We start from the raw sequence: 71,621 nt of genomic DNA, 5'->3' as shown, positions 1-71,621 counted from the left end.
GCTGCCGCAGACACTATCGAACGAAAGTCAATGTTTCGCAGGATGGTCCTTCGTAGATTTTTTGCCAGCCCATGTAATTACAGAGTAAGTGAATATTTGTTTATTTGAGGTTTTATTTATATACAATACTTTTAGCCTTTTCAGGCTGTTAGAGGGTGGGTAAAACAAAATAAAGTTGTCCAAACAGCATTTTCAGTCTTTCTAAGAATGTGTCAACATAATTACAGTTAACAAACACACGAGAATCAATGCTGTTCTAGTCAACTATAGTTCGCGGCAAATATGCGTATTTAAATACATGAACTCTGGGTGAACAGGACAAAACAACGTTCACACGGTTGGTTATTGCTGAAGCTCGATCAGGGGATTGCAAATACTGTCCGCTATCGAAATTAAGTTTTCCGTTGTAAAGGAAATAAAAATACTTCAAGCGCGCCATCGTTCTTTGGGTAACCAACCCTATGAATCACTATCGTTACCGATCGCTTCTTGCCATAACATGAAAAAAATAAGCCTGGCGGTCAATGTTTGAATTCGTTCAAGTGTCTTAATGCTTTTTTGGCCATGTGGGTCTCAGACTAAGCCAGCATACTCCAAAGTCGTTCCAACAATTATCTTATACCTCATTATATATCGACATCAGGTGTGGCATACTTCAATTTGCATTTTAACAGATAAAGTTTCTCCCGAGTATATCCAGTAATGTTCTCCATCTACTTAGTCGGCTTTAGGCTCTTAGTAATTGCTACATTGAGGTATTTTCATTGAACAGTAGGTTTAATTCAGATATCTCTTAGTGCGTATAGTATATAACTTCAACGCGTTTTTTTTTGTGATGTACACCGTTTTATTTATAATAATTTTCGTGTCATATTCATCACACCTCTTTTCAAGAGTTATCAGTGATTCGTTCAGTAAGACTTGGTCTCGGAGACTTTTGACACTGCAAAAAAGAAGGCAATCATCGGCAAACAGCCTGCCTTCAATTGGAAGGGGGACATTGAATGGCATACCGATTCCTGCACAACTCCAGAAGGAGCACGTGAAGTAAGAGAACACTCCTCTGATATTTCGACGAACTGTTGCCTATCGCGCAAATAAACTTCAACCCATCTAATAATTTATAGTCAAACCCGAGGGCATGAATCCTATGCAAAAGCTTCTTGCGGGTTACCCTGTCAAATGTTTTCGTTAGATTTATTGATACAATATCTATTTATCCTTCCGAGTTGATTTCTGAAGCATAGTAAGGCAACGTTTCAAACCATTGTGTTAGCGTCGAAACACCCTTTCTGAGCTTGTGCTGCTTAGAATGAAAAAAAAGTATTGCTTTTCATTTGTTTGGCTAATTGCTTGCACATAATGTGTTCCAAGATTTTACAGGCTATGCAGATGATTGAAATTCGATGATGGTTTCCTGCATCTAGTTTATCTGCAGCTTTAAATATCGGTACGACTCTGGCCGCAAGCCAGTCGTCTGGCACAGTGCCCTCATCCAAAGACACGGCGAAGAGTGTAGTCAGTCATGTCCAATATTTTAATACCAAAAACAGTTGAGTCATTTTCTCAAACACTTTGCGCAAGTTAATTATGCGCTGTAGGCGTTACGAGAAAGGAAAAAAAAAGAAACCTTATACAGCCACCTCGCGACACGCGACCGTTAATACGTCATTTCGTGGTAGTGCCTCCGGCAAAGTGGTCGTGCGTAGCAAAACTCAACGCATTGGAGTGAAACGGACTCGCTTTGGTTAGGCAGGACATTCACTTCAACCGTAGATCAGTATTAGCGTATTTATTACTGTTATTTTTTTACACTTCTGGACCGAAGCGAGGGAAACCAAATCACGTGCCCAAATGCGTACGTCGTGACCGAAGGAGATGCAGGGAACAGGGGGCCGAGTTGACAAAACTTTCCGTTAGTAAGTGCTATTTGCCATTAGGTGGCCGCCTTCACTAATAATATGTCCAGCATCTGGATTGGCCAGGACCCCATGGCCAGGATTTATACTAACAATTCCAACAGAAGATAATTTTTGTCAATGAGGGCACACGTGGCTCTCGACGCCTACTCGTACGGTAGTGATGGTGCACTTCTCAAGAAACTTCTCCTCGTATAATAATTACCGAGCAGTTTATTTTTTTGTTGTTGAAGAACGGCATTTTCTTCACACCGATCCACGTTGGTAGCTTAGTGGCTAAGGCCTCGCGCTGCAGAGCTCGAGGTCATGGATTCGATCCCAACCCCGGCAGCCAAATTTCAATTTGAGCAAAATGCAAATGCAAAAAAATGAAAAAGCAACAACTTGTGCAGTTAGATTTAGATGAATGTTAAAGAAACGCAGGGGGCTCACAATTAATCTGCGGGGCCCACTACGGCGCGCCGCGTAATCGGATCGTGGTTTTGCAACGTAAGAGCTCCAGAATTTAAACAGTTATTCACCCCGGAGAGCGGCACGCTACCCGACTCGGTGAAGTCGAAGGTTAGCTTAGAGTCGAGCGAAGAGTGCGTCTGTGAATGCGGCAGTTAGGTTCAAGCGCTGCGGCAATCCCTTTTTTCTCAGAACCCTCGCGCTGACGACGCCAGCGAGCTACCGCAGAAGCAGCACGGTAAAGCCGGCCAGGAATAACTCGCACGCTCCTGCTAGGTTTCCGCACTGCTAACGCGAGCGCGCGGGCCTGAGCCAACGAGGACGAGCACAACGGTTTGCTCTGACGACGTAATGAGTCGTGCTTTACCTGCTGGAAAGCTTCGGTATGCTTGTAGTTAGCGCGTTGACCTGGAAACGAGGATTTTCTTCGAAAACGTGCAACAAATTTAAGCACGCTCGACAGCACGTAACCCGTGTGCAATCTTCTTCTTGTTTATAAATAGACCTCCCACTAACTAGTTCGAAAGGCTAACTTTAGAGAAATGAAACAGATTATCATCCTAAGGCAAACGTGAGCGAGCGTGTCGACGATAAATTAGACTGCAGTGGTTGACGACATTGTGTATGTGTGTGAGTAAAACTCAACAATGTACGCAGTGTTGTACAACGTGGCATGTGCAAAGATGTTTCGCCGGCTTCGTGACGCCGTGGGCGTAGTTGCGTTGGCCATCGTCCCCGAGTGAAACAAACGCCATTTGCCTCCGGTGCCTTCACAAACGAGCGACACTATTTCATGCATCTCTCGGGCCACCCAGTGTTACGACGCGGAACCGCAAGGACCCGAAAGGGCGAAAAGGCGATTAACCATTGCTAACGGTAGCCTTATGGGATTTTGTCTTGACGCTAAAGATAAAAGGCGAAGGCAGTTGGCCTCAGCACAAAGAAAGAAGCAAACGTCAAAAAAATTTATTAAAGTGTTTCGTGTCCCCGTGTATAGGCGTGCATTGCGCACACTTGGTACAATCCGATGATGTTATTAACAATTATGTAGAGTTTACTGCGTTGCTAAGGCCGTGACATTCCTTCCTGTTGAGCAACGTGGCCGCCGGGAGCACGTATACCTGCGACGTATTTTCGACGCGGGATCGTTTCCTAACGAGCGTGCAATTCGTGCTGGGCAATATCTGTGCTGTCGTGGTCTACTGAACGCTTGCCGTGGGAGCGTGCCCTTAATAGGCGAGGTGATATCTTCAAAGAACAAGAAATTGGGCTAGTTGGTTTGCACTAAGCCGGGTATAAAGTAGCACTAACCTCACGAAACACAAGAACGAAGAAAGGAGATACACACACCGACGGCCATACACGTGGCGCTCTGTGTGCATCTCCCTTTCTTCGTTCATGTGTTTCGTGAGGTCAGCGCTACTTAAGACAACGCTTGAGATGACGCCGTAATACATGCTTAGGTTTGAATCACATAGCGATGCCGTAACCGACTCTTGTACAGCAGCAGAGTGGAATCACCTTCCCGCACTGACAGCCACGATCAAAGATTACCAGCTTTTCAAGAACGCCTTAGCTAACATTGTATGAGTAGACATACTTGTTAACTTTTATTGCAATACTCCTCTTCCTTGTATCACATTTCCTATTTTTTCTTGTTTTGTATGCCTGTAACCACTCCCCTCTCCAATGCCAATGGCCCTGAGGGTACACGAAATAAATAAATAAATAAATAAATAAATAAATAAATAAATAAATAAATAAATAAATAAATAAAGTGATGACGCTGGACGATGAAAAGACGGAAAATACAGTGAAAGCTCGTTAATTCGAACTTCAATAATTCGAATTTTTGGATAATTCGAACTGTACGATTTGGTCCGGCCAAGCTCCACAGAAGTCTATGTATAAGAAAGTCCGTTAATTCGAACGCGAGAAGGTGCCCTCACGGATAATTCGAACTACGCTCGCCTGGCACACGACCAGAGAAACGCGCCTACTGCCTACACACAAGGCTGTATTGCCTCCGAAACGGAGAGAACGGCGAGAGAAGGCAAAATCGGAAAAAAATCTAACCGACGCGGGGTCAGCCAGAAGGCAGCGGTGGCTGCCGCCTCTCCGTTCTACGTAACCTCCGCGACTTCTTGCCCGTTGCGAATCTCGGAGGCTTTGCAAGTCTTTTACAGCTGCTAATTTTGTGCGGAGATGGCATGGCAAGCTCCGAAACACAGCGAATCAAGTACGTCGCAGCTGCGCTTGCAATCAAGAACCAACGAATCAGGGCCTAGGCCACCTTCACATGTTCAGCGTCTTTGTCTCGGCAGTCTTCATCGGTTGTGCACCTCTGTTTTCAGCTTAGGAGGTATCGGCCGTCGCGATTCATTGTGATGGTGTTAAGCCTCGGCTCACGTTCGTTTCGATGGACATCGGTGTTGTGGCACAGTCGGCCCCAGAGCTTCGACTGGAAGATGGCGTGTGCCCACGGCACACGCCATCACTTTCTGACACGCCAAATTTCTGACATGCCCTCCTGCTTCCAAACGCAGTGTACTGTTGCCCTCCTTCACATTCGTTAGTTCGAACTTTCGTTAATTCGAACTGAAGAGGCTTCCCCTTGCGGTTCGAATTAACGAGCTTTTGCTGTACCTTGAAAGATGTGCTCAATGTAGATTGCGGCTTTAGCAATTGCATACGGACTTGCTGCCTCACCAAACGTGTCTGATCGGGCCTCAAAGAGAAGCGGCAGAACGAAGAATGTTTCGTAAACCGTTATTACTTTATTTTTTATACGTCGAAGTCAAAAGAGGAACTACAGGGGATATATCCAGGCTCAGCGCTCGCGACGGGCTGCTTATAGTCCCAAGAGGGGCGGGAAGCTGCTAGGGAGGTTGGCGCTCAACCTCAATCGCAGAATCGTAGGCGCAGGAAGAACGCGATACCGGGGCAAAGCTCTTGCAGGAGTTGCAGGCAAGTGTGGCGCGCCATCGTGCAAACGCGTACGCTGAACAAAATGCACAGTTTGAGAAAGCGATCACTCCAATCAATCACCGCTGGAACGAGCGTTATAATGTCGTAGTCACGGCACCAAAACTCGTTATCAGACACATGGTTGAGACAGTTGTTCGCTTCAGAAAGTGAGTACCTAGTTAGCAAAGCCCGCATAAAACGAAATTAGAGCAATGTGTGCCCCCAGGTTTCGTTTAACGCTTCAAGTAGTCCTTAACTCCTTGATGAGATGTTCGGATCCACGTTAGTTTGTTATGCACCAGTAAATCACTGCATCGAAGTACCCATCCGTGTCGTTTAAGCACAAGTTTTTTTAAATGCTAATGCTTGATTGCTGCTGCGTGTAGGCAGTATTGCAAGGTGCGCCTTTAGTATTGCAAGATGCATCACTTGAGATATAAATATCGCGAGGCGCGTACGAAACGTTTCCCACAGCGTATGGAGGCTCGTTACACTATCGAATCCGCTCCATCGTGGCCGTGCAATCTGGCTCCACATGTCTCCATTGGATACCAATGACTCGTAATTGATTAAACTTAGCTATACTCAAGGCATACAGTAAAGCGAACGATAATAATATCCCCCCCCCAAAAAAAAAAAAAACAATGATCGGATGTATCCCGTTCTGCTCGAAGCCTCGTGCCGTGCACTGAAAGCGCTCAGGGATTCTCCAGCACGGCGTATGCAGCAAGCATAGGAGCAGTCGGCTGCGGGACGCACCGAGCAAATATAGCGCTCTAAATGTGGTACCGCAACCAAAAGGAGGAACCAACTCGCATTCCCAGCTCAGCGGTCCCTATTCTGCACTGCCGTAACGTATTCGCACGAGGTATCCGATGGCACAGGACAAGCTGCTGGAATGCGGCGCTTGCAAGACTACCGCACACTGCTGCAACACAAAGGGTCTCGTAAACCGGTCTCACCTCAAGGCCGCGGCAATTCTCGTACCGTCGCCGTGACCTCTTCCGGGAGAGATGGACGCGTCGGGAACCGAGCGGCACGGGTTAAAAAAAAGAAGAAGAAAAAGAAGGGACAAGGTCCCGGTCGGTCGACCACGGTCTTGCAGCCCAGAAGCACCACCCGAGTGAGGATCCGAAAGGGTTTCTTCAGTCGCCAAGCACACAGCCAAGACAGAGACTGAGCCAAGCTAGGACTAAAAACGACGCTTCGTGAGAGGGGCTACCGCCGGTGGCCTGGCGGTGGCGGTGGGTCTTCTACCCTCTCCCACCTCACTGTCTCTCTTGCGAGCTCCCCGTGCCTACTCGCCCTCTCCGTCCCTCGTCGCCCTGAGAGCTACCCACCTCCCCCTTTTTCTGTGGCAGTGTTCTTGCTTTTGTCTTTGGCTCGAGTGCCTTCTTACTATTTCCACATTCAACCTCTCTGGCACTTCACCGTTGTGGGGTCTTCGGGTCTCACAGGAGTACCGACCACCGCGGGTTCGAGCTTAGCGAGCCACAGGGCCGCGTCAGCCGTCAGCCTCTAGCGCCGCTGCGCGCGAGCTCAGGCCACGAGGGGCTACCGAGCGACGCACGCAAAAACACAGTATTGCCCTAAAATGAAGGAAACCGTTTATTGTTTCCAACGGCACCCAACACTGCACAAACGCCCGGTCCCGGGACGGCGGGGAACCAAAGGGGTCCCGCACCAAGGGCGAAATATACAGCTAGGGGCGCCTGTAGCACGTCGCTGCGAGAGCACAGGCTCAAGCTGGGACGCGCCGCTAGGAAAAGTCCCGGCGGCTATGCTACTTGCTCTGGCGATAACCAATGGGCCAACTCGCGAGAGCTCGGGCAATCTCCTTCGGCTTGGGCCTTCGATGAGTGCGGCTCGGCGTGGTACGACCTCGCGCGAGCACTAGGCACCCGTTCTTAGGCTTAGCGTCGGGATAGGAAACAACACGAGGTACGCGCTCCCCGCACGGGCACAGGCGCCGTGCGTGAGCTCAATCCTAGTCACAAAGGTGTCGGCGGACGAGAGGAAGCATCGTACGTACCGGGTGCTGTCCCAAAGGAGAAGAAGAGCCCGTACCGTCACGGCAGTAGCCACCAGGGACCACTCCCGTGACGTCACTAGCTCCGCCCTCACCCACGAACCACGGCGAGTGGAGCGCCACCGCTAAAACTGGTTCGGAGCAAGAACGGCATGGCTTAGGATTGCAGACATGGGTGAAATGCGCCTGCGCCATGGCGCGTCGAATTCCCCAAATCCCCACATCCTCCTCTCCTTAATTGCCCCCCTACCAGTCTGGCGAAGAAGCTGGTAGGGGCTAATGCACCAAAGACAACTGAGCCTTTCATGCACTAGCTAATTGCTACCTCAGCCCAGCAAGCACTATGCGTACAAGAAAACATACATACAATGATAATGGAAAAATAATCAAAAAATACACTCTAAAATACAAGAAAATGACGCCGCAAAGGGGGAAAGAAATATTAACAAAAGAGTCTGCTGCTAGCGCGGGACAATGTCCGGGGGTGCGAAGAGAACGCGGCGCGTAAAGTTCTGTGGCTAGGGCGGTGGCCGAAGTCGCGGGAGTTGCGATCGTGGGCTTGATAGCAGGCCAGTTAACGCAGGAACGGGCTCACCGTTGTTCTATCGGAGTTGCCGGCGAAACCGAGGAGTGTCGCTTTCGTGGTGGTGGTGGTCCCGAACTCCAGGTGGACGGGGCAGGACACTGCCAGGTCAGCTGGCCACGCCGCCGTATGCAGGATGGATGGGCAGCCACAGTGGCGGCTGCAGTGCGTTCGCACGGCGTCGGCGACTGCAGAGTCGAGCTCCTGGCGTGATGTCATAGGGTCCCGTCCACCAACGGTATCCGCGGCGATCCGATGGAGTTGGCGCGGCTGCTTCAGCTTGCTTCAACGAGCAACAGCCCCCACGCACGCACGCACACACACACGCGCACACTCCTCGTGGCACCGCGCTCCTCGCCGTCCGCCATGCCGCCCGTTGGCCACAACGCGCCGCGCCGATCCAGGCGCGAAGCGTCCCTCTCTCCCGCACCAACCAGTCAAGGGGACCACTGTCACCCCCCGCGCTGCACGACACGCCAGTCACCGACCCCCCTCTTGGCAAAAAAAGCAAGGAAAAAAAACGAAAACGAGAAGAAAAAAAACACACACAGAAGAAAACAAGAACGGTCAAAATCTATGTACAAGTAACAAAAATGAACTATACAACTGTACACTTAAGACATTAAAACAATAATTACACTCAGCATGCGTACCCAAAAATAAAAAAAAATGCACACTGCACAACACACTGTCAACAAGGCTAGAGCTGGGCTGGGGCCAGCTTCTTTTCGTGCACTGGCCGCAAAGAAGCTAACCCACTGAGGCTAAGCAATGTTACTGAGGGCCTTCGGTGGCGGAAAAAGTCCGCCGTCAGGCGCGATATCACACAGGTGACCGTCTCCTCAGGTTGTACCGGTGCGTGGTCCGAATGCGGTCCTTCGCCCCGGGTGTGCCCTGTTGCTTGCGGGTGGTGCCACTGGGCACCGGCGCGAGCTCGTCGGACCGCGACGCAAAGGCTTTCAGGTCGGCGATATGGGCACGGCTGAGTTTTCCCGAAGGGGAATCCTTCAGCAAGTACGCGAGCGGAGACCAAACTTTCTCTACTCGGTACGGACCAAGCCACTTAGGAGCGAGCGAGGCTGAGAACCCCTTGCTCGCGTCGCTAAGAGCGTGGTTGCGCTTCAGGACTAAATCACCTACCTTAAATGAAAGATAGCGATGTTTCCGGTCGTATTGAGCCTTCTGCTGGGCCCTGGCCGAAGTCAAACTCTGCCTTGCTCTACAGAGAGCTCGACAAAGTCTGTCCCGAAGTGCTGAGGCGTACGCAGAACAGTCTGCCGGCGCCTCCTCATCCCCGAGCTGACATTGAATGACACTGGTCACCGGATTTGCCAGCTCCCTTCCAAAATTGAGGAAAGCGGGAGAGAAACCAGTCGAGCGATTCTCGGCGGTTCGGATTGCGAACGCGAGCTCACTCAAGTGGTCTGCCCAATCCTTTTGACTCACGGCAAAGGCCGCCAACATTGGTTTGAGGGTTCTATTGACCCTCTCTGTCAAATTGGACTGGGGATGGTAGGGCGACGTGGTGCAGTGATCAATTCCCAGGGAACGGCACGTAGCACCAAACACCCGAGCGGTGAAATACGACGCGTTGTCCGTAATTAGTCTTTTCGGAAAGCCGAACCGACAAAAAACTTCCTGTAGCCTCTCCAGCACCGCTCGCGCGGTCACTTTTCGAAGCGGAAACAACTCCACCCACTTCGAAAAATGATCGACAACTACCATCAGGTGTGTGAACCCCTGCTTACTCCTGGGGAAAGGCCCCATAAGATCGCAGGTGGCCACTTGCCACGGACGCTCACTGTCAATTGGTTTCATCAATCCGGGCGGCTTGCCACCCCTTGATTTCACCGTTTGACAGACATGGCAGGAACGGCAATAGCGAAAAATGTCACGCTTTATGCCAGGCCAGGTCACAGTTTGGCTTAGTTTCGCAAAAACTTTGGAGCCACTCAAATGACCGGCCAAGGGTTCGTCATGAGATGATCGCAACAGTGCGCTTCTCAGACTCTTGGGGATAACCACCTTAAACGGGTCCACAGCCTCGTCATCGGTGGCTATGTATTTCAGCAGGAGCCCATCGTGATCTAGCAAATATGAATCCGCGGGGGACCCAGCGACACACGCTGGTTCCGGCCCCCCTGCGCCCGCCGCACTACCAGCAGCGTCTCGGCGCTCCGTCTCCCTGAGACCGTCGCTCACTCCGCGACAAAACGAATCAATTTGCTGGGCCTTCAGTAACTCTTGCCTGCTGAATGCGATTCCAATTCTCCCAAAGGGGAGTCTGGTCTCGTCCCCACTCAGGACAGCAGCCAACGGCGTTGTAGGTTCGCTTTCGAGAAGCTCCCCCGCTCGCTCGTTTTGCGGCGCGCTGCTTGCCTGGAGAGCGGAATGACAGGTTTGCCCGCTTGCGGACTCGCCTCTCTCTGCGCTCGTTTCGCCCCCGACGCTTGCTGGCGCAAAGGCACCGGCAGTGGCTGTAACACCTGGAGGAATGCTCTTGGTGCACAATGGGGCACGGGATAGCGCGTCAGCTACCACGTTAGTGCTCCCCTTTCGATACTGCACTGAAAAGTCATAATGCTGTATCAGGAGAGCCCAGCGCGCCAGCCGGCCCGCAGGCTCACGGAGCCGCATCAGCCAACTGAGCGCACTGTGGTCTGTCTGCACTACGAATTTCGTCCCATCAAGGTACACATCGAACTTACGTAGTGCAAACACGATAGCGAGGCACTCCTTCTCGGTCACGGAATAATTCCTCTCTGCCGGAATCAAGGAGCGGCTGGCAAAGGCCAACGGCTGCAACACACCATCGTATTCCTGTAGGAGGACTGCTCCTAAACCCAGATCGCTCGCGTCGGTCTGGACAACGAACGGTCTGGTCAGGTCGGGGAGTCTGAGCTGCGCTGTCTCCGCAATGGCGCTAGACAGTTGGCGAAAGGCCTGCTGCTGCTCAGGTCCCCACTGCCACTCGGCCGACTTACCCAAGAGCTTGCTCAAGGGTGCCTGCACTCGGGCACAGGACGGAATGAATGACCGGTAAAAGTTGGTCATTCCCAAAAAGCGGCGAAGGCCACGTACGTCCTTGGGCGCGGGGAAATCGAGGATTGCCCGAAGTTTCTCCCGGTCCGGCTCAATGGAGCCTCCGCCCAGCGTAAACCCCAGTAACTGAACTCGGGTTTGCGCTAGTTGGGCTTTCGCAGGATTCAAAGTCATCCCGGCGGCCCTCACCCTCTCGAGCACATCGGCAACATGGGCCAAGTGTTCATCGAAGGTTCGTGAATAAATCACGATGTCGTCGAGGTAGCACATGCAGTATGACCACTTTGCTTCCCCGAGGACGCGGTCCATGAGTCTCTGAAAGGTCGCAGGACCGTTGCATAGACCAAAGGGCATACGAGTAAACTCAAATAACCCTCTGTGGGACGTGAACGCGGTCTTGCACCGGTCACGTTGATCCATCCGGACCTGTAGGTAACCTTTAGAGGCATCCAGCGTAGTAAAGTACCTCGCACTGCCCAGGGTTCCTACGATGGAGTTAATCGTGGGGAGCGGATAGGCATCCTTACGAGTCACTCCGTTCAGACGGCGGTAGTCTACGCACAGGCGATGACTGCCATCTTTCTTAGGCACCAACACAATTGGAGACGCCCAGGCGCTGTACGAGCGGCGGATAATGTCGGCCGATAGCATCTCGTCCAGCAAGCCATCGATCACCTGCCTCTTGGCTAGGCTGACGGGCCGGGGGTTACACTTCAAAGGAAGCGCGTCTCCAGTTTCGATCGTGTGGCTCGCCAAATCGGTACAGCCAGGTTGATCGGTGAAGAGCTCTTCGTGCTGGCATAACAGTGCCGACAAGCGAGCCTTCTGTGTATCATCCAAATGAACCGCACAGGCGGCCAGAGGATGTGGTGCCCCTTCGTGCCGTGTCGCTCGATCCCAATGGGGACTTTGAGTCGACAAGCGCATAGCGCAGGGGCCTGCCCCCGAATTCTGCGCGCGACGCGGTTCGTGCCGTGCCTCTCGTTCCCAAAGGGGAGTCGCAGCAGGCGAGCGCACAGCTCGAGGGCTTGCCCCCGAACTTGGCGCGCGGCACGTTTCCGACGCCCCATCTGCACAGGCAAGATCGGACGCCGGCGGGCTGATGAACGGCTTTAGCAACGTGAACGGTCCGTCGCGATAGCCGCCATTCGCAATGTCCACAACGATTCCTGTTTTAAGGAGAAAGTCCCTTCCGAGGATCACAGGAACACTGAGCCCGGGGAGATGAACGAAACGCGTGCGTCTCATTCGCTCTCCCCACCTGACTGTCAGCCTTGCGGCGCCCGCCGAATGGGCCACGCCTTTCGCAAGATTGAATGTCGTTCGGCAATCCCGCAAGCGCACTGAGTGCTTCTGCAAGTGGGATAACACCTGTTCGCCGAACAACGAAGCGCTTGCGCCCGTGTCCAGCAGCGCAGGAAATTCGCGGCCGACAATGGTCACCGGAATGAAGGGCGCGTGCGCCCCAGCAACACAACCTGCTCGGTACGCCGAGGGGACAAGCAAGGTTTCGGTCACTCGTGCCTTCACGAGCGACCCGCGCTCCCGTTTCCCGACCTCGCAGGAGGCCTCGGCTCGGTGCAGTCCCTTGCTATGTGCCCTCGTTGTTGGCAGCGAAAACAGCGCACTCCGCCGCGGTACCTTTCCCGAGGCGGAGCGGCCTCAGCTCCCTGCCGGGGTCGACTCGCTGCTTGACCAAAGGGCCTGCTATTACGAGCGTCCACCTCTGCGATGCCTTGGGTCGAAGTGCGTCCCTGCGCATGCATTTCGGGCGGTGGTGCAGCACAGGCTGCCCGCCTCCCGTACGTGTAGGGATCTAGAGCGCGCGCGCTCAGCTCCCAAACACACCCGCTTGTAGCCGCAAAGGCAGCTTGGCCGGGTTGTTGCCGTTGGGGGAGGGGCACAGGCCCTCCCCACGCGCAGCTTGGCTCAAGGGCCTCGCTGGCGGGCGGCGGTGGGCGATAGGCTCGCGCGGCGAGAATGTCGCCTTGAATGCGCTTTGCCTCGGCGGCCAATTCTTCCAGATCTCGGAAGCGGCCGCCGCGCAGGTACGCCGAAAAGGTCGGATGTGCCTGCCTGATCACCCGTTCGACGCGTTCCTCGTTCGAAGCATTGGGCTCGGCGATTAAGAACAGGTCTTGCATCGCGCGTACGTACTCCTGAAGCGACTCGTCAGGAGCTTGTGTACGTAGCTCAAGCTCTCGCCGCATCCTACTCTGGTAGTCAGCGGGTAGGAATTCGCGCAGGAATGCCACGCGGAACTCCTCGAGGGTTGTTGCACGGTATCCGGAAAGCCGGTACCACCTAGCCGCCGTGTCAGTAAGTGCTACGGGAACGACGCGTTCCAGCACCTCCTGATCCTCCAAACGATTTGCCATCTGGTAGCGCACCATTGAGTCACAATAATCCCTGGCACTGAGCAGGTCACCGTATCCGCTGTAAGTCGGGACTGCCAACCGTACAGCGGGGTGCGCGCATTTCGGTACAGCCGAAAGCGTCTTAACTGCCCCCGAGAGTGACTGAATCATTTCAGCGGCGTTTTGCAACAGCGTCTGTGCGCCTGCTCCAAAGGGAACCGTTGGCGCGTTAGCGGCGTCGTCGAGCAAGGGTGAACAGTCCTCCAGCTCGATCAGCGGCGCGGTTTCCACAGGGATACCGGCCGCGGTGCCACCAGCCCCAGAGCAAAACGGGCTCCTAGCGGGGTGCGCCTGCTGTCGTTCACAGCCGCCACTTGAGGCAGCTATACGTGAATTGCTTAGGCCGCTTGCAGCCAGCGTCGACAAAACAGGTGCGCGCTCGAAGGTTGCGCCACTGGGCACAACCGAATGTACTCCAAAGGGAGCCGAATGAGCGAAATTCGTGGCTGCGGCATTGTAATCCCCACAGGGGGCCGTGGCAGACCACTGGTTTTGGCTGCTCATTTGAGTAGCAGCCATCGGGCAAACGTCGGAGAGGGCTAAGGCCCCGTTTCCGTGCCGCGCTCCGTAAACTCCACAGGGAGCCGATCGAGAGCGCTGCGACATCGCACTGCCTTGCATTCCAAAGGGAGCTGTGGCAGACGAATGTGCTGGTGTGCACTGTTCGGGGAGGGCTCTGGCCCCGTTCCCAAACAACGCTACTGCTCCACTGGGAGCTGGTACGTAGCGCCTCGTGTTGTCGTCCCCACAGGGGGCTGCGACAGGTGAGGGTGCATAAGTTCGCTGCTCAAGGGGTGCACTGGCCCCCCCGTTATCGAGCAACGCGGCGTCTGCTCGCGGTAACAAAGGGCAAAAGTCCCCTAACAAATGACAAAGGTCACTCGGCCTAGCAGACATAACGCGGCAAGTATAATATGCAAAGGCGTACTAACTCGGCTAAGCACAGACAAAGGCTTAATGAGCCTTTGAATCCGCGTTGGGCGCCAGTGTGGGGTCTTCGGAGTACCGACCACCGCGGGTTCGAGCTTAGCGAGCCACAGGGCCGCGTCAGCCGTCAGCCTCTAGCGCCGCTGCGCGCGAGCTCAGGCCACGAGGGGCTACCGAGCGACGCACGCAAAAACACAGTATTGCCCTAAAATGAAGGAAACCGTTTATTGTTTCCAACGGCACCCAACACTGCACAAACGCCCGGTCCCGGGACGGCGGGGAACCAAAGGGGTCCCGCACCAAGGGCGAAATATACAGCTAGGGGCGCCTGTAGCACGTCGCTGCGAGAGCACAGGCTCAAGCTGGGACGCGCCGCTAGGAAAAGTCCCGGCGGCTATGCTACTTGCTCTGGCGATAACCAATGGGCCAACTCGCGAGAGCTCGGGCAATCTCCTTCGGCTTGGGCCTTCGATGAGTGCGGCTCGGCGTGGTACGACCTCGCGCGAGCACTAGGCACCCGTTCTTAGGCTTAGCGTCGGGATAGGAAACAACACGAGGTACGCGCTCCCCGCACGGGCACAGGCGCCGTGCGTGAGCTCAATCCTAGTCACAAAGGTGTCGGCGGACGAGAGGAAGCATCGTACGTACCGGGTGCTGTCCCAAAGGAGAAGAAGAGCCCGTACCGTCACGGCAGTAGCCACCAGGGACCACTCCCGTGACGTCACTAGCTCCGCCCTCACCCACGAACCACGGCGAGTGGAGCGCCACCGCTAAAACTGGTTCGGAGCAAGAACGGCATGGCTTAGGATTGCAGACATGGGTGAAATGCGCCTGCGCCATGGCGCGTCGAATTCCCCAAATCCCCACACCGTATAGCGCACCTCTTCTGCTACCCGTGATTCTGGCTAAGCCTTGCCACCCCTTCCGACATCCTCTCCCTACTTGAAGCGTCCTTGTGTTTTCGTTTCAACCCTTCGTGCTCCAGGTTTGCACGCAGCACCTATCCGTGGCATACCGCATCGGAGGAGTAGTGCTTCTTTTTCGTTCCTTATGTTCCTCGCGCAGCCATTTTGACAGTGTATTTATCTTTGATTCGAGCGTCTTCTTCGTCTCTTCGCCCGCTGACTCTCTCTTCTAGGCGCGCTCAGCAGTGAGCACTGCCAACGCGAGGAGGAACGCAGTCGGGAGCGAGGCACACAGAGCCTCACGAGGAGGTTTGAAATGGAGGGGGTCGTTTAAAATAAAAGCTCCTCCGAGAAGGAGGAGACAGCCCGCGACACAAAGAGAGATAAAAAAAAGAAAGGGTCCAGAAAGAGAGAAATAGCTGAAAAGTGCTGTTTGTTATTTATGTGCGCAACTGTCGTCGTCATCCGTTGCTCTTTTGTTTTCTCATGCTAATTTTGTTTACAAGCTTGCCCACTCGTCTCGGGGACTGGGCAAAGCGCCCCTTCCGCTCGGCCAGGGTCCTACATTCTGCTTTGGGGGTTGCAACAGAGAGTGTCTCTCCTTGCCAACGAAGGGTTTCGAGTACGATGGAACCCTCTTTTTGTTGCCCACGAGGCTGCGAAGACAAACAGTAACTAGAAAATATCACCGCCCGCAGTTGCGTTGAAACTGAACCAAGGCTTACGCACAACGATGATGCGGGTAGGCAAAAATATAAAGACCGCTTTGACTTACTATAGCACGTGAGATGAGAGCTCATTAAGAAATCGTCATGATCTTGTTTTGCAAATGCCTAGTAATGGCTGTGGGAGGGAACGCTAGGATTACCATCCATGTACGGCCGTTGGTATGGCCAGGATAACAATTTCGGAGAGTAGTATAACGTCAAGGTGAGGCTTCGTATAACCGCACCCGTTGCCATTTCCGTGCTCCGTTGCCGCACACGGTACCCGAACTTATGTTAAGTCTTGCCCCTCACACTACGTTGTCTAAGTGTGATAAGCGACCATGCTGCACAATAATAGCAATCTCAGTAATAGGATAGGGATAACTTTAATAAAGGGCTGGCAAACGATGGTTTAACGCGTCGTGACGCTGGTCAAGCGTCGACCCGGGGTTATACCCTACTCTGCACTAGCCCAGTTGGGCCCGTTTGTAGTGGGTCATGAGGCTTGTGCTTTTCGAGCGCACCCCGGCCCTGCTGGACGGCCCATAGTTGTGAGTCCTTGTCTGCGCACTGCAGTGCACCTTGAAGTTCGGGCGGGTACGTCCTGGAGGTAGCTGCCGTCGGGAACCTGGCACAATCCCACAATCTCAGTAATGATCGTAAAGTTGGAAGAGGTGTCCATTTCTCATGCGTACCATTTCTTCAAGAAGAAAAAAATAATGGCAGACAGAAACGGCTGAAAACGAAGCTTTAGTAAGCACGTCGATGAAATAATTATTTATAGCGAAGCTGTTAGCCTCCAGCTGGTCGGCATTTTTCGTGTTTTGGTCGGCATTTCTCGTGCATTTTTCATCAGCAATGGCTCACACCCACCTTAAGCAAGCAAAAATGTAATGGCTCATTTCCCTCGTAATGTAGAGTTTAAAAGCGCTCTGCAAAGTGAAGCGAACAGTGCATACATTTATTGGAATCACGTATACAACGTACAGAACAGCGTACGTTTCACTAAAGAACAAGCTCAAAAGAAGCATCTATCATTATCAGAAATGGCTCATACCTCCGTAAACAATGGTTTATACCCCCGCAAGGCAGATGCTACAAGTGCTGATAAGCAAAGTGCAGAGAACAGTGCATACATTCATTGAAATCACCCATACAACACACAGAAGAGCATACGTTTTAATAAGCTCAAAACAAGCATCCGAACCATCAAAAAAGCATTGCATACCATTCTTAGCAGTTGTATAGTGGTAGTTTTGCAACACCTTCAATGGTCACCTACTTTCGCAGGGTCGGGATGGCGAGTCATTTTTGTGTGTTGGAAGTCGATAATGTGGCGGCAGTACTTTCATTCTTTCACTCACTCACTCACTCACTCACTCACTCACTCACTCACTCACTCACTCACTCACTCACTCACTCACTCACTCACTCACTCACTCACTCACTCACTCACTCACTCACTCACTCACTCACTCACTCACTCACTCACTCACTCACTCACTCACTCACTCACTCACTCACTCACTCACTCACTCACTCACTCACTCACTCACTCACTCACTCACTCTGTAGGTTATTCGCCAGCTCAATGACATCGCTCACTCTCATTCGCTCCCTTGTCAGCTGGGTGACTGATGTTACGTCTTAATAGCGCGCCTGAACTAAGGATGAAGGGGGGCCCCCATCCAATGCTACCGAACAACGACTGCGACCTTGGATTCGCAGGTTGCTATCCTGCCACATATTCCATACCATCGGGCTTCGGAAGCGGGGTTACTGCGGAGCGTTGCATGCACGGGCCTGGTATCGCAACGGATTCAACGATTGTAATTTGCTGCTGGACAGTCTTCAGATTCCCTAGTCGACTCACCTAGGGAAGACGACGGTATTAAAAGCGGAGACTTATCGAGCAGTAGGAGAGAGGCTCCTGATGTGAACTCGGACGTTTAACTTCCTCCTGCATGGAGGGGGCTTCCGTAAATGAAGCCGTGTAACTAAGCCAATAAACCCTTTTTCCTTCATCCCTACAACTTGACGTAGCAGTCGATAGGTTTGGTGGATTCCTTGCCCTCCCGCCACCCTAAGTGGCAACAATATCAGACTTGTGCATGTTACAGAAAAACAAAGTAAACGATTACAACTAAAATTGCCTCATTCGAAAACGTAATTGATTGCAGTGACCACGTACTACTTCACGATAGTAACTGAGCAACTACTAAAAAGTAATGGCCTACTTTCATGTCACTTTCCTCCCAACTTTTATTAACATTGCACGGACACACTATAGAGAACGGGTGGTCCTGACTTTTTCTGTGCGTACTCTGCAGACCTTCGTATGCCTATTTTCAACAGCAATTGCTTTTCAAAATTTTCGTGGGTCATCTTCCCTCGTTTTCTTGCGACGACATCAGGCAGCTACACTGAAGATTCGCCCGGCATGCGCGCTGGAAGAAGGGGAGATGCTGTATAATACTTACAACCACCTTGCAATGGACGAGCACCGACCGGAAAATTAGCGATGTTGTAATAGGTACAAAGCGCTTGAATAGACGAGGACGATGAAGGAGGACACAACAGGAACGCAAAATAACCATCGCGTGGTGTTCTCATCCCTTTTCCCCACGTCTTTTCAATTTTTTTGCGGCAGAAAGGATGTTCCACGTCTGCCGCCAAGGTCTGTTAGTGGAGGCGCTGGCTAACACTCCCAGGGTTCTACAAGGAAACATAAATACCCAAGAATGGGGACGGAGAAACGGCGCCGCGGTAGCTCAATTGGTAGAGCATAGCACGCGACATGCGAAGGTTGTGGGATCGTTCCCCACCTGCGGCAAGTTGTTTTTTCATCCACTTTCATTTCCAATAATTTATCGTTTCTTTATTTCATTTGTTAAGCACAAGTGATTTCCCCTATGTTGTCCTTGGTGTCGGTGTTTGTTGGCTTCTTATGATATGACCAATAAAAATCGGGCCCCTCGGTTAACCCCCTTTCTTCTCATTGGGAACTGAGCTAGGAACTTTCACAGAAATACGATACCATCGTAAGATGCAGAATGGGGCGACAATACGGTTCACGCAACCTTGACGAGCAAACAAGTACTGAGCGCCGGGTTCGTTTGAACATCGTTTGAACAACGTTTGAACGGCACGACCGCAGGCGTTCTTCTGGACTTCCCGCCAAATTCAAAAAGCCCAACCTTCTACAGCATGTCTCGCCTGTTAAGTAACCAATTACATGTAATTAGTTACTAAAAAGTAATCTAATTGCACTGATCGTTACCGAGTAAATAAAGCAATCGAACAATTACAATACTGACATAAAAGGTAATCGATTACGAGTAATTATTTGCGTGTCCTTCGTTACGCACGAGACTACTCACGATCAGTCGATCAATCGATCGATAAATCTTTGCTCTTAGAAAGTACATCTCCCAGTTCCCTAATAATTTCCCCACGCTTGCCACGAGGGGCAACTAAGCGCGCCGCCAACAGAGGTGACACACGAAGGGAGGTAAAAGTAAAAAAAAAAAAGGACAAGGAAAAAACAGACAACAAGCTTGCGTGTAACGAGGGGTGTTGCTCCAGGTTATAGCGTATAGCGAGAGCGCGTTCTCTTGCCACAGCTGCCTCCCCGAAAGCGCCAGCGTCGCGGTCCGCAAGAACTCAGGGCCGTCGGTGACACCTAGCGACTGGCATTTTGACGGTGTCGTTGACACCTCGTTCGCCGCCGTAATTCACCTCCGCTTTGACAGCGGGTCGCGGCGGTTGCCGCGCCTTGTGTTCCGGTCGAGTCGTAACACAGCGCTCAGGGGCGTAAACATTTAAGACCCGCTGCGTGGAGCCACCTCGATGGGCGTTCTGCGAGTGCGTGAGCTACAACCCCAGAGTATGTTATTAGGCACTTTAAACCACTTCGTCGTTGTGTGTGACCTAGATAAAGAAACTAATAGGGATTCAGTCATTCCCAAAAGCATCGGGGCGTGTTGAGAGCGCGTGCCAACGGCGCGTTCATCTTGTGATGTGCAAAAGAACGCGCCCGCAGCTGAGGTGAGCTGAGCTATACATGCGCCTAGGTTCTCGTGGGTCAAATGCGCAGAAGCCACTTTTCCTGTGCTTTCTTAAGCGTTTGAGATTAATGCGATAGATAGATAGATAGATAGATAGATAGATAGATAGATAGATAGATAGATAGATAGATAGATAGATAGATAGATAGATAGATAGATAGATAGATAGATGGATAGATAGATAGATAGATAGATAGATAGATAGATAGATAGATAGATAGATAGATAGATAGATAGATAGATAGATAGATAGATAGATAGATAGATAGATAGATAGATAGATAGATAGATAGCAGGAAAGATGTGAAAAGGGAATGGCTCTTGAACAGGAAACTTGTGCAAGAGTTCATATTTTGCAAGAGTCCATATATTGCGAGCAATGCTCCGGGCGTCAAAATCGTCCCCTGACATCACCTGCGCCCTGTGGTTCTTCATCACCCCGAGCGGCCAGCAGACTTGCTTAAATATACTCATGGAATGCGCTACCACTCGTTTTTGAACGTCATGGTGGAGGCAGAGCTTCAAGATAACGTGTAACTAAGTTTTGATGACGAAGACCAAACTATATATACAAAAAAAGAAAAAAAAGAGTGTGTGCTTAACGTGACGTTCTGTGGTTACCATGTAGCTCTCCAGTGTATATTAATCGCGTCATTTATTTACGACGCTCTCTGGCGCCTGGAAAACGAAGTCGTATCATCCCCATTGCATGTTTCATTACGCACTTAGTTGCACAAGTTATCTTTGAAAGGTAATTAAGCAGCGCAAGGTCTCGGGTACACGCTCGATCGTGGGAGCAAGATAAAATGGTGGTGAAGTAAATGGAGGTGGCGGAGGGGGGGGGCGACGATCCGAGTCACGTGGTTTCCCGATTGCCGCCGTTGAGAGTCGCAGAAGGGATGAGCCGCTGCCCGCATCCGCGGCAATGGTCAGACGTCAAGCGGTGCGAGACGCCGAAATAGCCTTGAGCGCCGCACACACTAAATATACACGCCCGAAGCCTCGAATGCACGCAGCGAATGTCGCGAGGACCGTCGCCGCCTGTGGCCCGCTCCGCTCCTGTGGCGCAATCTGCATGCCTGTCTCACGCCGCTACCAGTGCGCCGCGCATCAAATCCAGCGACCGCGAACACCTCCACCGCTATAGCATCGCGCTCTCCATTGTAAAAATAGGCCGCCCCGGTCCGCGATGGGGCGCTCTGGGGCCCGGGGCGTTCGCGCCGATGGTGACAGCCGCGGCCCCATCCCTTAAACGGACGCCGACCCCCGGTCGCTCGGCGGAGGAAGAGATTGGAATGCGCGATGGGAAAATCTCGGGACTTTGCTTTGACAGTGTACGCTGGCTCTGACGTCGTGGCAGAACGTGAGCCAAGTTTGAGACGCTGAGAGTTTACTGTAGGCGAAGCTGTCGTATAGGAGACGGGGCAGTGCAGACAGTCTATACCCAGCACCCAGACAGGTGTCACTTGTGAGGGGGACATCGCACAAAAAAAGTTTACCATTGCACGCGTGAATGCCCAAAACTACTCGCACAATCTTCTCACATACCCAGTGCCTATACCGCTTCCAGTGGGAAGCCGCTCTTCCCAGCAGCACCGTCCTGGTGCAAAAGGGAGCGACGAGGCGGAACGGATTGCAGCGGTAAATAGGACCCTGGAGTAAGGGATCCAGCCTCTGGAAATAACTAAAAAATAAATATAGTTTTTACCATACTATAACTACTACTAGGACAACACTGTAAGCTCTGCGCGGTCTGCATTTTTCGTTCTCCTATTCGCGCGCGTGCTGGTGCGCTTCGAGATCTGTCTATCGTGAACGCCAACCAGACTGACTGTGTCATCTTTGTGGCACTGTTGTTGACCTCTCTGGATAGTCTCGAGGCTACTAGGCACGCTGCTAGGCAAGCACCACAGTAACTTCTGAAAACGCTCCAGAACGTGCTCAAGCCGAACAACCTAAATGAAATTGTGGGCTGGAATGTCACAAAACAGCACAGGGGGCTATATGAGGGCCACCATAGTACATAATAGGGAGCTCGGGAATTTGAGGAGTTGAAGGGCGGTGTGTGTGTAGGGGGGGGGGTGGAGGGAGAGGGGGTTCTTTAATGCGCATCCAAGATTTTTTAGTCACTGTTAGTATACATCGGAGTTATTACATTTCTCACCCACCGAAAGCTGGCCGCCGTGGCTGGGAATCGAACCCGGTACCATGTGTTCCATATGCAGAACGTCATGTAGCCATGGCACCATTGCGGCGGGTACACGTAACAAAATCAGCGTCTCATATTTTGAACTTTTATTCGCTGGCTTTGCCCTATACACATAAGGGGGCTGCGGCGTGAGGAAGAGATGCGACATGAAGGCGATGCAAGTGGAGAATTATTATTGCTCCGCCTTGAAACTGACTGCACTTGCCAGGCTCCCTCAAGATGCAGTATACCTGTGGTGCAAGGCGTCAGCAATGCGGCAGCGACGCAGTATATTTACCGCCTGGCATATCCTTCGCAACTGGCTGGCACTGGCGAGACACCCTTTCTTCCAATTTTATAGCCAAGAACTCTTACCTGCGTACTCCCCACACATTTCCTGGGAACATTTACAAATGTCCTCATGACGTCTTGTAATGACAACATTTCTTGTGTTATTAAAGAAGTCGCCAGAAAAAAAAGACTGTTTGTCTTCACCCACGTTTGCATTCCGGAGGTGCCGTTTTCGGCGCTGCCAAATTCCGCGCCATACTGTATCAAAATAGGTAGTTTGGCGAGTTCGTGCATAGCTTAGCATGTTGTTGGCAGCGCAGTGTTCTCGTACGTTCGCCCAAGAGAGCAATACGCTGCTGTCCCTAAATTCGGCATTGCGATACCCTGTATGAGGAAACCAACGTATTGTGTAGAAATAAAAACAAAATAATTAGGGAACCAATCGAGCCTTATCAAATGTACAAACATTCTACCTCGTGTATTAGCCAAAAGCCAATCGCCTTGCACAAGAAAAAAAGAGTACAATTCATTAGAGTCGTGATTTGCTGAGCCACCTTGCATATCTCAATGTACGAGTACGTACCTACGTATGTATGTATGTATGCATGTATGTATGTATGTATGTATGTATGTATGTATGTATGTATGTATGTATGTATGTATGTATGTATGTATGTATGTATGTATGTATGTATGTATGTATGTATGTATGTATGTATGTATGTATGTATGTATGTATGTATGTATGTATGTATGTATGTATGTATGTATGTATGTATGTGTGTATGTATGTATGTATGTATGTATGTATGTATGTATGTATGTATGTATGTATGTATGTATGTATGTATGTATGTATGTATGTATGTATGTAAATCGTTAGTGTAATGAGGCATTTAGTTTTGTTACACTGAATGGATGGCACCTTTTCCTTTTCAAAATATTTTGTTGTTAGTCAGTACCTGTGTTGCTTGAGCCTGCTGTCCCTTGTTCCTTTCACGCTGTTTAATTTCCAAAGGGACCGCCACATTTCCGGATTCTCCATTTTGGCAATTCTGATGGCCTCGCAAAGCTGCTACAGCATCTCCACTTTGCTCAAGACGCCAACACGATGGTATTCTTCAGTTTCCAGTATAGAATTCTGGGTATGCAACGTATCGCGTAAGCCACCGCACCATTGCCGTTGCCGTGGTCTTTGTAGTTGGACCAGCCATCACTGCGTGGGGGTAGGGCATTAAGTGTTATGTTTTGATTTGTCCCTTTGTATAAGGCTGGGCTGTGGTCAGGGAGCCGAAATTGGTATCTGGGAGTGAATGACCGCATAGCCTCTTGAACATGGACAGGCAAGGACGTCCAAAGACAAAGCTATAGTTGGCTGCGTTCCGTCTGTCTTCTCTACCCATGACGACATGTCATGAGCCGAGTCGGTCGAGACAAAGCATTTGTGCTTTGGAATACCTTAATGGGCAGAAACGCACTGCAAACTTACAAACTTGTCAATAACGAGAAAATTGTTCCGCTTGGTAGCCTATAGTTGAATGTTTGTGGATATAGTTTTGCGTTCAGCTGTACGCCAGTTCGCTGTTTCGATCCGAACAACGGTGTTTTTGGTTTCTGGTCGCGTCTCTCGCTATATTCACCGCCATGTCGAGCAGAGTGACACACCTAACTGCATCATGTCGGAAATTTTGAAGCTTGGTTTTGAAATTTATGTAGACAGTTAGTTAATTAAAACATGTCCCTTCATTTGGAGTTATGACATGCTGCCACCTTGCCGGAAACAAATTTAAAAAAATTATTGCCAGGACAAATCCGTCACCCTTCCCCATCCATAGAGTTTGATACAAAAATCACCAGAGAGAACTCTGGCACTAGTGTCTACAGGCGATGCAACGGAGGCGGCTCAGCCAGCATGGCAGCTATGGGCTAAACTCTTCCTCTTACTTTTTATTTCCTCTTACCCTTCCCCCCTGCATTTGGGGGAAGGGTCAGAGGAAATGAAAGTCGGAAATAATCGCGAAGAGATAAACCAAAGATGAAAAAAAAAATAGAGGAGGTGCGGAACGTCCGTGAGAGCTGTAGTATCTAATAGAGGCCACTCGCTGCAAATACGGCGGCGCGTTATTGCCGTGCTGTGGAAGGGAATTACGGATGTCCGCATTTTTTTACAGGATACAGTTGACAGCTGAGACGCTTCCGGGAAAACTCCTGTAAAAACAAGGAATTATATATATATATATATATATATATATATATATATATATATATATATATATATATATATATATATATATATATATATATATAATACGTGCCTTTGTGGAAAGGCGGCAGGACGCGTAGATGCTCCACCTCCACCTCAATATCCTCGTGACCCTCATGAGTGAGTGAGTGAGTGAGTGAGTGAATAAACTTTATTGTAGGTCCGGCGAGGACGCGAATTCGTCGCGCACCCGGCTAGTCCCACGTCGGGACCGGCAGGTCTAGCCCACCGGCCCGGTCGCGGGCACGCCGGACAGCCAGGATTTGCTTTTCTAGAGCGGGGCTACGCAGAAGCGAGTCCCACTCCTCCTTGATGAACTTGGGGTATGTCGACCCGCACTCCCAGAGCATGTGGGGTAGAGTGGAGGTCTGGCCGCAGGACGGGCAGGCGTCGTCGCGATACACGTCGGGGTAAGCCTCGTGGAGAGCGGACAGACACGGATATGTGCTGGTCTGTAGGAGCCTAAGCGAAACGGCTTGCGCCCTATTCAACTTGGGGTGAGGGGGTGGAAAGACCCTTCTGGACATGTAGAAATATTTAATAATCTCGTTGTGAGTAGCAGGAGCGTCCCTGTGACCGTAGATAGGAGGGGAGTCAGTGCTCCTTATAGAGGAAGCGCGGTCGGTAAAGTCACGCGCAGCCTCGTGGGCAGACTCATTGAGGTTCGGGGGAGCACCCTCGACCGATCCTACGTGTGCGGGAAACCAGTGAATTGAATGGTTTGCGAGAGCGTGTGGACTCGAGCCGCTAAGAAGACGAAGAGCTTCCTTGGCGATGCAGCCCTTTTGAAAAGCCCTAACTGCCGTTTTGGAGTCACTATATATTTCGGACCCACGACCGTCTAGCAGGGCGAGGGCGATGGCGACTTGCTCGGCGACTCCGGGGTCTGAAGTGCGAATCGAGGCGCTATTGGAAATGTTTCCGCTCGAGTCGACCACAACGACGGCAAAGGTCTTCCCGTCACTGTACTCCGCAGCGTCGACGAAGCTTGCGCTAATGTCGTGTCGCTTGATCTGTTTGAGGATGGCGGCTGCTCTGGCCTTGCGTCGGCCCCCGTTGTGGACGGGATGGACGTGTCGGGGCACAGGGGCCACTACGAACTTGTCTCGAATGCACCTAGGGATCGGGGTACTGACCATCGAGAATTCCGCAGGGTGGTAACCCAGCTCTTCGAGGATGCGTTTACCTGCCGCTGTGGTGGCCAGGCGACTGAGTTGCGTGCGTTCTTGGGCTTCGGCAATCTCCTCGGCGGTGTTATGTACCCCCAGCTTCAAGAGATCCTCGGTATGGGTCCTGATGGGTAGCCCGAGAGCCCTCTTGACTATTTTGCGGATAAGAACGTTGAGCTTGTCTCGCTCCGCTCTGAGCCAGTTGTGCATAGAAATCGTGTACGTGAGGTGGCAGAGTACGAAGGCATTGATCAGCCTGAGAAGATTGCTTTCCTTCATGCCTCGATGCCGGTTTGCGATTCTGCGAACTAGGCGGAAAGCGTTGTCCGTCTTTGCGATAATCTTGCGCAGAGCAGTTCCGTTTCCGCCGTTGAATTCGACAAACATGCCCAGGACCCGAATAACGTCGACCCTGGGTATCAACCCCCCCCCCCCCCCCCCGTCACAAGTGCGAAGTCTGATGCTGCTTTCAGAGACTGGTTTCCAATCTTTGGGTCTGCCTCCCTTCTCTTTTCTGTAAAGTAGCAGCTCCGACTTGGCGGGGGAGCATCGAAGTCCGGTGGGGCGGAGATACTCCTCGATCACGTCAATCGCCTCCTGCATGGCTTCTTCGACTCGGCCCTCGCAGCCGCGGGAGCACCATATGGTGATGTCATCGGCGTAAATGGTGTGCTTGACGTCCTCGACGCGCGCCAACCTCTCCGAAAGACCAATCATACAGATGTTAAACAATGTTGGGGAGATGACGGCGCCCTGAGGACTGCCCCGCCCTCCGAGGGGCACATCCTCGGAGCGGAAGTCTCCAATGCGAAGCTTGGCCTTCCTGTCAGTTAGAAAAGAGCTGACGTAGTTGTGGAATCTGGAACCGAGACCCAGGTCTGAAATGGTCTTGACGATGAAGGTGTGGAGCACGTTGTCGAAAGCCTTCTCCAGATCCAGACCGAGCAGAGCCTTGACGTCTCTGGAACGGCCATCCACAATCTGATGCTTGATAAGTTTCATGGCATCCTGCGTTGAGAGTCCGGCACGGAAGCCGATCATGTTGTAAGTGTAAACCTCGTTGTCTTCGAGGTACCCGTTAAGCCTGTTGAGGACGACGCGCTCCATGACGTTACCGACGCAGGAGGTCAGAGAAATCGGCCTCAAGTTCTCGATGTTCGGGGCCTTGCCGGGCTTGGGAATGAGCACCGTGCAGGCCGTCTTCCATTCTGCAGGTACAATGCCGCTCTTCCAGGACTCGTTTATCTTGTCGGTCAGAAAGACAATCGACGTGTCGTCGAGGTTCCTCAACATTCTGTTGGTGACTCCGTCCGGACCCGGCGCAGACTTGCGGTTGCGCGCGAAGATGGCCTGTCTGACCTCGGCAATGGAGAAGTCTTCATCCAGTTCGGGTCGTAGAGGGCCTCGGTAGTCCGGGAGTTTGGTCGACGGATCTCCGTCGCGATGGACAGGCAGGTACTTCTGTAAGAGTTTTGCGACGAGTTCATCGACCGTGTTAGACCTGGTGGCTTCGTGAAGGGCCCGGGCCAAAGTATGCCTTTGATTTGACTTCGAGCCGCTTTCATCGAGAAGGTGCTTCAGCATACCCCAGGATTTGCCGTTGCGCATCTGTCCGTCGATGGATTCGCAGAGCTCGTCCCACTGCTGCTGGCATAGCGCCTTGCAGTGGTCTTCGATGACCTTGTTGAGCTCCGAAATCTTCTTTCGGAGTCTGCGATTGAGCCTTTGACCCTTCCATCGGCGGAGCATGGTGGTTTTGGCCTCGATCAGGTGGGCTAGTCTGCTGTCCATCCGCTCGACGTCTAGATCTGTTTCCACTTTCTTGGTGGCCGCGGAAGCGTCGGTCCGGATGCCTTCACACCATTCTTCGAGAGTGGCAGGTGCCCTGGCTCTTCCGGGTTCATCACGAATCCTGTGAAAATGGTCCCAATCTATGAACGTGAATTCCCTAACCCTACTCCGAGACACCTTGAAGTTGGTCTCGAGAATGTAGTGGTCTCTGCCGAACTCCATGGCGGTGTTCTCCCAACCCACGTCCTCGACGTTCCTCACGAAGGCGAGGTCGGGTGTCGAGTCCCGGGTGATGGAGTTGCCAATGCGCGTAGGAAAATTCTTGTCAGTGACCAGAGTGAGGTCCATCTCGTTTGCGTCTTGCCACAGGTTTCGCCCCTTGGTAGTGTCGTAGATGTAACCCCAGATGCCATATGGTGCGTTGAAGTCGCCGACGACGACGAAGGGTCGAGGGCCGGCCAAGTCGGTCGCCTTCTTGAGAATGGTCTTGAACTGCTGGCGCGAGTCTCTGGGGTTGCTATATACATTGAGGACGAACACGCTGTTTCTGCGCTGATTCCGCTGCGGAACGTCGAGCAGGATCTCAACCATGACATGTTCGATTCTACCACTCGCCAGCTTGAGGTCGTGGGTGATATGAGTTAGCCGTTTATCGATCAAGGTGCAAATCCCTCGCCCCCCGGGCCGGCCCGACACGGCCCTGTATCCCTGGAGCGAGGCCGCGGAGATTAATGTTTCTTGGAGAGCAATGACCTGAGGTTTTGCAGAGAAAGACCTGAAAAACTGCTGCAGAGGGGCTTTTTTGTTAGAATACCCTCTGCAGTTCCATTGCCAAATGCGAAAACTCTCTTTGGATCTATCTATTATGGCTGACCTGACGGACTACCACCTGACGGGGCAGTTAGGCCCCGTCAGGTGACCGCGGATTACGTCAGGTGACCTCATGACCGCGGATTACGCTGTCTCCGAGATCGGCCCAAATTTTCGCTTTAATAGAGGAACCATGCTCTTGAAAGGGTATATGCTTTGCAATGAGTCTGTTTAGGTGACGTTTGTCGTTTCATTTGGGTAATTCCACAGAGAACAGTTCCGGTCACCACCTTAGCCGTTATCGTAATGCGGTGCCTATATAAGCGAGTTCGATATATGCGTATACTCTGTCCTTCGCGTCAACTATTCGGCAAGACTAAGACCAGGACAATAGCAGCCACAGCCACCGCTATTCCTCGATGCGGGGCAGTGAAATATCGCGCACGCACGTGCACGAACACATGCTGTGGCGTTCACCATCCAGACTCCTCACAAATGGTCATATAGACCAGTACAACTCAAGAACGCTTCGGAGGGCAAATAATGCCCGCGTCCGGAACGCGGCAGTGGTGTGTGGCTGCAGATGGTGGACGATGCGTATGCCGCTCCGCGCACTAAGGAAGGCGTTCAGCGCATTCGGGCTCCGACAAGAGCAGTTTTCAGTGGGCAGCTTTGTGCAAATTCTGCGCGCCTTGCATAACTTATCGCCATTCTGAGCGCTTATTGGGAAGACGTCAGATTTACCGGTGCCCTTTCTTACGCTAAATGCGCAGAAACGCGTTGGTGGGAGAAATTGCAACCTAGCTGCTGTCTATAACGTATACAATGACGGGATATAATTACTGCGGCGCTTTCTTTCAGTAAAGCCCCGGACAAACAAAAATTACGAACAATGCAGCGCGTGTTATCTTGCAGACATCTCAGGGGATGGCTGCACGACGGTGTTCCTAAAACGCACGGGAACCCGTTACGGTATAGCTATGACATCGTGCTCCAGAGCTGGATGTCATGGGTACGATTTCGGTCGCGGCGGACGCATTTCGATGGAGGCAAAGAAGAAGAAAAAGAAGAAGAAAGAAAGAAAAAAGAAAGAAGGAAAGAAAGAAGAAGAAGAAGAAGGAGAAGAAACCGCTCGCTTACTTAGATTTACGTGTACGTTAACGAAGCCCGTGAGTGAGCCAAATTAATCCACTGCTGCCCCACTACGACGCGCCTCACAATCAGATCGTGGTTGTGGCCCGTAAAACGGCAGACATTAAAAGCGCCACGCGATCCTGTGTATGCATACTCCTTGTCTAAAATCTGCTCTACTGCTGGTGCCTTAATTCCTCCACCGCTCAGGCTACGATTATATTTCCGCCCCCCCCCCCATCCCCTCGCCCCAAGAGAGTCGGCACAATGCATGTGGTCGCGCTGGGCGAAGTAACCCGCGCATGCAACGGGGCAAAATGCGGTCTCGTTATCTCTCAGTTCGAGGTGGGGTGGTGCGGAGCCGAAGGAAACAGCTCCATTTGTCAAAGCTTATTTTCAGTTCCATTTCGCGCGCTCGCTTCCTCGCGGAGGACGAACGGGAACGCCGCGCTTGCGCAAGGCTCAGACACGAGCCCGCCGCGGTGCTGGAGCCCCAGAGATCCCCGAGGCATTGTCACAGCTTGCACGCGGCCTCCAATTGTTTTTCTCCGGGCACTGGAGCCGAATGACTTGCGTTTAGCCGAAGAGAGAGGGAGAGAGAGAGAAAAGTCATGTTGAGAGAGGAGGTGGCCGAGGAGTCTGAAGAGTGCAGGAAGGGGGAGAGGAAAAGGCAACGCGTTCCGTGCCTTGGCCGGCATTCAAAGCGACCGCTCTCCTCCTTCCCGGTCGCTGCAGCTGTCGCGCGCGACTTCGAAGTGACGCGCTCTTGCGTGCTGCCGCGACCTTCCTCCTCACTCGCCCGCCAACAGTTCCCCCCTTCATCTTGGCACAAACACGGAGTCCTTGAGAAGCGGAGGAGCTGGCCGCGCTATTTCGGCGCATCGAGCAGGTAGCTAAGCCTCTCCCCCTTCCATTTGCCTCTTTGCAATCCAAGGCTTTTCGGGGGGGAACCGGGTAGGCCCCGTTCTTCTGAACCGTTCCGTACGCAGTTCAGTTATGCCGTAGGTTTCCCGTACCTGACTTACGGAAATGACGTGGAAATGTTACAAAATTCTGGTCGGTAGAAGCTGCATGCAAGAAAAAGAAAATGAGTTAGAAAATGTGCTTTTCGACAGAAATTGTCTGCTAAACTGGCGTTCCCGCTGGAAGTTGGAGTAAGAGCGCCAACCCGCGTCCCTCATTTATTCTTTTTAAGTTGCACTCAACTCTTAGTTTCAATAGTGCAATGAACGTGAGGTCCGCCATCTTGTCAAAGACGACAGAAACGTGTAAGAAAGCCTACTTAAGGTACCTGGCATATTCCGTAAGAAATTCCACAGAAAAAGAAAAAAAGAAAAACGTGCAGGAAGCTTTTAGAATTGTTGAAGACTTCATGAAACCATTTCAGCAGCGTGCCTTTCTATGCTTTCCTATAGTTTACCATTTCTCTCATGCATTTCGGAGCGAGTGGGAAAGCATTGCTAAACTACAGGACACCTCGCTCGAGCTTACGGGATAAAGCCCTCTAGAGGCGCTATCGCCGTCTTCTATAACCATATTTAAAAAGTATTCTTACAGTATAACTGCTCGTAATAGCGGGTGCCAACGAATTATGATGCTGGACATAATATTAGAAGAGACAGTCGGCCAATCACAGACGGCGCCTACGAACGAAAAGCTTCGTGAATTTGGCTCCTGCTTTCTTTCTGTCATGCTTCGGTCGTTCGTCCAGGCTCCGCGGGAAGTGAAGCTTTTTTTTTTCTTCAATACCTGAAACGACCGGATTCCTATACTCGGCGTCGCCGCCGGTTGACTTGCCTTTCGGTTTCGTCCATACGACACGCCCCACAGCTATAAGAACATAGTCTTGGTTCTTATCAGTTTCGTAGCCAGTAACGTTGACTGAAATACGGTCTCTCGAATTGAAACAGGAGGTCTAATGAATGACATAGCCTTTACAAAAAAAAAAAAGAAGAGACATGCGGGTTACTTGACGTCTTCACCGTATATGTCGTTCGGTTGTGTGGTGCGCTTTCCAGGGGCACTCATGGCACTTCACACCAATTTATAGGCGAGCAGGGCAGTACTTTTTTGTTTTATTGACATTGGTCTTGATATATTGAGAACACCTTCAAACAGTCGGTAGCCTGCCTGGCATTCGGAGGCAACGTAGCCCGTACACTTTTGAGAAGGAGTGTACATCCCATTCCAGCAGTATCCACATCGCAAAAACTTCGTGCAGAGTTTGTGTACTGACTTACGCAACTTAGTCACAGGAAGTCTACCTTGGTCACGAGTTCCACTAGTGACGCTGGGCTGTGGTGGTGGATGGATGAGATGCTGGACGTGCAAGTCTTACTAGCTCGCGAAATTTGAACGCGGATCTTTATTTCGAGACTGACACTTACGTCATCTGTGTCTTTCTTTGTCTTTTCATTATTGTTTTTAACAGCACGGACGCACATTCTTTACGGCAGGTGCGTGGAGCGCCAACGTTATTTGCCAAGACGCAAAAGAAAAAAAGAAGAAAAGCAAACCGTACAAACCACAGGGACAACGACGATAGCGAGAGAACGAAAGTGAGTGTTAGAAAAAAAAAAAAGCTGTGAGTGAGATCGCAAATGAAAAGATAAGAAAATCGACCGAAGAAAGTGCCTCGCAGGTGCTTCGCTTCTTTTGTTTATTTTCTTCAAATGGTCAAGAAACACGAATCTTCCATTAGCCTGCACACCCCGTCGATGTTCGGGCGTTTTTCACATTTGTCAACCTTTTGGACGCAGTCCAACGTACGGGCGCTTGTAGAACTGGTCCTAATCCGAGCCTTCCCCTGACTGGTAAAGCTCGGCAGACAACGCAGCATCGAATAAGTGAAAGACTGGTAATTAATTTACATGGGTGTACTCGCGATACATTTTGTAGAAGGGCCGCTGGTTTTAGTAGCGCCAGAAAAAATTCATGTTTTGTGAGCATATAAGCTGTAGACATCGATGTACAGATACGCTGGAACCAAGATTACTATCGTCATCGTAACCTGTAATTTTCAGCCGTCGCATTATGCAAGGTATACGACGCCTTGGCTTGAAACAAGTAAGCATGACTTTCTCCGCACTATAGGGGGAAAGAAAGATTTCTGGCAGAACCTGTCTGACGATTGCTGTCGACGTTAATACGATGAGCGTTCAAGGAACGTAGCGACAGCAACATGAAGTGGTCATTCCGAGATTTCCATTACTTCGCCTGACATGCGACGTATGCACAGTATACGTGTCTCGGGGATCGGCGCATACTTTGCTACGAAACTCGCTCACCAGAGTCAGTCATGGCCATGACGGCATCCCGGCGGCTTTATGACGATGACGCAGTGACGACGATAAAATGACGAAGAAGTGACGACGAAGGCGGTGCGATGATGACTGCATAACGACAATGGGATCACGACTCTGAAATGATGACGATGGTATAACGTCAAGAGCATGGCGACGTCGGCATCATGGCAATGGGATGACGAAGAATGTACGACGGCGTGACAGGGATCGTATGACGAGAATCGGATGACGAAGCTGTAATGATGACGATGTTGTGGCGCCGATGGCATTGCGACTTTTGCGTTGCGAAATGTAAATACATGCAAGTACCACATAGGTGGACAGAACCAAGGGCATGCTGTTTGCCGTCTCTTAGGTGAACGTCAGGCTACATTTTGTATTTCCTTTTATTACATAATTAGTTAATATTATTATTTAACTTTTCAAATATTATACCCAGAGCCAAAAGTGTCAGTGAGAAAATCGCAGGCCTTCCTCAAGAATTCCTGATCCAGCTCCCCATTGCTCGACACATGCTACATAGAATTTTTTCAAGACTGAAAATAAGGCCGAGAAATTCTGCACTCAGCAGAAGATCGCAAATCTTTATTTCTTTTTCGCTTGAGCCTTCACAATCACCAGTCAAGCCCCGCGCCCTTGTCTTCTCCCCTTAAAAAAAAAAAAGAAAGAAACTGCTCTCACGGACGTTTTTGTTGCACATCATTATTTTTTTCATTCTTGTACTTGTTTTCCCGGTCCTCTCTGCGTCAGTGAATAATGAGACAGTTTGCAAATTTCGCTTCTTGACCGTCGAGCGGTCGAGTTTCTCCGGGATGACCGCATAGCTGAAACCCTCGCTTGGAACGTTGAAAACGCTTTTACCTTGGCACGCTGTCTGTGACCAGTCGTCCTATTTTTAGGCAGCATAAAGTGAAAGATTGTCCATTTGTGGCATCAAAGATGACTTTCTTAAGCTGTATATTGCTAAATGGATGTTAGCGGTGCCTCTAGGTGTGATGAAATAACACGGTACACAATGCAGGAACGGAACTAAGACAGGAGAAGCTGACGATATGGACGCTGCGGGCTACGCGCGTTGTCCATTATGAGGCTATCCGGCCAAATGCGCTACTGAGTCGTATTAAGAGATGCGTGCTTAAAACCTTATCACTCTACCGCTTTGGCTGATAACCTTCTTTCATACCGTCGTAAGTTTTAAATACATTAACTACAAGAATTTAATCACCCCCATTTTTTTTTCAGAGCTCCTGAGGATCAAAGTGTGGACGATTGCGCAGGTTCATAGGAAATAAAAGAATGTTTGCACTTTCATTTCTTTTTTTTTCCAACTGGCCGCATTAGAGGGAAATAGGAGAAAATACGGTATTTCGATTATTGTTGTGCCTCTGTGATAGCGAAATGGGGGAGGGTAAGTAGGAGAGGAGGCTATGACGTACCTTAGGTTTTGATTTGGTACGGTAATTCCGAGTTATCTTCACTAGTATAGTTAGTACTAGTAGTTGTAGTAGTAGTAGCAGTGCCATTTTGCCCCGAAATAAAACTCTAAAATGCTGAGTCTTCCCTGGTGCGATATATACACTCGTATATAATTGTTAAATAATTACAGAAGGGTCACATAAGTAGGAGTCATGACTGGTTCTGTAATATAAACTTAGTGAAACAGTCTTAGTCTCCATCGTTAAGTTTTTTTAACTAACTCTTATTGACTCGAGCTTCGACCTACTTTGCGCTGCAATTTATCGAACGTTATTGGGACGTGAAACTGGGACTTCCCGTGGCGCTTAAAGAAGACGCGACGGCACGATCAAAGGGAAAGTCGCAATATAGGCTCAGGGTAGCAACTGAAAAAACAAAATCGGGGATGGGGGAGCATTCAGTTCAAAGAGGGCCTCACCAACGAAGCTTAGCCCGAGGTCATTTATTTATAGTATAGGCCGATTAAACTTTCTTAGGAGAAGCGATTATCGCTGGGAAGATGACAGTGCGCGGCCTTAAATTGTTTCTATACCTTTGCAACTTTTATTGCATTACTTGAATCCGAAATGTTAAGCACTCTTGGTGATGCAGTTGGAATGTCTATGACGTGAGAATATGGGACGAAATGGCTGGTGTGGAAACGAAAGCGACAATAACGGGCTGTCACCCTGACCGCTTGCCACTACAGCTTGCAACGTAGCATTTTCTTTAAAATCGTCTGATTCTTCAAGGAGAGCAATGTTAGAAGCGCATGCACAGTTTTTTTTCATTTACGGTGGAGAGTCTTGCTTTTAAGAGTTGCTGTCAAATAGCATGAGCTGAAATTGCTATCTGGTGCTGACTGTCTGTTGGTTGTTCGAGCTATGGCCGGTGGAATTTCACTTACAAAAAACGGCGGAAAATGTGCACTCTATCAAATAAAGGTCGTTTCAGAGTACATGCAATCAGCCTCTCTATATGGCTTTCATAGATTACGAAAAGGTATTTGATTGCATTTGAAAGGCATGTCATACATTATGCAGAAGCTATGTGGTCTCGTGCCAGCTCGCCATGTCTGCTCCGGTCTAGGTCATTTCTGATCGATAAATGTGGACTAAATTGTGTTGAAAAGAAGCCAAAGGCTGAACATAGCAAGTTTCGAGGACTTTTATTGGGCCACAACATGTCAAATACGAGAAAACACATTGAAATTTGGAACTACACACTGACATACCACAGACCGGGTTTCGGCGCGGAAATCAAGAATTGTAACCAATAGCGTCATTTCCTCTTCTAATAGTCGATCCATTAGGCAAAGACTAACGAAAACAGTTTTGAAAGAATACTTTATGAGTACTAATCGATTTAACATTCCTCTTTAGTTCCCTGTAGCTAAACCAATGAAAAAATTAGTAATGAGCACACAATTATTCAATACATTTGGAAAATTCCACCGCGTGAGCTCGAGTAGGGACGACTACTTTACCCTCTACGCACGCAAGCGTGAACCATCAACACTTTCTGAAGGAAATCTGGAGACCCCTAAACAGCGCTGTAAGTGTATACAGCAATCTAAAGACGCAGGCAGCAGCGGAGGCGACTTAAGCCTCTAGATAGGACGATTCAAGGTAGCGCCATTTTTTTTAGTGCCGTTCTCCTCTTTGTCGCACTCTCCCGCCATTTTCCTTGCGTGATTGGCTTAGTGCGGTCATGTGGCATTTTTCTGTCACCAAACCGGTCACAAGCGCCCACTAAAGGTTCCGAATGTCTTTCCCACAGCATGGTTAATGCGAACATATGCAAGAATAAAGACTTAATAGAAGAAATACAGCTCCAAAACGAGCATTGGTAATAAATATAGTGCGAGACAAACTAGACGCTACTTGTTTTTGAATGTGTGTTGGGAAGTTTGAAACATTCTTGGGGTGTTACCGAGCACTCCATGTAGGAGGATCATTAGAGGAAGAGAGGAACAGGAAAAGGGAGAGTGGCACTGCTTTAAAGCTTTATTTGAGACTTTAGACACGACAGAGCTGGGGCAGCGCCCGGCCTCCAAGATTGTGCGCGTCGCTCCCGATCTCAGAGGCCACGTGCATGTCACGGTGGCTTTTATCGTGTTCCAGGGTACTGGCTGAGAATACTTTTTTTCTTCTTCTTTTTCAGTTTTTTTTTACTTTTGGACGAGGGTAGGGGAGGTGCATGTATGTGCTTCACGAGCCCGGGTATCTCACAGCGTAACAGGAACGCCGATTGAGCTGAGGAAGAGACTGTGATTTTAGTTACTTTGATATTAACCGTCAAGTCTTAACAAGATTACCTACCTTCATCGCCTAGAACGCTTATTCTGCTGCTGACAACGTCACAAGATGTGCGCACCCTTTTTTCCCCCTTTCTTTTTCTGCCCACGTTCTTTCAGGGTCTTTCTTGTACTTCCTCTCATTCCCTGTAAAGTAGCATGTAGGCAAAAATACGCTGCCTAGCCACTCTGTTTCTTTTTTATAAATGAGGGGGGCTCTCTCTCTCTCTCTTTCTCTATTTCACTTTCTAAGTTTGTCTTCGCTCTATACAAGTATTTTGCGTTCGCTTGCGCAAAGCGACCATAACGTAGTCACCTAATACTCGCTTTGAAAACGCGTTATCGTTGGCTTCAACCCAGGTCGGATATATTTTGTAAGTCAGGTCTTGGCTGACTCTGAGGGAACGCGGGACGAACGAACTAATGAACAAAAGCACAATTGTCCAATCTCTGCTGTCATCAGCTATAGAGTCGAATGGCTCACGGTTATTTTTGGCCGCCTGTAAAGGGTACTTTGTGCTAGACAGATGCGCGAAAGGAGAAAACACTTCACAATAGATGGGCATCGACAGAAATGATATGTTATTGTTACGCTTATTGTTACGCGTTCTCTTCTTCACGTCACCGTATATATACTAAAAAAGACAAGATGACTAAAACTGTAAAGTAATGTCGTTACTTCTTGAAGTAATAAATGTGAAGGTCTCTCTCGCCGACAAATATATTGCTAAGTATGAAATCCTTCTGGCCACGTCATCATGACGCACCACACACGCGATTGACAGCCCCTTTATGCCCTGCGTAACGAACACCGATGCCACAAATTCTAGCAAATTAATTTGAATTATTCCCATTGTTTCAAACTAAAAAAAAATCTACTTTGTATTTGCCGTAGCTGAATTGCGGTTTTATGCAATGTCCCTGCTGTTAGGAACTTATCGCTGTAGTGTTTCCTAAATATTGCGTGTTCAAAACGTTACCATTCGAAATGCAAATCAGTTGGGGCCAAACAAAACGCCTTCCTTTGTTTGCATTGTCACCGTTACGTGTGACGTCGGCATGATTTTAGTTTGGGCGCTTAGGTGTGAGGTCTATGCCATCTTTGCCGATCAGATAAGCAGGTGAGCGGGACAATCCCCTAGAGATGTACTTTGAGAAAGCCTTGGCCCTTTGTGTCCTTGTTCGCGTTTTCATTTTTGCACGATGGTGCACGTACTACCACTCGTTGAGGTCTACGTGGTCTCCAAGTTGTTTGCGATAGCTTCTTGCTAGAAGTGCTCTTTCGAGGCGCTGGTGCACTCGTTTGTTCCTCTGTCTGTTCCCTACGGCTCCAGAGCCACGCACCGTCTCGCCGCCGGCTGGCGCACACCTGCATCCGCACAACAGTGCACCGGAGAATTCCGCAGCGCAAGATTAAAAAAAAGGAAGAAAAGGCCGCGCGACGGATTTAGAAGTCGCCTTCAGGTACGCAGTAGCAATGGGCCGATGGGACAGTGCAATTCTCAACCTCGAGAGGCTGGTACTGGAAGGCCGCGCAAACACTGCAGGTCTAGAGAGTGCGTATAAGAGGGGTGGGATGGGGGGGGGGAAGGGGGCGAAGGGTGGCATCTAGCATGTAGGTCTTGGCAGCCCGCGTGCGCGGGACGCTCGGCCACGCGTAATTACTTCGCGCTCTGCGGTGAAAGCGGTCGCTACAGCTACGAGGGCTGCGCCGCCTGGCTGGCTGGATCGCTGGCTGGCGCTGCCGCGGTGGGACGCGGCGCCTTGCCACTCGAGACCGCGTGCGAACCGCCTCGGCCAAAAATGTCCCCACGGCTCGAGCGGCATTGGGCCGCTCTCTCGGCTCCGGAGGCAAAAGAATTCCCGGCGCCTTCCCTAGCGCGCGCACGCACACAACCAGAGAGAGAGAGAGAGAGAGAGAGAGAGAGAGGGGGGGAGAGAGAGGACTCTCAGAAATAGTAAATCCCCCTCCACCCCATCTATCTGCCGGCGCTGTGTGACCCAATAAAAATACGATTACGAAAACGCCAGTGTGCGGGGACTCGCTGTTTCTAAAACGGAACGAAGTCGAATAGCGAGGGCCCGCGCCTGCTCCTAATGTCGATTATTCCGGCCAGGCCCAGTAGGAGTGTGAGCGTTGATGCCACCCCCCCCCCCCCCCCTTTCCCGCTGCGTTTGCTGCCGCTAGGGCACGGAGCGCCACCTTTGAACGGACCTGCGAGCGAAGTACGGTTGCCCGCGGGATTTAAACAGTGCGCCGGATGGTGGCCGCACTGTATGAGAAAAGTTACCGCATGAGAAAACCATTTGGGACTGAAATACATTTAAAATGTGCTGAAATGATGCACGCAAAAAGAAAAAAAAAGCTTGACACACGCATTTTCCCGCACAAGCACTTTTTTTCTCATGTCTTGCTCGGTAACAACGTAGGGCTACCTGTGCTTTCACGACGTTTGAACGGTGAAAATATGTGATCAGATGGTGTACGTGCCCTTCGACAGGAACTACTTGTGGCAAGCCGTCGCCGCAAAGTTTACGCGTGCAGAAGATCCTCATTCTGCAGTGCAGCGAAACGGAGGATGACGCTGCCCCTGGCCGTTTTAATTTTTATTGGGATAACAATTCTATGGATACTCAAAGCGCATTTTCTCCGTCGGCGTCGCCGTGAGGTTCCGTATACTGTCCAAGGGCGTGTTACGTTTCGCCTACGACGCGCGGTATAGCCGGCGCGGATGCAACGGACGCCGGGGCTTCGTTCAAAGCGGCTTACATTTTGGCCCGTTCGGAGCTGCCGCAAAGCCTCCCCGCCAAGCGCGTCCAGGCATGTTTCAGTGCCACGTGTCTTCGTGTGTGCGTGTGTGCCCACGCTTGTCAAAGCGCGGCAGCCGGGGAGAGGAGCTCCCCAAGTGTGAAGCGAGGAGGTCTGACCGGCGCTGGCCCGGCTGATGCGTCACTACACTCGTCTCAACATGTCTCTCAGCTCGTCCGTGCCTCGCTGTCACGTGGCCTCGTCCCGTGACGTTCCTTTTTGCCCTCAACTCCGAGAGTATAAGAGCAGCTGCCCCCGGACGCCAGGAGAGAGGCTCCGAATTCTTCCGTCGAGAAGCGTGCTCTCCCGTCTCTCCACTTCGGTCGACCTGACCGGCCGCTCTTTAGCGATGCTAGAATAAACAAGTTGTTCTGTTAGCAGTCGAGTCATGCTTTGCCAGGACCTTCGGATGCTTCCAGTTGTGCCCCAGGCCAACGCTACCCTTGGGGCTTGCGACCCGATTGCAACAACGGGCGTCAGCACCGAGATTCCAACAGGCGATAACACCGTCGCCGCGCGCTCTACGCTGTATGTGCGAGTGAGCGCGTGCGAGGGGAGCCGACGATCGCGGCTCAATCTCGCCCGCGTGAAAGAGACGAAAGCGGGCATGCAGGAAGCGCGCCGTCTCCAGTGGTGCGTCGCAGCACCCAACGTTGCGAGGCACCGGGGTGAGGAGAGAGAGAGAGAGAGAGAGAGAGAGAGAGGGGGGGGGGGGGGGCGTTCTACTCCGCCTGCAACTGCGCATGTGGCGACTGCGCGCGGCCGCATCTTGAGAGCGATCTGCTTTGGGGGCAGAGCGTAGGTACGTTGGCGGCCCATAGCCTTGTGCGTGCTGTGTTCTCGGCGCTCACTTTTCGTTGAAGCGATCGACAGCACGAACACGTCACTTCGCTCGCTGCTGCTGCCGCGTTTCCTCATGCCAGCGTTTTGACAGCGCGTTTTTGCAGGCGTTGAGTCAGATGTGTTCATGTTCGCTTGTGCGCACTTGACACCGTGATTGTTCATTTAGTTGATGCGCCTATGTTTACAAGTTTATGCGGCCCATAAAACTATTATCCTTACTTCGCATCATTATTATCATCATCATAATCATCAGTCTATTTCATGTACAATGCAGGACGAAGGCTTCTCCCTGCGATCTCCAATTATCCATCTACTGCGCCAACTGATCCCAACTTGCGCCTGCGAATTTCCTCATTTCATCGCCCCACCTAGATGTCCGCGAGCACAGCATGCCTATGTTTACGTTTATACGGCCGATAAATCTACAATCCTTACTTCGTACAGCTGTGCGCTAATTTGTTGTCGCAATCGATGCTTCACCTTTCGGGCGAAACTTCCGACTTTTCCCCCCCTGTAGGTGGCGTCCATGACTGGCGTCGCAGCGGTCCCGCGCGGCGCTGTGGTGTATTAATCGCCGGAGGACAGGTTTGCGTATCTGTTCCAGGTCAGGGTATCTGTCTACGTGAAAGCCAATCAGGAGGTGGAAACACGCTGTTGCGCCTTCTAGATGCCCTCCTGCCGTAGAGGAGGTCGATGGAGACTGACGACATGTCTGGGCATTATTTTAACGGAACTAGTGGCCACTGCCCTAGATGCGTGCGGCCGCACACGTGAGATTACGCAGCACGCCAGATCGTAATGATCATGGTGCCTCTTTTTGTCGAAAAAGTCAAAAGATGCGCGTGTGCGATGAGTGCACTGGTTTGTGCTTGTCTGCTGAAGACTGACTCCCAGAACTTTTAGTGTACCCTCCTCCCACCACCACCCGCTTCTCAACCGCATCTCCAGAGGATTTTACAACCGTAAACACTTATATTATCATCGAGCATCGCAACCACAAACACGATTCCGCAAGCACGATCTTAAGCGTATCGCCAGCAAGGAGAGGAGGCGCCATATCAGTACTGCTGTGCGAGTGGGCGCGTGGGGATGCACGCACATCGGCGACAAGCCTCGCAGCCATGTGGCTGCGATTGCATCCCATGCTGGCGGCCACGGCGGCGTCCGTTCGCAGAACTGTTCAGACAACAGCAACAGAGGCCTCTGTTGCTGTTGCTGAAGAATAACGAACCGTAACTACAACGGCAGCAAAGCTGTTCCACTATGTAATCTTGTCCATTATTGCCGCACTGTGATTGCTCATTTTCCTTCCGCCACTGCACGTCGGTACACAAGCTTCCGTACATGCAAACCACATATATAAGAAGCTTTCGAAGCAGAACGGTGCAATTACTGATTGCGTCAGCTGGCGCATTCGGCGCGTCTTCACGTGAAAGAAATCGAGTATATTTACGCTGCATCATAATTATTGATAAGTAATCATCGTCATTGTAGAATAAAAGGGCCAATTCTTCGCATGAAGCTTCGGTTGAAAGTCATCGCTGTGTGTTTCGTGCACAAGGTTTTATACCGTAGTTCATGCGCAGTAATTTATTGATCCTTGAACCAACTTGCCGACAGTCTGTTCTTGTGAACACAATGCAAAACCGATGTCAAAGCTATCTAAGAGAGAAAGAGAGAGAGAAAGAGAGAGGGAGAGAGAGAGATGAGAAACACGATGGGTTGAGGTTACCAAACTTTACTGTACACATGTGCCCCCTTTGAGGACTTGTCTCAAGATACAAGCAGGGTCGCATAGCCATCGCTGCTCCAGCCTCGGCGGAATGCTGACGAGCGCCCGGCCCAGTGGCGAGCGCGACAAAGGCGACTGCTCAAGTGCTCCATTGGGGGACGTCATTCCCTACAGCGAGGGTGGCGAGCTGGCAAAAAGGCGACGACGAGGCACGAAGCCAGTCGTAACGGAGAGTCCTCGAGGTGGTTTGTCTTAGGAGAGAATTCCTGCAGAGCTGGCGCTTCACGCCTGGCCTCCAGCTGTCGGCCGCTTGTTGACACGAAACGAGAGGCTACTAGGCGCCGCGTGAACTGCAGCGTTCTATCCGCGACTCTTGCGGCGTTCGGAGTTCTCCACGGGGTGCACGGGGAGCTGGTCCCAGGCACGGCCGATCAGGTCGTACTTGGCCGCCATCTCGGGGAACCGGTGGAACAGCTGGTCGGCCACGAACAGCTTCAGCAGGATCGAGGTGACTGCGAAGGGGACGGCAATTAGCGCACGACCCGTAAGACAATGAGCGAGGTTGCAAGATAGTATGCGCGCGTTTTTCTTATATTTTTAAAGCCAAAATTTCTTTCGCTCGTTGCACCCACGTTGTGGGTATCTCGCCTGTAAGTCGTCACGACGAGTAGAGAACTTGGGTCACTGGGCATGGCGTAACTGGGTACGTGCCGATGCCCCCCAAAGCACCGGAATGGGTACGTGGGTATTTGCACGTATAGTCAAACAGAACAAAATGCAATAAGCGAAGAAGTCGACAACAAAAAATTTAAGAAGTCGGCTGCGTAGAAGTGAAAAAAAAATTCGCCAACAGAAGTAGCCATGGTACAGACAGATGTGAAGTGGACAAAATGACACCACAGAATTATGTTACGTATGCGGGATTAGATTTGATTACAGCGTGCGATATTTTTTCCGTAAAATTCCATTCCGCTCGCGTCATTTTGTACTGACATTTGACGCCGTTATCGTTAGATTGGCACGACAGTGAGTTTAACATATACATAGAGACTTTAATAAAGCTTTACTGAACACATCTTCACTGCTCATTACATGCACTGCCCATGCCCATTTCTTTTTCTTGATTTCAACTAAGATTTTTAAACGGCGCTGCTCAATTCAAGTCATTGCTCGTCATGTGTACTTCTGCGAGCAAAAGTAAATAAACACCCCTCTTCGACTTCGGGGTGTACTTCTACCTCGTAACACAAGCGCAAGTGATTGTGTTCTTTTACTCGGCCCTTCTATAATGCTCAAGAGTAAACGAATCGTCAAACTTCTGTCAAAAAGTCACCCTTGGTGCGTTGTCTCCTTCGTTGCCTCTCATTGGGCTACTATTACTCCAGTCAACAATGCGCCAGCCTGAGCATGCCACTCCTGTCAAAAGTGAGGGCACTCGCTAGAGCAATTTCATCCCTTCTCGACAAGCACAAACACGGAGTTCAGCAACACGAACGAGAAATGCGCTCTCCAAAGGGACGCTCAATAGAACAACAGGTCGAGCTGTATTACCTCTATTACCGTGACAGGAAGCATGGCACGACAGAAAAAGGCGTATAAAGCGGGCGACGCTGCCTTAAGAATCTTGAAGTTAACTTGTTATTGACGAAAGATTATTACATTGTTTTGTAAAAGAGCCACAGACTAACTTATATAGTTTCGATAGCATTTAGTGCGGCGCGGTGGCCCAAATGCGAAAAAATAAAGAGAGAAACTTGCTAATCTGTGACGTCACACTGACGTGCTGAAGCTGAGGTTTAGGCACGCAAAAAGAAAGAATGTTGGATTTCATTTTTCTTATCAAGTAAAGAACGTCCTACCTCAAGGTTAATGAAAATGAAGGTATCTCATGCAACATTTTTGTCAGTCTGAAGAGATTCAGATTTCTTTTTTTTTTCAGGAGATTTGCCGCAAAGCACGTGTAATAAAGAGAAGAGGTGGCACCAAACGAAAGCATGCAGGCCTGCGTGATGCGGGTGCTACAGCAATGAGTTAGCGCATTTGTTAACCCTTATACAGCGGGTATAGAAACACCGGCCCCTCCTTCTCACCACATTATGCTGCGCTAACCGCTCTGCCTCCAGATTTTATAAAAGAGAGGGCGGCACCGAATCCCGTTCTTAGAATATTAAAAAGGACGTTTTCCCTTTCCCTCTCTTTTCCCTGGAAGATTAGGCTTTACGATGTGGTAAAGGCGCTTGAAAGACGTGGACGAAAGGTGAAGACGAGACACACATAGCGTAACCTGCGACGATAGGTCTTCACCTATGCCCACGTCTTTTAGGCGCATTTCCACAATCGTCATGCAGAAACCCACTTGCCCCAACTAGGTGTGCTGACCGGATTAGGCTTTAACCTGGCCTCTCTGGTCATCATTTAACTAACATCCCGTGTACTAAGGCAGAGTCACGGAAGGTTATGAATGTACACTGTAGACGCAGCCGTAGGGCACTAGGGGGCTACACGCTGATTGAGGGTTTCTCGTTAGTGCACTTTTGCGAGAGGTCTCACCTGTGACCTGCAAAGCAAAGCCCTGGCCCTGCCAGAAGGCAAGCAGAATCAGCGCCAACAGTGTCAGCAGCAGGCACAGGGTGGTGCTAGGGTTTTTCCAGGACAGCAGGCTGCGATGAGAAAAGCGACGTCAGAGCACGTCACACGTTAGACGTTCGCGAGCGAGAGTAAACGCGTGTGCGGGTACGTGCACACTGGTGCATGTTTGGTGCAGGAATACCGTCCGCACTGGTTCAGATCGAAGGGTAGGTTTGATTTTTTAAGGCGAGAGCCTCGATTGGCTCGTTGCAATGACTTACACCCGAAAAAAGCGGCGTCTAGTCCAGTGAGACAAAAATATCATCACCGGGATTGGCTCATACCCCCGTAAGCAAGCAAAGATGCAATGGCTGAATATGAATAAAGAAACGAAGGAACAAACGAAAGGAGGAACGAAATAAAGAAAGAGTACAGCAGAAAAGAGCGAAAGAAAGAAAGATGGAAAGAAGGAGAGAACTAAAGAACATTTAGGTAGTGCATTAGGTGTTCGCATGTGAACACCGTGAACACGTGAATGAGGCGTAATAATAAGGGCCCGCGTTATATCCTGATGGCACGAGCACGTACTCAACGTAAGGCCGAGCCCGCGGTTAAGGCGTTCAATCCCTACCTGTTGGTCTTGTCGAAGGCAGTGGATATAGCTTGGAAGGTTTTCTGAAATGAGCAACAACGAAAGGGTAATTAGGCCTCCTGCAAAACCGTAGCAAAACAGGAATGATGTTTTGCTCATAATCAGCACTACGGTGCGGTGATTCATAGAAAACGTTTAACTTTCTCGCTGCTGTTTTCACACTAAGTGAGGAACAACTATAGGAATAACACACTCGTGCAGTTGTTAACAAAGAGGCCGACGGTCGCCAAAGGCAAGACCAACACAGAGTTGAACTGATGAGTTCAAACTACAATCATCTCGCACTTTTGGTCGATGCGCAGATAATGGGGGCGAAAGTCAGACGATTCGCATTTCCAAGGGCAAACTGTATTGCGAACATCGGTAAGAAAAATGTTAAGCTCTTTTGGGGAATGATTCTTGGCCCAAGGCAGTGTGTACGCGAATAAAGGCAGGATTTTAACAAAGTACAAGCGATTCTAAAGCAAATAAGACAACAAGACACTGTCAAAAGAGCATCATGGTAGCCTAGTTGGCACCCTCTGTGCGTTATTGTCTGGGCACAAAAAATAAAAATAAAGAGGAAGAACGCACAACCACGCAAGTCAGGTCATTTGTGTCCCTGTGAGGTGGTGTGTTTTTATCGTGCAGGCAAATAAGAAAAAGAAGAGACACTGTCAGACCTCCAAGCAAACACACACACACACACACACACACACACACACACACAAACACACACACACACACACAAACAAACACACACACACACACACACACACACACACACACACACACACACACACACACACACACACACACACACACACACACACACACACAAGAATGTAGAATGATGAAATGTAGATTGACCATATCTATACACATCCCGCGCGTGCAGAACACAAATCACGGCATGCACAACAATGTAAAAACAAGCCATGAATACACCAAGTGTGGACAGGTAAGAAAAAGAAAGAAAGGAATGATGGGGTTCCCAACTCCTCACCGAAACTCGCATGTCTAGCTTCAAGATCCTGGGCACATCGTCGACCTTGAAGATAAGGCGTGACTTCCGGGTCTGCAATGTTGTAGAAAGAAAGAATGAAATAAACAATTAATTAATTGCAGGACGTAAATAAGTATGCTCTGCTGTCACCGACCTGTTGCGATTGAGCGACTCTTTTCAGTGACAGCAATGCCATTGGAAACAGAAGTCAACGACTTTTATTGGCTTTACCACATTGGTGCAAAAGAAACATTAGCTATTACTCGAAGAACCTAAGTTGGTTCGGACACGAGAAGTAATTTTAATGAAGTCGGGTAGTCAGTCTTTGAGAGACGGTTAACGGACTAATGCGACTAAAGAAGCCTGTCGAGCTGAAAAGATGATGTGCACTTGTGTCGCAGTGTTGGAAAGGGAAAAAAGACTTGTCATCCAGCCGACTGTAGTACGAACCTACCAAGGTAACCCATACGGGCTTTCCAAAAAGAAAGCTTCGCAGAGTTGAAGAAAAATTTGTACCGGTCCGGAATTCGAACCCGGAGCCAATGCCCTACCGGGGCGCTCGCTCTACCATCTGAGCTAACCTGGAGGTCTCAGAGGTTAGAGGTTTCAGAGGTCAGAGGTCTCGCAGGTGTCAGAGCGAGGGTGAATTAATCGCCAACTCGAATCACTTCAAGTTGTCCAGACGCACTACTCCCTTTCATGGATTTGCCCTCCAACTTGCGGGTTTCCGCAGCACGCATTTGCCATTTTCATGTTGCTGTGTATATACTTAGCTGAAGGTGCACCTTAGAGAACCTGAATGGTCAAAGTTATTCCATAGCCCACTTGCACTATACACGGCACCCCTCATACCCAACGTGCGATTTAGGGACGTTAAACACTACAATTTAGTTTAAGTTCTCGTTATAGTGTGCAAAACACGTGTTTGTTTTAAGTTGCTTTGCCATCGAAGGCGTTGGTGAAGAGTGCGAGACGTAAAAAAAATTGAAGCACAAGGACTCACCTTCTTCTTGTTGGAACCGCTGCGGCTAAAAGAAAAGAGAGAAAAAATAAAGAAAAAGCATCAGTTAGAGATCTCGTGCCACGAGGCACGTGATGTGCACTTCCGTCTCATCGAATTACGCGTTAATAATAAACAATCAACGAATAAGTAAGTAAAAGAAACGTGGTTAGGCCTTTGCAGTTGCAGCTCCCAATCCGCGGCACCGGAAGCGTTTCAGTGCAAAAAACCGCTGTTTAATTGATAGCTCAAGCTCACATTTCGCAAATTGAGCTCGGCTCTTGCTCAACCCTGGACAATCGCGTGGTCACAAGAGCTCTTGCACTTGTTGCCCGTCCGTTTCTTGTAAGACTTATTTCGTTCCCCGTTTTTTTTTTTTACCTTCGACCTCTGTGTAACAACACCCGTTATTAGAAGTGCTATAATGTACTGCAGATTTTCTGCAATGCTAAAAAAGTAATAGGGTACTCTAGAATAAGCATCCGCAAGTGACCTTGCACAACCACAACCTCAGACTCCTTTTTACTATATTTGCGTTTTCTCGTGCTCTATTTGTATTTCACCAGAGATGCATCGTCGCAAAGTCTCAATGTCTGCGACGTGGTGAGGTTCGCTTCTAAAACAGTGATTCGCGGAATTTAGAAACTCTAGAATGGTCACCGTAGCTTCGCGCGAACACTTCGCCGATACATCCATTAACAGCGAAAACAGGAACTCGCGTACCTTGCGCCCAACGACTGTCCGATGACGTAGACAACAGCCGGGGCGAGCAGCAATTGCAGCAAACATCCCGCCCAGATGCAGCCCAGCGCCACCTGTGAGAAAACAATGCGTCAGGCGAACTTGATAGACGTCGCACACTTTCTAGCCGTGCGTCCTGCCCCCCAGCATTTTCTTTTTCAACAAGCGGATCTTCAAATCAAGGCTAATACCCTGCCCGATGAAAATAAGTGTAGCAGTTCCAAACAGCTAGTGACACAACTCAGTTGCTGTGCAAATACATGCCCCAGTGACGGCTCTTTATGAGCAGCAAACACTGATCTCGAACGCTATACTTTTCCTGGAAGCGCGCACCGGAAGCGATTGCAAGAACCGGAAATACGCCAAGGTCGCCACGTTTGAAGATCACTTGGAGAAATATGTCTTCACTTGGAAGCTACTCCGCATCTGAGGATGAGCGCTGCCCTTGCCAACTGAGCTGCATAACTTCTATACGACTAATGCGGCAAATTGTTCATTCTTATTTTCCACCATCACTGCGGAGTCTGCAGGAAGGAGCAGGCTTCTAGGCTTGCTTGTTGCTTTATATACGTTGACAGAGGCTGCGAGCGTACGTGGAACGCGGCTAGAGCAACGCAGGTCGAATATGAAGCCTCGAACAAGCCGCAAATCAGGTTACACAAATGAAACCACATGGACCCGCAAAATACGTTGTCCTACGCTTGTTGACGTTGGAAACAAATACCGGCATAACGTGCCTATAGCCCGCGGATAACGCAACTGTAGGGGACAGCCGTCGTTCTTCCGTGAATGCTCTATCAAGTTGGACGCCAGTTCATCAAGCCGCTCCCGGAGAAAGAAAGAAAGAAAAAAGGAAAAACTGGGCGGAAAGACAGCTCCACTACCTATCCAAGTATATTCCACCATGCATGCATTGTGATGTCTCGGAAGCTCCGCGTGCGTGCGCGTCACAGGCGCCACCATTTATCACAGCGGGGTTCTTACGTGCACACTTTAACGGGCCCGCGTACACTCGGCACTCAACGATGTTTCCATTAGGTAGCTCCAAAGTGGGGGTGAAGTCCGCCTCCAATGCTATAACAGAGATGCGTCACCGATGACGGGATCGAACCTCCGCGTTCCACCACAGTATAGCCCAATGCTTAACTGGATCGCCACGATCGCACGCATGCTTCTCTGGCAACTACTAGCGCTTTGAGACGGTGTGTGTTAGATGGCGCAGCCTTCGAGATAAGCCTACATTTCGTGGATATCTCCAAAGTGCGCGAAGTCTGCCTATATAATGATGTCGCATTAAAAATGCGAGGACATGAAGTTCAACATGACGTGTGCCCCGTTTGCTATACGGAATGAAAAGAAGAAAGGAGCGAAAACACCCGAGCATCTTGCTTTGTCTGGCGGTTCGCATAGAAACTTCGGTCGCCCACTGAGGTCGGTCGACTTCTGGGACTGCAATGGTGCATGTGTTACTTTCTGGAATTGTGGCCACGGTGCGAGTACTTTTGTTATCGAGAATGATCTCGAACCCAGGTTTACCTAGCGTTGTAAGGAGTAGAATGTGGCAATCGTCGTAGAGGGGAATAATACAGAGATCTTAGGGGAGGGGGAGTTGTGGGTGGTGATTTGTCTATCAAGTCATGCGCGAAAAAAAAAAAAGAATCTGCAAGCAGCAGTCAGCTGCGCTCTTTTCCGTCGAAGCATTGTAGTTGAGCACACAAGTCGCATACACTTTGATACTTTCCCAACAACATGATGGCGCTTTTTACCCTACCGGGACATGGGAATGGATTCGTGAGTAATGTGTCTTTTTCGTCGTGCCAGTTTACGGTCTCGTACTCACCGTGAGGAACAGGCCTGTGCGGAACGGGCGCTTCCAGCGAACCAGCTTGCGAAGCTCGTGGAGTACGTCCTTCAGCCAGTCGTCCACGCGCTCTGTTGCGGTAAGAGAAGCGAAGAGAGAGAGAGGGAGAAAAAAAAAAGGTCCAGTCGTTAGCAAGATGTGCCGCAATGGAGATTCAATGTGTGCTCTACTGTTAACCGAGGGCGAATATTTCGCACGAGCTGCACGTACAAATTTGCGCGTTTTTTTTTCAAGAACGCAACGCTCCGAATGTTCCATGTGAAACATTTATGGAAGTGAACCAGTGGGTTCACTTCCATAATTCCACAATTCCTTTCCCTTCGCAACGAGTGCAAAGGGGGGCGTTTTTTTTAAAACGGCGCAAGCTCTCGTGGCCTACTACGGCATCGCGCTACCACACTGGCACTGCAATACGGGCCTTAAGCATGCTGTAACTGAGAAGTTAACGAATTTTGGTTAATTAGCGAATGGACTGCCACGGCTACTTGCTCACCTCCGCTACACGTGTAAGTGAGTAGTGCATAAAGCACTGCCACTTCCACTAAATCTTATGATTGATTAAAAGAATTGCAGCAGCAATCGTTCCCAGGATGACCGGCGACGTTAATGCGATCAGCATTCGAACAATGTAGCGACGCACCGAATTAACACCATCGAAACGCGTGACGCATGAGGCGCGTACTACAGCCGGGCTCCTCTCACGCGTTTCCCTCTGGACATACTGCGCCATCTATCGGCGGCGCAACGAAGTCCGCGCGCTACACTTGTCTGAATATATGTGTGACACGGGTTTGATTTCGCCAAGCACCGTAGAAAGATTATGTGATTTCTTTGTGTGCTTGTCATTGAAGAGTGGTCCATATACCCAGTGGCAAATAGCCGGGACCAAAGCTTCACTCGTCCGCGATAGTGTACGACTACAGTAAAAGCTCGTTAATTCGAACCGCAAGGGGAAGCCGCTTCAGTTCGAATTAACGAAAGTTCGAACTAACGAAAGTGAAGGAGAGCAACAGTACACTGCGATTTGGAAGCAGTAGGGCATGTCAGAAATTTGGCATATGTCAGAAAAAGATGGCGTGTGCCGCGGGCACACGCCATCTTGAAGTTGAAGCTCTGGGTCCGACTGTGCCACACTACCGATGTCCACCGAAACGAACGTTAGCCGAGGCTTAACACCATCACAATGAATCGCGATGGCCGATACGTCCTAAGCTGAAAACAGACGTGCACAACCGATGAAGATTGCCGAGACAAAGACGCTGAACATGTGAAGGTGGCGAAGGCCCTGATTCGTTGGTTCTTGATTGCAAGCGCAGCTGCGACGTACTTGATTCGCTGTGTTACCATGACGCTTGCCGTGCCATCTCCGCACAACATTAGCAGCTGTACAAGATTTGCAAAGCCTCCTAGATTCGCAACGGGCATGAAGTCTCGGAGGTTACGTAGAACGGAGAGGCGGCAGCTGCCGCTGCCTTCTGGCTGACCCCGCGTCGGTTAGATTTTTTTCCGATTTTGCCTTCTCTTGCCGTTCTCTCCTTTTCGGAGGCAATACAGCCTTGTGTGTAGGCAGTAGGCGCGTTTCTCTGGCCGTGTGCCAGGCGAGCGTAGTTCGAATTATCCGTGAGGGAACCTTCTCGCGTTCGAATTAACGGACTTTTTTATACATACACTTCTGTGGAGCTTGGCCGGACCAAATCGTACAGTTCGAATTATCCATAAATTCGAATTATTGAAGTTCGAATTAACGAGCTTTCACTGTATATGTAATGCACTACGGAGTAAAAATGTAGTAGTAGTACAACAGTAATGTAATACACGAATGGGAGTAGTGCAAATATGAAGCATATACATACCGTACTTGAGAAGAGTGTCACGGACACTGAAAGAAAGAAAGAAACACACATATAAGTACATGACAACGGACAAAAGGAAAAGTTGTGTGAATACGGTAAACACCGTACGTCGGAATATTCTGTCGAGTGGGAAAATATAGTCGAACCCGAATACTATAAGGAGCACTAATAAAGCGAGCTATTAGTAGTGTATCGAATAGGTGAAACTTCTGAAGGTTAACGTAAAATTGCTCGCTCGCGCTCTATAGCTGCGCCTGCACCCCGCGTTCGTACTTATTTTTAGGTGACCCCATTTCTTGTGTGTGTATTTAAGTGATGTGTGTGATAACGTTATACAGCATGCCGAAAAACGCATCAAAAGTGTATCGAAGAGAGTTTCTATTAAGTCACCCTATTTAGTGACGTTGAGAAACAGTTGAAGGCAAATATAGAAGTTACGGCCTATTAAGCGAAGATTAATTTTAAAATATGATCTCCTTTCTTGCTCCGTATGTAATGAATATCGCACAATAGTTCCTTATAGAAGAGTTTAGGTTTATCGATTTTGAATCACATGACCATATCGAACTATCTTTCTTATAACCAGGCTCAACCTATACAATGTAACTTATAAGTAAGTGCTAGTACCTAGTTGAAATAGCAAAACAAGAGTGCGTTTTTTAAGAATCTGTGAACTTGGAGCCGTGCTGTCATTCCAGTCACAACTTGCACTACAAATAGACACGCTGCATGGTAGCAATCAGACACACGTTTACACAAACCGCTTACACACACACACACACAAACAGACGCACAATATGGACACACTTTTCAGGCCTCGAAATATGCTACACATGAACGCAATGCTTGCAGCAAAGTGGTAGAACGTAAAAGAAAATGGTAAGTAGAAAAATGCAGGGACATTAAGCTTGCAAGCACGTCGCTTATTTCAGTCTGCGTTTCTTGTACTACTGGCTTCAGACAAGCAAAAACATGTGGTAAAATACTATACAATCAGGCCTTGCTTCTAATTAGTATAACCTGTATTTCGAGAATCTGCTGCATGGATGGGACACAAAGAGAAAGATAATCTGACATGTGTTTGGAGACTGCTGCACTAAAATAAAAAAAAAACGCTCTTAAAGTGATGGCAACTTTGGTAAGCCAGTTAAAATGCAAAAACAAAATACAGGTGGCGATGCCGCCGTGTCGTTCTTGAACTAACTACAAGAAAATGACGAAATATGGGACGTCACATTGAGGCTGGTGCTGGGAGTTTCAAAGCAAATTTTAAAAAAGGAAGAAAAAAAATTTGAGCTTCATTTCCACTTCTAGAATTCAATCCTATTATTCAGAGAATAATGAATATATATAGAGTACTGGGCAGCATCAGCAGCAACGCAAAAGCCGAAGAGGCAAAGAAAGCTACACTTTAAAAATGCAACTCGTGCTCAAGGTATTCAAAGTAAGCACATAACCTTACATATAATACGTACAAGCTTTCAGAACCATCCGTTGAAGATTTCACAAGTTTTGGTCTATATGATCCATGCATCCCCTTAACGTGATTCTAAATAATGGTAGCGATTTATTTATTTATTTATTTATTTATTCATTTATTTATTCATTTATTTTTTTTGCATCTCGCTCGTATCGAAATGAACCCGCGACTTCAGCAGTGCTACAGACACCGTGCGACTGTGGCAGGTTTCGATATTGTTTGGTTGCTTTGAAAAATACTATCCTTGTATCTTGCTTGTGTTTACACTCTTGATCTGATTCTATATTTTTCGAGAGAGAGAGAACGAGAAAGAGAGAAACGAAAAGGGATAGGTAGAGAGGTTAACCAAGGACTTGCCCGGTTGGCTACCCTTTACACTTGGGGAGGAGCAAAAAGGAAGAATAGATAAGAAGGAGAGAAAAAAAAACAATAAAATGTCGGTCATTCGCGGCGATGCTGCTGGAAGGGCGACATCGCCTCGTCAGGCAACGCATGTGCCTTTTTGCGACGCCACCCGAGACAACATCCTTTGGTAAATTTGTCGTTGAATAGAGACGAAGAACGGTAACTTACAAGTTGAAGTTGAATGGCGGGTCCGGTTCGGCCACTCGCCGCTCCTCGAGCTCCCCGCGGTCGGCGTCCACGCTCTGGCCGCGGTCACGTGCAAGCCCAGCTAGCGCCCTCACGCGCCGCATTTTGGTGGCTTGCAGCAACACGTCGGGAGGCACCACGTCTCTGGTGAAAATAAGACCCGCGCGCGAGAACGACGTGCCGGGCTCCTGCTCGCCGTCGACGCTTGCGGGGATGTCTGGGATGTTTTCCGGCCGAGCCCTGGCAGAACACGCAAACAACAACGACAAATAAATAAATTTTCCCTAGTGCAATATCTAGTGTCGTGGAACGCCCTTACCGATCACGTAATCTCGTGCATTGTGCAATACTGAAGAAATACATCATGCAAACAAGAAATGAAATAGACTTGATACTCTCTGCTGATCGCAGCATGCGTGCAGAATGTAGAAATGTGAAGCAGGGCAAAGTGCAGTGATCATAGATTAGTGAGGCCTAGGATTTACCTCAGTATGAAGAGAGAAAGAGTCGAATTAGCCAAGAAGAAACAGGCCAACCTAGACGCAGTAAGGGTAAAAGCAGACCAATTTAGGCTGGTGCTTGTGAAGAAATATGCAGCTTTACAACAGAGAGATTAAGATGACATCGAGATAATGAATGAAACCGTCGCTAGGCTGATCTCAGAAGCAGTAATTGAAGTGGGATGTAAGGCACTTATGCAACCAGTAGGTAAGCTCACCCAAGCAACAAACTACCTAATGCCTCATTAGTACCGCATTAAAACTTTTACTCTATATGAATCGCTCGTACGCCCAAAACTGGAGTATGCGTGCGCGGTGTGGGATCCTGGTTTTGAGTGTCTCATTCAAACTTTGGAATCGGTGCAAAATCGTAGAGCATGGGTTCATACTTCACAACTACTCTCGTCTGTCTAGTGTGTCCACCATGAAAGCTACCTTGAACCGTCCTCTTCTTTCCTTACGAAGGAAAGCGTCTCGGCTAGTACTCTTTCACAGTATCATCATCATTGCCATCTTAAAGAAGTCCTTCTACTTGAGTTAGAGTACATTTCATTCCGTAGAGATCACTTTCATAAAGTAGGCGTCCCGTTTTCTCGAACTAACGCATATTTTCACTCATTCATTCCTAAAACAAGTTACGACTGGAACCGCCTGCCTACCTCAATTGCCACAATAACTGACACTAACATGTTTAAATCTGGTATTGAAGATCTTGTTTAGTTTTAGTAACCTGCATTTTGCTGTAACATAGTGATGTGATGCCCTCGGGCCCTGAAGGTACTTAAATAAATAAATAAATGACAAAGCAGGAAAGCATCCAACTCAAGAGATCAGATAGAATTCGCGGAACTTTCAAAACTGATCAACAAGGAGAAAGTAAAGGATATTCGAAATTATAGACGTGAGAAAGATTGAGAAAGCAACAAAACATGGACGCAGCATGAAATTAGTGAGAAGAAAACTTGGCATATATGACAATCCAAGGTGTATGTACTGACGTTAAAGAACTGAAAAAAAATTATAGGCCAATTAGTTTACTTTCAGTATTGTATTAGATATTCGGCAAGGCAATTTCTATTTGAATAAGGGCGACACTTGACTTCTGTCAAACAAGAGTGATATGCATGATATTTATTTATTTTGTATATATATATATATATATATATATATATATATATATATATATATTAACATTATTTTGTGATGCTACGTGTACTTTTGGCCACCTGATGCTCGCCATTATCTGTCCTTTCATTACGTACTTATCTTGACTGCAGATTTACTTTCGTTGATAATTGCATACGTTTTAAATGGTCACGACTATTGAATGACTTAATGCGCTACATGACGGTTCGCGGCCCGTTTGCAACAAGGTGCTGGCAGAGAGAGCGTACTTCTTCTGGAAGGTCTCGCGGATTTTGCTCGTCCAGCTGTAGTACTTGCGGTGGTGTCGAACTTGGGCCGGCCCGGTGAGCTCCTCAGCGCACTGCACAAGGGGCGCCACCTGGCCGTTCGAGGAGTTGTCGGCTTGCTCGACCGCTTCCTCGCGGACCGGAGTTACCGGCGTGGACGTCGTTGCCGGCGCTTCGGCTTCAGCGCGCTGCTGCTCCTTCCGCTTCTGCTCGGGGAAGAGAGAGAGAGAATAAACATTTTTATTCGGTGAATGCAGCTTTGGAGGGGCGTCAATAAAGGTTAAAGTTAAATAAGGTCAAGCGAAAAAAGAAAAAAAAAAGAACAAGAAATTTTATTCCGGTTCTCAGGCGCCGAAACCAAGCTCTGCTTATGAGAGAGGGGAGGGAGAGAAGGCCGGGAGGTTAACTAAGCTCCGTCGTCTCTGGGGAGGACTGTTCCTAGTGCATCTGAGTACATAAACTCTTTGTTTTTCTTTTTTTTGCATTTCGTCCCCATCGTAGCGTGGTCGTTGCACGCGCACCTTCGAACGTCTTGTGAGATTTGGGGTCGAGCTCCACAGAGCAACGCCACAACCGCTGTGCTAGCGCGGGAAGCCAGTATATGGTCGAGTGCTGGCAGTAACGCGTACACAGAAAAGTCGAAATCACCTCCGGAAAAAAAAAGCCTTTTACACTCGAGAGGATAAGCGCGGGCGAACATGTTTAGTGACACCTTTAGCGAGCGCGCTTCGCTGCAGCGAAGGTGACTCCGACAGTGCGCTGCCGTACTGGAAATGAAAGCGTCGCCTTGAATTGATGTCACTGGCTGTGAGTGAATCAACTCACGCATTACATACGTCTATGATTTAAGCAATATTTCCAAGATTACTGTATGAGCAGTCATTTGCGAGCCAGGAGAAGACAGCACTTGCCTCCAACGTCCCCGTGAAGTGTTAGATTAAAAGTGAGGCGAGTGGCGAAACGTAACGAACGAGACGGCTCTCGATGTGCCACGGTAAAAATGACAGCTCCTATTGCGGAAGACACGGAGGAGCTGAAAGAACGCTTGAAGTTTTATGAAAAGCGGATTCAAAATTAGTGCACACCCTGGATTGAATATTAGTGTACCTTTGAAACAGGGCCACCGGGAAAATAGAGGCGCTATTTCTGAAGCGGCGCTGTCAACCGATACTTCGACGCAATGAAGCGCGTTTAGAGCGAGCGCAGTTGCTGGAGAGTGTGTTCTACATGCTAGTGTCACTTAGCCTCTCCGTTGTGACAGCCTGTAAACTACACTAAGGGCGAGTTCCGCTCGCTTCAAAGTCACACCAGTTGGAAATGATAGTAATTTGAAAATCTGTCGAAAATAGCAGAGGTAATTTAGCGGCTCCTTAAATAATGTTACTGCTAGAACAATCACGTTTTCCAAAGTACCCCCCACACTGTTCAGAATTTCTTAGCCTTCCGAAGTTTCCTGCACTGTCTGCCGTTTTCTTGAACGTCTCACTGAAAACTAATAAAATATTTTAAAGCCAGCGCCATGTTGGTCAATCTCTCCGTAGTGGGCAAGAGCCATTATTGGAGAACAAAAACCTTATTAGCATGCCCTTATTGCGTTTCTTGCTCTCTTTTTAATATGTTATATTGTTCAACCTGTACTATACATATTCTCCTCTTTAATCCTAGCCTACTTGTGCTCGACTTGTGCATCTACTTTAGTTGATTACACTTCTAATTGCTTACACACGTGCCACGCGATTCTCGGTCAATGTCCCAGAGTGAATGCGTTCCACTGCCATCACAAAAGGGCCCCATTGGAAATTTCGGTTATACCCGGGCTGTTGTAAATTGCCGTCTCCAAAAAGCTTAAAATAGTGCTTCATTTTACACGACATACGAGAAATTGAAATGTTGCCTCCCAGTGCTACCAGGAGGCGAATTTCACCGCACGACAGGCACCCTCGCCATTTGACTCGACTAGAATCCGTGCCTTCTCCCATACCGGCACCGAGGGACAGCGTAGGGTTTACACTTTACGCACTAAACGCGAAAAGCGCAAAAAGCGGCATCAGGGCGAAAGCGAGACTGCAGCAATCGTCCCCGTCTCGTTCTCGTCTCGGTACCGCGCATGCGCTGTTCGCGCTTAGTATGTGTTACCAGAGTAGTTCAGTCAGCCGCCTCAATTGTTATACTTTGCAGACGCGATTGCCAGGCGCGTCTGCTACGCACCGCGTTGGTTTAGTCGCGTTGCCCAAACATAATGAGGGCCTTTTAAGGGGCTCTCCAGAGAACGTACTCCACTTAGCTTCTAATGCGATTGTACGAACGATACATGTACGATATTTTGAGAAAGAAAGACCACGCCCACGCTTGGGAGCATATGGACTTTCTCTGAGGAGAGGGTCACTCAACGTAGCGACATCAATATATCCTATAGGTGAGTGAACCCGTTAAAGTCAACAGTCAATGAGAGGTCTTGCTATAGAAGCATGAATTTATATCAAGCTCTAGGGGAAGAAAAAAAAATCAGGGAAAGAAAAGTGCCGCAAGCCGGGAAAGCGCGGAGGCAGGAAGAATTTGTGCGAGAAAGCGGCCGCGCCGTTGTCTTTGCACGTGCCCAACGTTACAGCGCCGGCGGTGCCGAAGGCACGGCCGGCGCCTTGATCAGTCGGCGTGACAGTTCCGCGACCAGCTGGCTGAAAACGAGCGAGTCCACGTTCTGCCCCACCAGGCTGAGCAAGAAGACGTCGCCCGCAGACAGGGTCGACACGACGGCCGCGATGCGTTTGCTGTCCGGGTATCGCCAGGCGAGCAGACGACGCCTGAGGGGAGCGCTGAGCAGAAGTAGGAATCGGTAGACCACAGTGAGAGAGCCGGCGAACAGGAGCAACCCGTACCAGAACCAGAGGAAGGCGAACAGCTTCTCGTTGAGGATGTTGAGCGGGAGAACGCAGATGGCCTCGCGATTCTCGATCGTTCCCGACTGGCCGTACTTGAGGAAGGTGCACATGGCGATCCGCGGGAACGCCATCACGGCGGGACTCACGAACTCGCGGCCCTCGCCGCGGTGCCAGCGCACAAGGTCCCAGCCGTAGGTGAGGAACCCTCCGCCCAGAACGTAGTCGGTGAGAAGCGTCTGCGCAACGACGTTGGCGAGGCTGAGCAGCTCGCAGAGGAGGTACTTGACCAGGTAGCAGCGGTTGCGGTTCACGTTCGCCACCAGGAAGTCGACCATCTGCGATCGCAGCTCGGCCCTGTCCGGCGTCACCGCCGAGCGTATGTCCAGCGCCGCCACAATGGCGGGCACCTTGCCGCCTTCCCAGGCCTTCCAGAGCCATCGCGGCGCGTAGAAGCACAGCGCCTGGGCGAACATGAGGAAGCAGACCCACTGGTAGTAAGTGTGGTACTTGCGCTCGCCGCGACCGTGACCCACGCCCGGGTAGACGACGGTGCCGTTGTACGAGGCGTTGAACAGCCGGCGCAGGCTGAAGGTGGACTCGACCCAGCAGAAGGAGTCCACGACGCTCTTGGGCAGCGTCGGGCAGTGGCAGTCGATGGGCGTGCCCACGTACTCCTTGGCGGTGAGCAGGGCGCTGAAGCACATGAGGAAGGCCACCGTGGCGCCGGTGTGCAGGCGGAACACGTTGCCGTCGATGTGCACCTTGCGCAGCTTGAAAAGCTTGCTCAGGCTTCCCAGAAGGTGCAACATGGTGCCGCTGTTTCTTGCTGGGACGCGATTGTCGTGAACTGCGACGCCTTGCGGACTGCTTGCTGACGCGCTTTCTGCGGTTAACCTGATGGGCGGATCAGGTGCATTCGAACCGTTGCATCGCAAATCTCAGCGCGAGCCGACGCGGCTACGGTTGAACGGCGCGTGACCATTTCTCGCTCTTCGAACCATGGCGCTTACCCACTATACGCAGTAATATAGCCGAGAAGCCGGCGGCTAAAAGCAGAAGATGAAGCTTCGGATAGCATATCCTGATCTCACTCAATTTGCTATTAGATGGACGCGAAAGTACTTTGATGCGAAAAGTTCTGTTTAGGGTAATAAATGTGTTGACATTGATGTGTTGCTTGGGGCTGCGCGAATAGCAAGTTTTTGAGACTGAATCGAATAGTGCCAGAAACGAAGCGAATACCCAACTTATTCTCGAGTAGCTTGCGAATATTGCGCAGGCTTCTCACCATTATTACCCAAAAATTTCCACGTTCTTGTACTGTCGACATTAGAAAGTTTGTCATTGCACTGCCCATTATGAAGCGAGCTCTCTTGAAAGCACAAAGGGAGCATCACGAGCAATTGACTAAGCAGTCTGTTGGCAACATTAAGGTGTTCACCCGCAAGCGCAACGATGTAGTAATATACAAAATCTAGATTGGCAGACTTATTGACCAACTAATATTTGTATATACCTTTGCGACCAAATCAGAAATTCGTGCCGTCTGCGGTGGAGGCAGAGCAAAAAAAAAAGCGTTTTTTTTTTATTCGAATAGCCACGGCCACTACTGCATAAAGTATGTTGCACTGAAACATTTTCAAAATTAATCCGATGCGAGGACAGAGGTTCCGCATATGTATGTAATATAAAACGACGTCGACCGCGGAACAGCATGTGTAATCAACTTTCTATTACGAGTGATCGTATTTAGCCGGAGAGGTCAAGCGAAACATCATGCTGTCCGCGCGCACAGTCGACGATGTAAAGTGTTCGAAAACTGTTGAAAAAGAAAACATTATGAATTTATAATAGTCACGATGCAACTAGAGGGGGCTAAAATCGAATGGTGACTGCGATTCGAAGAGAGAGATGTAAAATTTTAAGCTAGCTGAAATTCGTTATAACCGCTAGCTAAAGATTTAGATGACCTCGTGCAAACTATGAGGCTAAGGTAGTTTTTTTCATGTGCGACCCGCGTCCAATTGATAACACATCTTCCCGCCAACACTGGACCCCGCCTACTCAACGGGATAAGTATGTCGATTTGTACATTTCTGCTGTGCAATGTGACATTCTGTAGGACTATATAGGTACACGTATTTCGTTCAAGCAAAATATCTCCCTCTACGAACAAAATGCAATTGAAGTATTGTAGAAAAGCACAGATATTGTCATAAAGCCCGCCGAAAAAGGAGGAGCTATAGCAATAATGAACAAGACTGACTACGACAAGGAGGCTCAGAGGCAATTAACTGATGGCACATTCTACACGCGGCTTCGTGAAAATTCAACCGACAATTTTAAATGAATTGTCTCTAACACCATTAGTGGTTTGATAAGATATGGTAAACTTGCCGACAAAGAAATGCACTCGTTAGTCCCTCTCAGTCTGGTCCCAGAAATTTTTCATTTACTACCCAAAATACACGAGTCTAATAACCCCGGTCACCTATTGTGACAGGCGTTGGAACTGTCACCGAGCCACTTTCAAGCTGTGTCGATAACCTGATTAAGGGGATTCCTTCTACGTTCCCTTCTCATATAAAGGACACCTCCGACTTCTTGACCAATATCATCAATTTTGGCATCTGCTATATCGCTCGTTGCTGGTTACACTGGATGTTGCCTCCCTTTATACTAATATTCCCCACGATGACGGCATCCAATCAGTCATCAACGCTTGCGATGACTCACCTTCTGACAAATCTGTGGATAACTCTACTTTAGGCACCTTGCTAAAACTGATATTGTAACGATGTTATAACAACAAAGTGTATGGCGCACACTTTGCACAAGTGAGTGACACTTCAATGGGGACCAAAATGGATCCCGATTATGCTAACATATTTACGGGACAACTAGAAACTAAGTTTCTTTCAACACGTGAGCTAAAGCAGCACTACTATAAACGCTGAATTGATGACATCTTCCTCATCTGGCACCACGGATAGGCGGAACTTCTAGCTTTCATTGCGGACTTTAATAGGGTCCATCTATCCATTTCGTTTTCGCAATCATACTCACACTTATCTATCTGTTTTCGGGATGTCCCAGCTTCTATCTGCGGCAACAAACTACTACATTATATAAGAAACCCACTGATGTTCACCCGTACCTTCACTTTCAGAGTAGCCACCTTAAACACTGCAGCATACCATACACTCAAGCACTTCGTTCTAAGAGGCTGTGTTCCGAACACTCCGATTTCATTACCAACTACGACAGACTCCGCTATAAACTGATAATGCAGAAGTATCCGCTCCTGATCGTGAATGACACGATTAAGCGAGCCGATGCAGTAGACCACAGTGCGCTTCTCAGACTGGATAAGCGGGTTGAGCAACGAGGACAATTTAGTTTTATCAAACTGCATCGATACCAAACGTTAATGCCATCCTTAAAAACATCATAACATAATCGCGCAGAGTAAGCGCCTCGGAGAGGTGTTTCCGAAGCCGCCACGCGCAGTTATTTACCGACGATCAAAAAAATTTACGCGACATACCAACGTCTTATAAAACAACAACACCTATTGGCATAGGCTGTCATCTTAGCGACAAGTCACTGTACAAGGCTGGCGCTCACTTAACGACTTCGCTAAGTGTTATGAGCACCACGTCAAATTTTAGCCTTAATATAAAACGTTACTTCGACTGTGACACGACCAATGCTATCAACATGCTATAGGATGATCAGCGCCCAAGGTACAGTACACTCTTGAACAAATTTACACCCTTTAGGTCGTATCTTGCCACACAACAATAATCGTGATTGCTGGCTTTTCCTTTCTGGAAAACGCTGCGCTCGCTGCTTTTCTGTCGAGAATGTTCTGTCGTGCTGATAACGCTCATGCCGTTCCTGACTTGGAAGCCTCGGGCTCGCAGCGTCAAGGAAAAGAAATGCGGACAAGAGAGATGACGATTATCGTTGTGTGGCAAGATACGAACATAATGATGTAATTTTGCTTAAGAGTGTACATTGTACAAACAAACACAGCCTTTGATTCCGTTTTAACAATCATAGATCGTATGTCATGAGCCTTCCTAATCTTCCACTGTGCGAACATGTCACACTTTTTTGGCAAGCTAACCACCACCATACTTGAATACGGTTTCATATTGCACAACGAAAGGGATGTTCGCGAATCATTTGTTATCCATAAATTTGGTGCCGTGGATTCTCGGATTAACGAGAACCCGGGTCCGTTGAACTTTTTGTCCGCGAAATAGAGAACCGCGCACTCGTTACCTCCAGACTAAACATCTCATTTATTTTTTTCATCGGATCGTTTATGCCACATTCGCACACCCGACGCACATGTGCCCAATTTTCTGGTTGCTGATGTGTCATTCCGTTGTATTTAACCTAGAATGAGTGATGTTCATGTATTATTGTTGCCACATTTTTGTAAAAACTTGTGTGCACACCTTCTTTTGTTAAGCGCCTTTAACCCTGCCTGCAAACCCTGATTTGGTTACGTTTGTTGCTGTATGAACCTGCTGTTACAACTACGCCGTCCTATGGCGCGCATATATATATATATATATATATATATATATATATATATATATATATATATATATATATATATATACATATATATATATATATATATATATATATATATATATATATACATATATATATATACATATATATATATATATATATATATATATATATATATATATATATATATATATATATATATATATATATATATGTAAAGCGAAGCTTTTTGTGCCTCTTCGTTCGAATTTCCCACTGCTGCTACTGTCCGGCACACCGCGCGCCGTTTTCAGATGGGTAGAGGACTTGGCTTCCGGAGGTGCCGCCTCCCAGAGCTTATACACCATTTTTTCATGGGCGCCGCCATATTGCTACGCAGTGGTGCCATCTATGGGCACTCAGCACGATGGCTTGGGCGAGCGCTGCGCCTTGCATGGCAGGTATACACTCGGCAGTAGTTTCTAACGTTTGTTTTCGCGCTCGTGCGGTCTATTTAGTATGACGTGTGTCTTCTACGTGGTAAACGTTTCTGTGAGACGTACTGAAGTGGTTTAAGTCGGTATGGCCGGACTTTTGCTGGCGTTGAGGCGAATGGACCATGCAGCTGCGTGCTCCGTCCGCCTCAACGCCAGCATGTGTGAGCGCATACTTGAGCCTACAATCAGCATCGGAGATCAAGTGTGTATTTCTGAATGTTCCATTCGCTAATGTGCCCCTTATTATCCTCTAGTTCTAAGCTTTAGGAGCAATGAAACATACGCGACGATCGTAACATTGCGTGACTACTTGGTTCGGTGGATGAGGTTTCCACCAATGGATAAAACTGTTTTGATTAGTAATAACAGCATACCTTACAGTGTGAATTAAGCTTGTCCAGCAAAGCAACCGTTGGACGGCGCGAGCGCCCTAAGCAGTGGTAGGTGCTAGATTACAGATATCTTTGTTGTCTAGCGCTTGGCACTAGCACACGCCATCAACGCTTATAGATTTATAAACGTTGTGCGGCGTGACTATGCGAGGTTGCATTGCGGCGTTAGCCCGTTTTTTATTTTTCGAGAAAAAGGAAGAGAACCAATTTTTGTTTCGGTTGTCTTCGTACCGTTCTCTACGACGCACTCACACTTATTACGGAAACTTTGTCCTCAAAAATAACCATCGCATTCTTTTCATACGATCCCTCTCATATATTATGGCTTTACAGGGCAAAAACGAAATGCCGAAGCACATAGTTTATATATGTATCATGCTGGTTCACAAACCGCGTTGAACACTGTGTGGAGCAGCGCCATCGGCCTCATGCAGGAAGGCTAGCGTATACCTATCCTGACTTCAAGCTTACTAGACTTGAAATGCGTGAGGACGATGCCGGTGTATCACAAATATTTTATAGCGCCTGCCGCTTATAGATGTTTCGTGGTTGCCTTAGGTTGGCCGTACATGAGCATGCGCTCTTATGTTTTATATCTTAGATCCTACGCCAAGCAATCAGATAGTGAGCAGATTTATCATTTCATGCTGATAATACAGAGACACCGGTTGTCTTCGTTGAATTAAAACCGATATACGTAAAATAGTTTACAACAAATACACACACCGCGGCTACTAATGCACGTCACATGTTTGCGCCCCCAAGAAATATTTCCACGTACTGTAGTTAGCGATGCACTGAAAGGCTTCCCTGACGACCTTGTATGAACGGACATGCGTAAATTTCACAAATTATAGGATCTAAAATATCTCGAAAACATTCCGCAGCACGACACAGCAATACTTTCAAGCAGCACCGCGCCGGATCTCCCAAGCCAGAGAGGAGGAAAGGCTCGCCGCGCGCCCTTTCCTCCTCGCCCGATGAAAAGGTCTATATGTACTCATCAACGCAACATCATCCGATACATTGAACCCGGCGCTCCCCCTCTGCCTAGGCTGACTAGGCGGGGGGCGGTTCAGAGCCGGTGTATACCTGACAAGCCCGAGTCAGAGAGGAAGGGTGACTCTAAATACTAATCTTCACCCCACCCCGTCGAATGTGCACAATGCCCTCTGAAGCTCCGTGGGCGCCGCCACATTAACCACTTGACACCTCTAATTGTCCATGACTTCCCTCAAAAACACTGCAGAAACTGCAGCGCTTCACTTTCTACTATGGTGCGAGTCCAGAGGGGACGCAGATAGGACTCCTGAGAGGAGGGAGGACAAGAGCCAGTTCCCACACAAGGGCGGGGGCGAAGGTGACATGAGAATGCAAGGAAGCCCTGCTAGACAGCGGTTGCGGGGAAACTGGATGAGTTTAAGTTCTGAAAAATTCAACTAAATTGAATTTCTGAAAAATCAACACCATGCAAACGTATCAAGCGGACAAACTACACAGGGCGTGCAAAAGCAGAGCCGCATTAATTAATAGCGCACCGCAGGGTCCAGGCGACCCTACAGAAGCAGTCGACCGTCAAATAAACACTTCTGTGCCCGCGGTGGTAGCTTCGCAGCTATGGAATTGCTCGAGGTCGCGAATTTGATTCCACCCGCGGCAGCCGCATTACGGCGCGGGCGAAATAGAAAACGCACGTGCACTTAGATTTTGGAACACGTTAAAGAACATCACGGTGTCAAAATTAACCCGCAGTTCGCCACTACGGCGTGCCTCATAATCCGATTGTGGTTTTGGCACGTACAGCCCCGTAATCAAATTCGACTTTAATACTTCTGCTACGGTGGTATGTGCCATGTGAGACAATCACAATGCTCAACCCTCTCAGAAGTCATGAAATATGGCGCACAACAACGCATCAAGCAAACACCTCTCCCTGTGTGTTCTTTATACTACGTAGACAAACAACAGTGGTGCACGCAAGGTAACGCTTAACATCAACTCACCACTCTCGTGTTAGACTAAACGTTAAAGAAATTGAGCTTTAGCCACCAACATCACCGCTAATTATCGTCAGTCAAATCATCCAGCACAGAATGCTTCGCCTACACCGATTGTGCTGCGGTGCACTTTAAAGGGACACTATAGGCTAATAATAAGTCGACATGGACTGTTTAAATACCATTCCAGAATAAAGCTGTGCAGGGGCCGCAATTCTGAGCCCGCGCCCGGGCCCTACACTACCACAGGCGGCCCGGTCCGGCCCGACGCTAAAGAAGCCCGAGTTCGCCTGGCCGGGCCTTAGGCCGGGTTAAGGCCCGGCCCGACCTACAATAAGGCGAAGCCGACACAAAAAGAAACATTATCAGAGATCGAGGGGAGCCCGACCGGTCCTCCGAGACACAGAAAGCCGGGCCCGGCCCAAGCCCGAGTAAGAGAATCTCCAAATGGCCCGAGCCCGGCCCGCGGGCTTTCGTGCCGGCCCGAGCCCGTGCACAGCTCTATTCCAGAAACCTCGCAACGCTTGTTTCGTGCCAAGAAAAGACTCAGTTTACGAGAAAATCGCATCTGAAGGGTCCGAAAGATTTTCTCGAAATTCAAATCTCCCGCCAACAACCGGGGGTGTGGTGACGTTGCATACGCCATGCGCTTCCGTCTGTGAGTAAAACGGCGTCCGACAGATGGCGGCACCGAGCCAAGACAGATAAAGTCAGAGTATTCTCCGCGGCAGCAGCTTTTTGGGCTAAGTTGTGCAGGCCGTTCGGGCATCTCACGACATCACATGGATGTCGAACTCCCTGATACTTGCAGTTTATGCGAGCTTCGCAAGCCAGCAACACCAGCGCAGCACTAGGCGATAACTATTGAAACGCGAAACCGTGGGCCGCGCGATGTCAAGAGAAAACGAAGCCGTTCGACGGTCGTTGTAAAGAGTAACTTCGATGAGTTCGTTTGTATAAACATGAAATGGCGATGAACGAGGAGCATTTTATTTCGTCTTTTAATACAATACGGGGATATATTGTGCAATGAGCGGTTGACTACTAGTGACGGAATTTATCTGAAGAGTGCTTTCGTCATCGGGCAAGTACTTGAATTTCCCGGGGGAGTCTAATCACGCCTTAAAGATTCTCGAGCACTATGCTCTATCCCTTTAGCTTGAAATAATATTTGCCTTTAGCGTCCCTTTAATTATTGTGGCTCTGCTTCCGCACGCCCTGCGTAGTTTGTCCGCTTGATATATTTCCATGGTGTTTATTTTTCAGAGATAGCAGCACCGTACTGTACCGTACCTTGAACTTAAGCTTATCCAGTGTCCCCGCAACCGCTGTCGTATAGTAGTAGGATTTCCTTGCCTTGCCACGCCACCTTCCCCCTCTCCACCCCTCTTTTGTATGGAGAGCAGGGGTTCTTGAGGGGAAAAGGAAAGGTTGACGCTTTCTTCTGCAGCCCTTGCTGGAGCACGGCTCAGCGCCAAATGTATATGGGAACCTTGGGAACAGCGACTGGGACACGGTAGTTATGGCCTTTTTTTTTTGCAGCCAAGCTATCTTTGCCTCTTCCTTCCACTTTCCCACTGCTGCTGCTATTAGACACACCGCGTCGGGAGGAGGGGGGGTCAGAGAGTGTGCATACATAGCAGAAGGGAGTGAGAGAGGTAAGGCAATACTAGAAAGTCGTTTTCACCCCACCGCCTCGAATGTGCACAATGCCCTCTGGAGTTCCCTGGCCATCGCCAATTTAGCCTCTTGACAGCTGTAATTATCCGTGACTCTCCTCAGAAGCATGGCAGAAACTGCAGCGCTTCCCCTTCTACCACGGTGAAAGCCTTCTACTAACTAACCTGCTAGTCCAGAGGGGACGAGGTAGAACTGTAGAGAGGAGGGAGTGTAAAAGGCGGAACCTTGGGAACTGCCTTTTATACTTCCTCCTCTCCACAGTTCGAAACACGCGACAAGGCCGCAGATTTCTTTCTCCGAAAACATGTGCAGTCGGCTCTAACTCGCACACAACGGCGCGGTGGCTGAGTTTAGTGAATATAAGGAAACCCTCGTAGAAAAGCAGTTCCGCGCTGCGACGGGCCCCTACATAGACTGCCCCAAATGAGCCCATCACTACATATATATATGTATATATATATATATATATATATATATATATATATATATATATATATATATATATATATATATATATATATATATATATATATATATATATATATATATATATATATATATATACGACGTTCGAAACATAAATTGCTTTCCAATTTCTGCGTGTCTCGTTTAAAAAGAAATCGGAACTTTCTTTCCGGACGGCCCTATACAATGCCTCACAGCGGTTTTGGCACACACCACGAGTTGACTTGGCAGATATGCATTGCATGCGACACGATGCTTGCCCGTGCGCATTTCACTTGTACCTCTGTTTTCCGCCTTTAAAGCGAAACTTTCTTTTCCTTCGACTTATCCACTGCGTCTGCTGTCTGACACACGGCTTCGAGGAATGGTTTAGTACGTGGGTATACATGACAGGAGCGTGACAGACAGGAAAGGAATTTCAGCAACACTTCATTTGGGCCTAGTTGGTACATACTTCTGAACTAAACGTAACAGCGCAAACATATAAGAGATGCGAGAAACCCATTTGGACCTTTGCGGTGCGTTGAATGTGCACAGTGTCCTCTGGAGCTCCCTCCCTGTCGCTACAATAGCCTCTTGACCGGTGTAATTATTGCAGAAAGCATTGTAATTAAATCGTAATTATTGCAAAGCATTGCGAAAATCGCAGCGCTTATCTTTCTACTAAGGTGCAAGTCCAAAGGAAAGCTGAACAGGATAGTAGAGACGAGAGGGAGAGGAGGCACAGAAGGAGCAGAACTGACGCAGCCTCGAAATGAGTGGCCTAGGCACTCTTTCGCTCGCAAACGTGGTGGTGGGGGGCAAAATGAGAAGGCTAGCAAATGCTACTAGACACGACAGTGGTTGCGGACAAAGTGGATGAATTAAAGTTCAACATACGGCACGTTTCTGTTATTTCTGAAAAAATAATCACCATTCAAATTTTTCAAGCGGACAATTTACGCAGGGCGTGCAGAGAAGCAAAGCCGCATTAAAGCGCACCGTAGGGTATAGGCGACACTACGGAAGCGGTCGCACATCAAGTCAACACTTCTGTGCCCGCCGCGGCACCATTGCGGCTATGGCATCGCTCAAAGTCGTGTACTTGACCCCCATCGCGGTAGCCGTGTTTCCACGGAAGCGAAAAAAAAAAAAACGCACGTGCACTTAGATTTTGGGACACGTTGAAGAGCACCACCACCTCATAATCCGATAGTGGTTATGGAATATGGAGCCTTATAATTCAATTACAATTTAGTATTTCTGTCAGGACGCGATGTTGCATGTGCGGCAATGATAACTCTCAACCTCCTCAGAGATTATGAATAATGGCGCTCAACAACACCTGGAGCAAGCACGTCTCCCTGCGTGTTCTGTGTACAACGCAGAGCACACAGAGCAGTGGTGCATGCACGGTAACGTCTGGCATCAACTCACCCTTCTCGTGTTGGACTAAAGGTTGAAATAATTAGACATTCGCCGTTAAACACCGCTAATTATCGTCAATCAAAAGAAACACCACTGAATGCTTCGCTTACGTCCATTCCAACAGCGCGTCGGACTCTCGTATTTTTTTTTCGCCCCGTTTACTTATTCAAGATATCGTGCTGCACGCGGTAAATGGCATTTCGCTTCGCAACGAAGATGTAGCGAAGCTTCTGGAAATAAACTATCGGCAGTCGTTTTCAGCTTCACATAGACTGCATCGTGGCGCTCCTGTACGAACCCACAAATTGGCTCTACCAGCTCAAGCATGCCGTTTCCCACAATATGGCGGCTGTCTCAGGCGGGTGATGTCCGAGGGCAGCGACACTTGTTGGCGTCCGTGTCCCAGCGCGCAAAGAAACCGGGACGAGCGGCGCAAGCATTTGTAGAATAAAACACGGCTTGCGGCAAATTTCTTAGAGCAAACGGCGAGAACGCAACGACCGTTGTTGGCTCCGGTAGCACTCCAGCAGTCAACGTGATGCATTTCAGCCGTCTAGCCCTATTTGTCATCTCGCTACGTTTCGTCGAACCAAGGAGGCCGCATGATTGAGAGACCTGCCGGCTCGTTGCGATTTATGTATGCTCTTCGAGGTATGGCGTATGGTGAGCAACCGAGCGCCCCGTTCCAAAGGAGCTGGACATAACATCCATCCATTCATCGAGGAATTAGTTTGAGCAACAATTATTAAGGCGGAAAGCGATTGACTTGGCCATTGCGGCGCGCTGTCTGCACACGGGTGGACTGTACGCGGAGTATAGTAGCGCACACAACATCGCCCGCGAATTTTCTACGCTTTCATTCGCATTCAGTTATGAAAAACACAAGACAAAAGAAAAAAAAAGTTGGGCCGTATAACGCGATAGTACGTAGCGACTGTTCGCTTCTTGAATGAATAACTATGACCAAGCCTCGCAAGTCCCACTGATTCTATTCGCAAACGGCCTGCTATTCACCGCACAAACAGACCGAAATATCCAAGACTGAGTGATCCAAGTGTTCTGAAAGCTCAATCAATTACGACAAAGTAACGCAGCCGGACCAATCGCGAAGAAAATGCAAGAAAATGCAATGCAAATGACACCACGTGCTTACCGATTTGCGGCGCAAGAAGTCCTTGTGCGGCATCGCGGTCGTCAAGCTGTTCAGCGGTCGGTGACCTGCAGTACCGTCTGCACGAGATCGTCGGTTACAAATGGCGTCCGAATGCCGACTGCTCCGAGCGGCGCTACCTGCCTCGGCGTGACCACGCCTCCAGAAGTCAGCAGATCACGTGACCTTCAACCATGGGCGCACGGGTGGCTCCCTCTCGCGCGCCTCCACTACAAGGCGTAGACACTGCGGCGAGGGCTTCTTTCTCCGCGTCGTTTCCCCGACTGGGGTTCCTGGGCACGTGGCAGGAATGACGTCACGATAGACCCTGCGACATTTCGTAGTGTGGCCCAGTACACAGCCCTTTCCCCACGTATACCCGGTGTTCCAGGCGTCAGATGGACGTCAGTACAGTTTTATCTCTCTTCAAGGCAGGTGCTGCAGAATGTCCCTGTTTGGGAGAGGACGGCTGCTGGAATGAATAATTGACCAGTTGGAAAAAGAGATTGTAGAGGCAGTGGCCATGCGACGCTTCAAGGATGGTGTTTGCGTTAGCTTACCGTCAGTTGCAGTTTCTGAGGAAGAACTTTTGTTTCTTTCTACGTGATACGCATGTGTTCGGTGCCTTAGCGGACTTCAGCGTTCATTTTGCCGTTTATATCGCACCCCTGTTGAAGGTCTCTCTGTGTTTTTATTGGTTTTTACGTTGTTTTTAGGGTGCACAAGTGTATCTGATGTAGAGGAGCTCGGCGTTCGTTTCATTAAATCATCAATTGTCAGTGCCGTCTCGTGTCTTCTTTGCGGTAACTTCCCAATACATAGACTCGTAGAACGAAGTATTATTCCCAGTCAACATCTTCAACAATTCTGAACGCTGCACACCGG

General features: G+C 49.3%; 3 protein-coding genes across 3 annotated transcripts in view; all 3 read right to left on the bottom strand.

Moving 5' to 3' along the window:
* The window catches only part of SERCA (ATPase sarcoplasmic/endoplasmic reticulum Ca2+ transporting SERCA), a 164,464-nt gene extending 157,980 nt beyond the window's left edge, over window positions 1-6,484 (bottom strand). Inside the window, exon 1 of the mRNA XM_065442791.2 lies at window positions 6,299-6,484. The gene's annotated coding sequence lies outside the window, so the exon portion shown is untranslated. The remainder of the gene's footprint in view (window positions 1-6,298) is intronic.
* Window positions 6,485-42,092: 35,608 nt separating this feature from the next.
* On the bottom strand, window positions 42,093-70,835 carry LOC135910702 (GRAM domain-containing protein 4-like). The gene is made up of 11 exons (XM_070533316.1): window positions 70,740-70,835; window positions 55,722-55,945; window positions 53,810-54,067; window positions 51,757-51,782; window positions 49,883-49,974; window positions 48,025-48,116; window positions 47,305-47,329; window positions 46,302-46,373; window positions 45,296-45,339; window positions 44,647-44,756; window positions 42,093-42,608 (listed from the first exon to the last, which is right to left on the bottom strand). Exons 1-11 carry the CDS (start codon window positions 70,770-70,772, stop codon window positions 42,457-42,459), a joined length of 1,128 nt encoding a protein of 375 aa, XP_070389417.1. The 5' UTR covers window positions 70,773-70,835; the 3' UTR covers window positions 42,093-42,456.
* On the bottom strand, window positions 58,186-59,613 carry LOC135910711 (innexin shaking-B-like). Its single transcript, XM_065442755.2, has one exon. The coding sequence runs from the start codon at window positions 59,425-59,427 to the stop codon at window positions 58,342-58,344; it is 1,086 nt and encodes a 361-aa protein (XP_065298827.1). The 5' UTR covers window positions 59,428-59,613; the 3' UTR covers window positions 58,186-58,341.
* Window positions 70,836-71,621: the final 786 nt, after the last annotated feature.

This window comes from Dermacentor albipictus, chromosome 2 (genome assembly GCF_038994185.2).
Source record: "Dermacentor albipictus isolate Rhodes 1998 colony chromosome 2, USDA_Dalb.pri_finalv2, whole genome shotgun sequence".
Lineage (NCBI taxonomy): Eukaryota > Metazoa > Arthropoda > Arachnida > Ixodida > Ixodidae > Dermacentor > Dermacentor albipictus.
This window is presented reverse-complemented; position numbering and strand designations above follow the sequence as displayed.

What these genes read in the sequence shown, in the direction of transcription:
- LOC135910702 (XM_070533316.1), bottom strand. Translation starts at nt 70,772, where the DNA reads ATGCCGCACAAGGACTTCTTGCGCCGCAAATCG. An exon ending in ACTTCTTGCGCCGCAAATCG is followed by an intron (nt 55,946 to 70,739) that starts GTAAGCACGTGG and finishes TTCCCCGAGCAG; the next exon opens with AAGCGGAAGGAGCAGCAGCG. An exon ending in GCACAGGCCTGTTCCTCACG is followed by an intron (nt 48,117 to 49,882) that starts GTGAGTACGAGA and finishes GTTTTCTCACAG; the next exon opens with GTGGCGCTGGGCTGCATCTG.
- LOC135910711 (XM_065442755.2), bottom strand. Translation starts at nt 59,427, where the DNA reads ATGTTGCACCTTCTGGGAAGCCTGAGCAAGCTTTTCAAGCTGCGCAAG.